At 48.3% G+C, this 64,019-nt stretch overlaps 1 protein-coding gene and 1 long non-coding RNA gene across 4 annotated transcripts; both read left to right on the top strand.

Moving 5' to 3' along the window:
• The first annotated feature begins 9,434 nt into the window (after nt 1-9,434).
• LOC121005057 lies at nt 9,435-59,706 on the top strand. Of its 2 annotated transcripts, XM_040437575.1 has the most exons (11): nt 9,435-9,551; nt 27,112-27,189; nt 42,222-42,254; nt 50,645-50,728; nt 50,917-51,014; nt 51,128-51,243; nt 56,765-56,833; nt 56,934-57,086; nt 58,953-59,093; nt 59,271-59,351; nt 59,438-59,706. In XM_040437575.1, the coding sequence occupies exons 1-11, from the start codon at nt 9,447-9,449 to the stop codon at nt 59,467-59,469; spliced, it is 990 nt and encodes a 329-aa protein (XP_040293509.1). In that variant the 5' UTR covers nt 9,435-9,446; the 3' UTR covers nt 59,470-59,706. The 2 variants fall into 2 exon arrangements, with proteins under 2 accessions (XP_040293509.1, XP_040293510.1); XM_040437576.1 differs by lacking the exon at nt 58,953-59,093.
• LOC121005058 lies at nt 24,900-25,793 on the top strand. Of its 2 annotated transcripts, none has more exons than XR_005779866.1 (3): nt 24,900-25,022; nt 25,094-25,144; nt 25,299-25,793. It is a non-coding gene; the product is annotated as an uncharacterized LOC121005058 (long non-coding RNA). The 2 variants fall into 2 exon arrangements; XR_005779865.1 differs by having other exon boundaries at nt 25,094-25,195.
• Nucleotides 59,707-64,019: the final 4,313 nt, after the last annotated feature.

Below are 64,019 nucleotides of genomic sequence, written 5' to 3'. Positions count from 1 at the left end.
TCATTACTCTGCTGTTAAATCATCTTGTATATTCCAGTCCCACCCAGAGCTGCAGTCATTACTCTGCTGTCAGATTATCTCATGCTCCAGTCCCACCCAGAGCTGCAGTCATTATTCTGTTACATCATGTTGTATACTCCAGTCCCACACAGAGCTGCAGTCATTATTCTGCTGTTACATCATGTTGTATACTCCAGTCCCACCCAGAGCTGCAGTCATTATTTTGCTGTTACATCATGTATACTGTAGTCCCACCCAGAGCTGCAATCATTACTCTGCTGTTACATCTTGTTGTACACTCCAGTCCCACCCAGAGCTGCAGTTATTACTCAGCTGTCAGATTGTATTATAGTCCAGTCCCACCAAGAGCTGCAGTGTTTATTTTGCTTTCAGATTGTATTATGCTCCAATTACATCAAAAGCTGCAGTCACTATTTTGTTGCTACATAATGTACTATGCACTAGACACAGCTAGAGCTGCATCTAGGTATTACACTTTATAACTGCATGTATTTTGAAGTGTTTTTATCGCGGGCTGACACAATCGGAGCACATGCAGTGTAGTATGATGGGCGTCACTGTACCGCATCTCGTCCCAGGATGAAATATCGGAGCTGCTGCATCAACCGGGGGGGGGGGTTGGGGTTGGGGTTGGGAACGCAGTTTAGCAACCATGACGTCGCAAACCGCAGGTGATATCACCCCCCTTCTCAGGTGGTAGACTTCATGAAGAAGGAGCCTTTCTCGAGAAATAGCCTGTGGGGTGTATCCAGGTCCAGGATGGTCCGATTCCTGCAGCAGCTGCTATTAGACATGATCATTTCTGACTCCCCGGGGGACATCTCGTGATGGTTGGGTCAGTGTATATGGCCCATATGGGGTGACCCTGCCTAGAAATGCGGGGGTGCCAGCAGGGCCACATGCAACCAGCTATGGGATGCAGGTTTTTGAGAAGCCTAGTTTTTTGCCAGGCCCGCTAAGTCGAACTCAATCTTGAGAAGGTAAGCCCACCCCATACATGACATTGGAAAATGCTGCCAGCGCGTCATCCGGTGTACGGGCAAAGGGCGTAATATTCACGTTATTTAACCTGCCAGGTGATCTGTACTCCCAGGTATGAAATGATGCGTCCGCACCGCAAAAAACATGTTCTATTATTTTTTGAGGAGGCACGGACAGAAACACCTTGGAAGTGCTTCGTAGTGATTCCGTGGGGTTCCGATCCGTGCTTCCCTTCCGCATCTCCGTGATTGTGGCTCCATTCAAGTGATTGGGTCAGCATCCGTGATACAAAGTGCACACGGGCCTGTGCCCGTGTATTGCGGACCCGCCGTATGCAGGCTGCAATATGGCCACGGACCCACAAATGCCATGTGAACAAGCCCTAAGAAGGAGAGCCTCGGATTTATCCAAGCTGTCCGATGTCCACGAGGTCTTGTAGTGTCTGTGGAATTGTGGCTCCTGGGTTTTTAATGGTTAACAGTATATCATCAGCGACGGCGGCCACTGCTCAGAGAGGAAGGAGTGCGGCTCACGTAGAGGGGAGCGGGTGCTTTCCTTGCCTGGTGCCCCTGGAGATATCCCAGGGGTATTTACCGGGAGCGTGGTACGGACGTCCGATTAGAGGTGAGAAAGTCAGAAAACACAGCGCCAAACCGTCTATGAGACCGGGCGGCATTCAGAAAGGGCCCGGAGTCAGAGTGGGGGGGTCGTGACTGTCTCGCAAAAAAGGGACAATATATAGAGAGTGAGCATCAAGGCAATTTTTTTCATACTAGGCCACACCTCTAACTCCGCCCACAGAATATTTAGCGCCATAAGTGCAGCGGTCGGTGAGCAGGGTGCAGGTGGAGCCTCGGCGACCATTTTTTTTTTCTTGCACTTCATTATCCATTTAAATAATATATCGGATTCTAGAGATTTTCTTAGTTAATAATGAAGTTCTGCTCTAATCTACAGAGAGTTCAGTAAGGAGCAATGTAGTACACTTATTGATGCACTAATTCTCCAGGTGAAAGAGCGGGACACGTGGGAGGCACGCCTGAACACACACACGGCTGTCACAGTACACGCAAGAAACGAAGCGCGACCAATCCCCAGTGTGTATTGCGCATCTGATCCAGGAACAAAGGGTTAATCAGGAGTCCTCTGGTAACGAAACAATAAATGCGGTTCCAGCACTCCAATGTAGTTGTCGTGTTGCTTATTTCTTTATTCGCGGAAAAATCCTGACAGTCTAATACCAGTTTACGCGTTTCGAACACTTAGTCATAACAGATAATAAATGCCGAGCTCTGTGATTTATATGCGTGGTTCCAACTTCCTGTAACCAAAAAGGGGAGGGTGATCTGGAACCACCTGATTAATTGAGCAAGGCATTTGTTATTCTATCGTGTAACATACAGAAAAATCACAAAAAAAAACTTTCTTAAAATTTCATAAACTTCCAGAAAAACTATGCAATAATTATTTTAAATTACATAATCGCCAAATTTGCATCATGAATGTTAAATAATATTGATGGGTATAAAAGCGCATAGTGTGAACACAGGAAAGACAAAAAAAAAAAGATAAATCCATGATTTTATATGGTGCATATTGTGAAAACACAATCTAAATGGCGTAAATCATCAATAAAAATACATTACGGTAGTTCTTTTCTGAGATTCAAGCCTAGTGGGCATCTAGTTTTGATTCTTAATATCCAGTATGCTTCTCTCACAAAATGACTCTTTTAATATCACCACCTCTAGGCGGAGTTTTTACTTTTTCTATGGCAAAAGTTTGGAAACCTCTCACACATCGGTCATGTTCTTGAATAAAGTGTCTTACTACATTCGAGATGCCTGTACTTGAAGGATTAATAATATAATTAATGTGCTCAAGAATTCTAGTTTTAAACTTCCTTGACGTGCGGCCCACATACAGTAGATTACATTCTGTGCATTTTATAATATATATTACTCCTGTTATGTTACAGTTAATATATGATGTGGCGAAACCAACCTCGCCACTGGGTTTTGGAGAGGCCTGTTTACCAGCCTATTGCCTCAGGATTATGGCCCATACTAACTTTAAAGGAGAAGACAGACCGGCCGCACAGCTTAAATCTATCTTTGGAATTGTATTTTATGTTATGTGAGGGTATCCGGATAGCTAATCTTATTGTATTTGTGTATTCTGAGTGCCATTCACCTAATGATATGCACTCAGACTTGAGCTATCTGGGGATATGTTAAATGTCTGTGTTAGGCTACTTTCACACTAGCGTCCGGGGCTCCGCTTGTGAGCTCCGTTTGAAGGGTCTCACTAGCGGCCCCGAACGCATCCGTACAGCTCTAATGCATTCTGAGTGGATGCGGATCCGCTTAGAATGCATCAGTCTGGCAGCGTTCAGCCTCCGTTCCGCTCAGCAGGCGGACACCCGAACGCTGCTTGCAGCGTTCGGGTGTCCGCCTGGCCGTGCAGAGGCAAACGGATCCGTCCAGACTTACAATGTAAGTCAATGGGGACGGATCCGTTTGAAGATGACACCATATGGCTCAATTTTCAAACAGATCCGTCCCCCATTGACTTTCAATGTAAAGTCTGGACGATCCGTCTGAACTACTTTCACACTTAGAAATTTTTCTAAGCTATAATGCAGACGGATCCGTTCTGAACGGATCCAAACGTCTGCATTATAGGAGCGGATCCGACTGTGCAGACAGCAGACGGATCCGCTCTGAACGCAAGTGTGAAAGTAGCCTAAACTGTAAGGGTTGTGACATTGCATGTTTAAATGGTGATTTCTGTCCTGTTGTCTCCACATGTGTATTGGCGATTTCCCTTTGTCTTGAGAGATAATTGAATGACTCCTCGGGTGTCTCCAGGGCAGAGAGGAGGAAACCATGATGCATTGTGGGGATGTATTGTGTCTGTGTATCCTGAGTGCTACGTATCTGTCCTGTGTCACAGTCTTCCTTCTGGTCCCCTAGGGGTGTGTCCACCAGATGGGGACCTGCATAAATACGGGCGGGTAGCCCTCAATAAAGGGTGCCTGTTTTATCCTTCATCATGTTGAGGCTGGTGTTTGGGTAACTGATCAACACTGGGGGATTGCTATACGCTGGGAGATTTGCTATACTCCCCTGGCTTTACTACTAGCTCTTGTAAGAGCTGTTCCTGCTCTCTGGTTTTAGGAGAGGTCCACCCACTGGAGCCTGGAGCCTTGTCGTAGGTCCAGGGTGGGTAGGAGACGGTGAGACCTCAACCAAGCTTCGGCGGTTCGTGGGGTCTGCAGTGCATACGGTATCAAGTGGAGTGCTTGGAGCCCTCGGGAAGCACTAGGAGCATCCATCGACGGAGGTACCCGGTCGGGGTGCCAGGAGATCCGTTACATTTGGTGGCAAGCAGTGGGATGGCGTCCTAGTGTGAGGAGAAGCAGCTCGGAGACACCGTTCGTGGAGTATATTGAGGGCAACGCCAGTATCCGTATAGCGCCCCTGGCTACAGCACCAGGATGGAATCAACTAGTCTTCGGACAGCGTTCTATGACGAGGAGGAGGAGGCAGCCGCAGACTACAGGGATGCAGACAGAAAGGAAGTCTGGTATGATGCCCTGGAAAATGCCCAGCGGCGGCGAGGTGAGAGTCTCCCCAGTTATGAGCAGCAGCTACAGAAGCGTGTGGCGATGCGGATGGGTCTCTTGGGAGAGCAGCCCCTGGATGACTGGGTAACAGAGCTCCAGAGCCTGGTATGTAAGGAGCTTTGGCTAGAGGACGCTTACCAGGCCCTAAGGTGGCATGTCATTCAACATTCCCCCTGGGCAGCTAAACATGACAAGCCAGAGGGAGAGGAGTTTTATGGTCCTGGCTTGTTATGGGAGTCCTTTGCAGAGCCTGACTTCGGGAGCCCGGCACAGTCCAGACTTCAGAACATCTTCTACGAGAGGGAGGCTAGGCTGGATTGGGAGGACCCCCACGAGGTAGAGAAAGACCTGGCTCACATAGCAACCCTGGAGTGGGAACTGGAGCAGGACTACCGAGATCTCTTCCACTCCATTGATAGGGCTCAGCGAGAGAGCAGAGTGTCAGACCCAGGTCCAGAGCCCTTCAGCTGGGAGGATATTGTGGAGGTGTACTGGGAGGACCCGACTGAAGTATCCCCTGCTTCAGTACCAGCTACAGAGGTAGGGGACCTCATAGACTGGTCCTGGGGGGAAACCCATATGGCAGGTGGAGATGGGACCGAGATCTCTCCACCGGCCCTACAGGGATGCTGGGCAGTCGGCCCAGATCCCCAACGGCAGCCGGAGTTTCAGGGAGTAGGGACAGTTGGTCCTGCTCCCCAGTGGCAGTATATTTTGCAGGGAGAGGAGAGCATCGTCTCCATGCGGCAGTGTACTTTCAAGGAAGAGGAGACAACCGGTCTCTCTCCCCAACCACAGGGGGACAGCACCCCTAACTCCAATGGTGCAGATGGGACCGCAGTCTCTGCACCAGGCCTACCGGGATACTGGACGGCCGGTACAGATCCCCCACCAACCCTGCAGGAATGCCAGGAGGAGGAGGTAAGCGATCCCTCCTCTCCACAGCCGATCTGGGGATAGGATTCCATGACCACATCCCAGCGGAAGAGCTGGCATCTGGGCAGAGCGCAGTCGGCCTCTGCCCTCCCCTATCCTCTTCTCCAGAGCCGGACTTCCCACAGGCTACCCCAGCGGAAGAGCTGGCATCTGGGCAGAGCGCAGTCAGCCTCTGACCACCAAGTACCTACAGCTCCAAGCTAGAGAGCAACAAGGAAGCAAGGAGTAGCAGATGCCCCCTCAACAGCCGGGGACATACAGAACAGAGCCAGGCCCCAAGATTCAACAGGTCCCGTATTGGGTTGTGGTTGGACTGCCAGACTAACTCAGGTACTGACCGTGAGGTCAGGTATCTGGTTAGTCTTCCCTGGGAGGGGGAGATGTGTGGCGAAACCAACCTCGCCACTGGGTTTTGGAGAGGCCTGTTTACCAGCCTCTTGCCTCAGGATTATGGCCCATACTAACTTTAAAGGAGAAGACAGACCGGCCGCACAGCTTAAATCTGTCTTTGGAATTGTATTTTGTTATGTGAGGGTACCCAGATAGCTAATTTTATTGTATTCGTGTATTCTGAGTGCCATTCACCTAATGATATGCACTCAGACTTGAGCTATCTGGGAATATGTTAAATGTCTGTGTTTGCTGTGGGGGTGTGACATTGTGTGTTTGGGTGGTGATTTCTGTCCTGTTGTCTCCACATGTGTATTGGCGATTTCCCTTTGTCCTGAGAGATAATTGAATTTCTCCTCGGGTGTCTCCAAAGCAGAGAGGAGGAAACTATGATGCATTGTGGGGATGTGTTGGGTCTGTGTATCCTGAGTGCTACGTATCTGTCCTGTGTCACAGTCTTCCTTCTGGTCCCCAAATGGCGTGTCCACCAGATGGGGACCTGCATAAATACGGGCGGGTAGCCCTCAATAAAGGGTGCCTATTTTATCCTTCATCATGTTGAGGCTGGTGTTTGGGTAACTGATCAACACTGGGGGGATTGCTATATGCTGGGAGATTTGCTATACTCCCCTGGCTATAACTACTAGCTCTTTTAAGAGCTGTTCCTGCTCTCTGGTTTTAGGAGAGGTTCACCCACTGGAGCCTGGAGCCTTGTCGTAGGTCCAGGGTGGGTAGGAGACGGTGAGACCTCAACCAAGCTTCGGCGGTTCGTGGGGTCTGCAGTGCGTACGGTGTCAAGTGGAGTGCTTGGAGTCCTCGGAAAGCACTAGGAGCCACTATCAACAGAGGTACCCGGTCGGGGTGCGAGGAGATCCGTTACATATGATTTAATAGAAAAAAAAATATTGAATTGTCTTGAGTTATGAAAAGTCTTCATGCCACGATGGGGAGTGGGGGAAACTCCCCACTGTCCAATGTCTGAAATTTGGGAAAGCCACTAGGCCTGGAAGCCAAGATAAGGGAGCAGGTCACCTCCTATCACCACCCTCATCCTATCCCTGACCTCCTAACTGAATGAGCGAACTAAGATGGTAGGAGGACTCATGCAGCGGAACCTGGGCGCTTACTAGCCCTGATGATCCCTGGTAGTAAGGTCTGGGCAAGGAGACTCCGGTTCATCCAGGACATGGATGAACCGGAGTCTCACACAGGCCTAGCAACTGGGAATGGTAGACAGTGCACAGCTACTGGATCGGCAGGTAAGAGCCATGAAACAAAAAGCACTTACCTGCCAGACTCCATGAAACAGTACTGGAACCTGAACACCTAACAGGACACAGCAAAATAAATAATACAGGAATCCAGCACATCAGTACCTGCCTGGACCCCCATGCGGAAAGGAAGCATAGTGGCCCCTGGCAGAGCTGCACACAGACATTTTGTTCCCCCTCCGGGGAACCCAAGGGACCCCCTTCCGGAGGTACAGACAAACAAGGGAATGTCTAGCATACATGTTGTAACTACAACTAGACATAAACAACAAATCTCGGCAAACATAACAACAGATAGGGTAGGGAAAAGACAAGGAGGAGACAAAGGGATGACATTGATGTAGAACTAGGATGGCCCTCAGATTGCATCCAAGAAAGGAGCAAGCTCCTTCTCATTCAGAGGCAGACATACCAATGATTTCAGTCTCAGAGCAACAGAATAAGAAGAGACCTGAGACCACACCCAGCTGCAACTTGCTCACACCTTAACCCCGTGCACACCAGAAAGGAAGGAAGACTGCCTTAAAGGGAAAGCACACACGCATGCATACAACACGCTGCCAGCAACCAGCATGTGCGGAGAAATTGTCGTGGCAAAATACCACAAAACCATGACACTTCCCTGGTATAGCAAAGCCGCAACTTTTACAGGGATGGCATCCACATTTTGTGAAGCCTGTGTATTTCATCCAGGTATTGGATGCGGCTTTGTTAGTACGCGAAAAAAATGAAGGGGACAGAGAATTAGCTAGGGTGGGTGGTCGTCTAGAAACTATTCTGCATCCCCCTTTCAGTAACTCATATGAGGTATTATCCTCGTAAAGAATCGCTAAACATTTTGTAATAACCTGTTGAATTAGTGTGAATTGTCTACTGTACGTAAGTACTAAAGTTGGTTCTTCCAGGGAGTCTATTTTGTTATTTCTTTTGTTATTTTTTTTAAACAAGAGATCTTGTCTGGATTTATTATTGACAATGTTTGAAGCTCTGGATAACATCTAATGTGGGTATCCTCTTTCAAGTAAACCGATGGTAATTGATTGGCATTCCCTGTGGAAGGCAACATCGGTGCTGCAATTTCTTCTAGCACGTATATATTCCCCCACAAGGATCGCTTTTAAGATGTGAATAGGAAGATGGCTATTTGCTCTGAGAATAGTGTTGCCTGCGGTTTGTTTGTGATAGGTCTGCGTTTGTATGCATTCGTTATTGATGCCTATCAATGTTAGATCAAAAAAATTAATTTTAAAGGCATCATATAGACAAACGAAGCGCAAATTATAAGGATTATCATTAAGGTACGACATAAAAGAGGGTATGGCAGATACAACGCCCCTCCAAATAAGGAGCAAATTGTCGATGTATCTGCCATACCACTCTATGTCCTGGATGAAAGGGTTGTGGTCACAGTAAATGTAACGCTCCTCTCAATAGGACATGGGCAGATTTGGAGGGGCAATGTATCTGTTATAGGTTATGACTCAGGACTAAGTGTCCGAAACACATAAACTGGTGTCGGAGAGTCAGGATTTGTCTACATGCTGTAATTTTGTTACCACGAATAAAGAAATAAGCACCACAACAACTACATTGGGGTGCTGGAACCGGATTTATTGTTTCATTACCAAAGGACTTACCTGTCTGTTCCGTGAACAAGGGGCTGTAAAATCTACTAAAGGTGAGCTGGAATTTCACTATGGACTTTGTTAATCATTAGTCTACAGGGCTGTGAGGAGTTAATCGGGCATCCAATGGGCTCTGATAGGGAAGGGTTAATCAGAAGTCCACTGGGCTGAGGACGCTGAAGGGTTAATCAGGAGTCCACTGGACTGTGAGGATGTTTAAGGGGTAATTGGGCATCCTCTGGGGTATGATAGTGAAGGGTAAATCAGGTGGCCATTGGGCTGAGGACAGGGAAGGGTTAACTGATTGTCACCCAAGTCAAAGCTGGAAATGGTGTGGTGGGTGAAGGATTAATCTTTTCTGAGAAATCACATTTGGGGGCTGTGGGAGGTGAGGGGTTAATAAGGTAAGCGATCAAGAGTTTCCGGCTGTAGGGGGTAATAAGGTAAGTGATCGGGAAGTCCTGGCTGTGGGTAGTAGGGGGTTAATCCGGTAAGTGACTGGAAGTTTCTGGGTGTGGGTAGTAGGGAGTTAATCAGGTAAGTGGCAGTGATAGGGAAGTGCAGGCTGAGGAGGAAGTGTGGGTATCGTCAGCAATGGCTTTCCATCCCCCGCACTCAGCAGACAAGGAGCAGATCATGGATCCCTTGCAGCAAAATCTGTTTTTTGAGGGATTTCTGAGGAAAAGGAAAGATACCATGGTTAGTGGCCCCACACCTGTCCTGTATCACATGTACACTTGCCCTATATCACCTGTATACCTGCCCTATATCACCTGCCCTGTATCACCTGCCCTATATCACCTGTACACCTGCCCTATATCACCTGTACACCTGCCCTATATCACCTGTCCGATAGCACCTATACACCTGCCCTATATCACCTATACACCTGCCCTATATCACCTATACACCTGCCCTATATCACCTGTACACCTGCCCTATATCACCTGTACACCTGCCCTATATCACCTGTACACCTGCCCTATATCACCTGTCCGATATCACCTGTACACCTGCCCTATATCACCTGTACACCTGCCCTATATCACCTGTACACCTGCCCTATATCACCTGTCCGATATCACCTATACACCTGTCCGATATCACCTGTACACCTGCCCTATATCACCTGTCCGATATCACCTATACACCTGCCCTATATCACCTGTACACCTGCCCAATATCACCTGTACACCTGCCCTATATCACCTGTACACCTGCCCTATATCACCTGTACACCTGCCCTATATCACTTGTACACCTGCCCTATATCACCTGTCCGATATCACCTGTACACCTGCCCTATATCACCTGTACACCTGCCCTATATTACCTGTACACCTGCCCTATATCACCTGTCCGATATCACCTGTACACCTGCCCTATATCACCTGTCCACCTGCCCTATATCACCTGTCCACCTGCCCTATATCACCTGTCCACCTGCCCTATATCACCTGTCCACCTGCCCTATATCACCTGTACTCCTGCCCTATATCACCTGTCCGATATCACCTGTACACCTGCCCTAAATCACCTGTCCGATATCACCTGTCCACCTGCCCTATATCACCTATATAGCCTCTACATCGGCCCTAAATAACCTGCCCTATATCACCTGTCCGATATCACCTGTACACCTGCCCTATATCACCTGTCCAATATCACCTGCCCACCTGCCCTAAATCACCTGCCTGATATCACCTGTACACCTGCCCTATATCACCTGTACACCTGCCCTATATCACCTGTCCGATATCACCTGTACACCTGCCCTATATCGCCTATCCGATATCACCTGCCCACCTGCCTTATATCACCTGCCTGATATCACCTGTACACCTGCCCTATATCACCTGTACACCTGCCCTATATCACCTGTCCGATATCACCTGTACACCTGCCCTATATCGCCTATCCGATATCACCTGCCCACCTGCCCTATATCACCTGCCTGATATCACCTGTACACCTGCCCTATATCACCTGTACACCTGCCTTATATCACCTGTCCGATATCACCTGTACACCTGCCCTATATCACCTGTCCGATATCACCTGTCCACCTGCCCAATATCACCTGTCCTATATCACCTCTACACCGGCCCTATATCACCTGCCCGATATCACCTGTACACCTGCCCTATATCACCTGTCCAATATCACCTGTACACCTGCCCTATATCACCTGCCCACCTGCCCTATATCACCTGCCTGATATCACCTGTACACCTGTCCGATATCACCTGTACACCTGCCCTATATCACCTGTCCGATATCACCTGTACACCTGCCCTATATCACCTGTCCGATATCACCTGTAAACCTGCCCTATATCACCTATCCGATATCACCTGTCCACCTGCCCAATATCACCTGTCCTTTATCACCTCTACACCGGCCCTATATCACCTGCCCGATATCACCTGTACACCTGCCCTATATCACCTGTCCGATATCACCTGTCCACCTGCCCACCTGCCCAATATCACCTGTCCTATATCACCTCTACACCGGCCCTATATCACCTGCTCGATATCACCTGTACACCTGCCCTATATCACCTGCCCACCTGCCCTATATCAACTTTCCAATATCACCTGTACACCTGCCCTATATCACCTGTCTGATATCATCTGTACACCTGCCCTATATCACCTGTCCGATATCACCTGTACACCTGCCCTATATCACCTATCCGATATCACCTGTACACCTGCCCGATATCACCTGCCCACTTGCCTTATATCACCTGCCCTATATCACCTGCCTGATATCACCTGTACACCTGCCCTATATCACCTGTCCACCTGCCCTAAATCACCTGTCCGATATCACCTGTACACCTGCCCGATATCACCTGTACACCTGCCCGATATCACCTGTCCGATATTACCTGTACACCTGCCCTATATCACCTATCCGATATCACCTGTACACCTGCCCGATATCACCTGCCCACTTGCCTTATATCACCTGCCCTATATCACCTGTCCACCTGCCTTATATCACCTGTACACCTGCCCTATATCACTTGTCCGATATCACCTGTACACCTGCTCTATATCAGGGCAGGTGGACAGGTGATATCGGACAGGTGATATAGGGCAGGTTTACACCTACCCTATATCACCTGTCCGATATCGCCTGTACACCTGCCCGATATCACCTGTACACCTGCCCTATATCACCTGCCCGATATCACCTGTACACCTGCCCTATATCACCTGTCCTATATCACCTCTACACCGGCCCTATATCACCTGTACCCCTGCCCTATATCACTTGTCCGATATCACCTGTACACCTGCTCTATATCAGGGCAGGTAGACAGGTGATATCGAACAGGTGATATAGGGCAGGTTTACACCTACCCTGTACACCTGCCCTATATCACCTGTCCGATATCACCTGTACACCTGCCCTATATCACCTGTCCGATATCACCTGCCCACCTGCCCTATATCACCTTTCCGATATCACCTGTACACCTGCCCAATATCACCTGTCCGATATCACCTGTACACCTGCCCTATATCACCTGCCCGATATCACCTGCCCACTTGCCTTATATAACCTGCCCAATATCACCTGTACACCTGCCCTATATCACCTGTACAGCTGCCCTATATCACCTGTCCGATATCACCTGTACACCTGCCCTATATCACCTGTCCGATATCACCTGTCCGATATCACCTGCCCGATATCACCTGCCCACTTGCCTTATAGCACATGTCCGATATCACCTGTACACCTGCCCTATATCACCTGTACAGCTGCCCTATATCACCTGTCCGATATCACCTGTACACCTGCCCTATATCACCTGTCCGATATCACCTGTCCGATATCACCTGTCCACCTGCCCTATATCACCTGTCCTGTATCACCTCTACACCGGCCTTATATCACCTGTACACCTGCCCTATATCACCTGCCCGATATCACCTGTACACCTGCCCTATATCACCTGCCCGATATCACCTGTACACCTGCCCTATATCACCTGCCCGATATCACCTGTACACCTGCCCTATATCACCTGCCCGATATCACCTGTACACCTGCCCTATATCACCTGTCCGATATCACCTGTACACCTGCCCTATATCACCTGCCCGATATCACCTGTACACCTGCCCTATATCACTTGTCCGATATCACCTGTACACCTGCTCTATATCAGGACAGGTGGACAGGTGATATCGGACAGGTGATATAGGGCAGGTTTACACCTACCCTATATCACCTGTCTGATATCACCTGTCCACCTGCCCAATATCACCTGTCCTATATCACCTCTACACCGGCCCTATATCACCTGCTCGATATCACCTGTACACCTGCCCTATATCACCTGCCCACCTGCCCTATATCAACTTTCCAATATCACCTGTACACCTGCCCTATATCACCTGTCCGATATCATCTGTACACCTGCCCTATATCACCTGTCCGATATCACCTGTACACTTGCCCTATATCACCTGTCCGATATCACCTGTACACCTGCCCGATATCACCTGCCCACTTGCCTTATATCACCTGCCCTATATCACCTGCCTGATATCACCTGTACACCTGCCCTATATCACCTGTACAGCTGCCCTAAATCACCTGTCCGATATCACCTGTACACCTGCCCGATATCACCTGTACACCTGCCCTATATCACCTGTCCAATATCACCTGTACACCTGCCCTATATCACCTATCCGATATCACCTGTACACCTGCCCGATATCACCTGCCCACTTGCCTTATATCACCTGCCCTATATCACCTGTCCACCTGCCCTATATCACCTGTCCTGTATCACCTCTACACCGGCCTTATATCACCTGTACACCTGCCCTATATCACCTGTCCGATATTACCTGTACACCTGCCCTATATCACCTATCCGATATCACCTGTACACCTGCCCGATATCACCTGCCCACTTGCCTTATATCACCTGCCCTATATCACCTGTCCACCTGCCTTATTATATCACCTGTACACCTGCCCTATATCACTTGTCCGATATCACCTGTACACCTGCTCTATATCAGGGCAGGTGGACAGGTGATATCGGACAGGTGATATAGGGCAGGTTTACACCTACCCTGTACACCTGCCCTATATCACCTGTACACCTGCCCGATATCACCTGTACACCTGCCCTATATCACCTGCCCTATATCACCTGCCCGATATCACCTGTACACCTGCCCTATATCACCTGCCCGATATCACCTGTACACCTGCCCTATATCACCTGCCCGATATCACCTGTACACCTGCCCTATATCACCTGTCCGATATCGCCTGTACACCTGCCCTATATCACCTGTCCGATATCACCTGCCCACCTGCCCTATATCACCTTTCCGATATCACCTGTACACCTGCCCTATATCACCTGTCCGATATCACCTGTACACCTGCCCTATATCACCTGCCCAATATCACCTGTACACCTGCCCTATATCACCTGTACAGCTGCCCTATATCACCTGTCCGATATCACCTGTACACCTGCCCTATATCACCTGTCCGATATCACCTGTCTGATATCACCTGCCCGATATCACCTGCCCGATATCACCTGCCCACTTGCCTTATATCACCTGTCCGATATCACCTGTACACCTGCCCTATATCACCTGTACAGCTGCCCTATATCACCTGTCCGATATCACCTGTACACCTGCCCTATATCACCTGTCCAATATCACCTGTACACCTGCCCTATATCACCTGTACAGCTGCCCTATATCACCTGTCCGATATCACCTGTACACCTGCCCTATATCACCTGTCCGATATCACCTGTCTGATATCACCTGCCCGATATCACCTGCCCGATATCACCTGCCCACTTGCCTTATATCACCTGTCCGATATCACCTGTACACCTGCCCTATATCACCTGTACAGCTGCCCTATATCACCTGTCCGATATCACCTGTACACCTGCCCTATATCACCTGTCCGATATCACCTGTCCACCTGCCCTATATCACCTGTCCTGTATCACCTCTACACCGGCCTTATATCACCTGTACACCTGCCCTATATCACCTGTCCGATATCACCTGTACACCTGCCCTATATCACCATCCCACCTGCCTTATATCACCTGCCCACCTGCCTTATATCACCTGCCCGATATCACCTGTACACCTGCCCTATATCACCTGCCCGATATCACCTGTACACCTGCCCTATATCACCTGCCCGATATCACCTGTACACCTACCCTATATCACCTGTCCGATATCACCTGTACACCTGCCCGATATCACCTGCCCGATATCACCTGCCCACCTGCCTTATATCACCTGCCCGATATCACCTGTACACCTGCCCTATATCACCTGCCCGATATCACCTGTACACCTGCCCGATATCACCTGTACACCTGCCCTATATCACCTGCCCGATATCACCTGTACACCTGCCCTATATCACCTGCCCGATATCACCTGTACACCTGCCCTATATCACCTGCCCGATATCACCTGTACATCTGCCCTATATCACCTGCCCGATATCACCTGTACACCTGCCCTATATCACCTGCCCGATATCACCTGTACACCTGCCCTATATCACCTGCCCGATATCACCTGTACACCTGCCCTATATCACCTGCCCGATATCACCTGTACACCTGCCCTATATCACCTGCCCGATATCACCTGTACACCTGCCCTATATCACCTGCCCGATATCACCTGTACACCTGCCCTATATCACCTGCCCGATATCACCTGTACACCTGCCCTATATCACCTGCCCGATATCACCTGTACACCTGCCCTATATCACCTGCCCGATATCACCTGTACACCTGCCCTATATCACCTGCCCGATATCACCTGTACACCTGCCCTATATCACCTGCCCGATATCACCTGTACACCTGCCCTATATCACCTGTCCGATATCACCTGTACACCTGCCCTATATCACCTGCCCGATATCACCTGTACACCTGCCCTATATCACCTGTACACCTGCCCTATATCACTTGTTCGATATCACCTGTACACCTGCTCTATATCAGGGCAGGTGGACAGGTGATATCGGACAGGTGATATCGGACAGGTGATATCGGACAGGTGATATAGGGCAGGTTTACACCTACCCTATATCACCTGTCCGATATCACCTGTACACCTGCCCTATATCACCTGTCCACCTGCCCTATATCACCTGTACACCTGCCCTATATCACTTGTTCGATATCACCTGTACACCTGCTCTATATCAGGGCAGGTGGACAGGTGATATCGGACAGGTGATATCGGACAGGTGATATAGGGCAGGTTTACACCTACCCTATATCACCTGTCCGATATCACCTGTACACCTGCCCTATATCACCTGCCCACCTGCCCTATATCACCTTTCCGATATCACCTGTACACCTGCCCTATATCACCTGTCCGATATCACCTGTACACCTGCCCTATATCACCTGTCCGATATCACCTGTACACCTGCCCTATATCACCTGTCCGATATCACCTGTCCACCTGCCCTATATCACCTGTCCTGTATCACCTCTAAACCGGCCTTATATCACCTGTACACCTGCCCTATATCACTTGTCCGATATCACCTGTACACCTGCTCTATATCAGGGCAGGTGGACAGGTGATATCGAACAGGTGATATAGGGCAGGTTTACACCTACCCTGTACACCTGCCCTATATCACCTGTCCGATATCACCTGTCCGATATCACCTGTACACCTGCCCTATATCACCTGTCCGATATCACCTGCCCACCTGCCCTATATCACCTTTCCGATATCACCTGTACACCTGCCCTATATCACCTGTCCGATATCACCTGTACACCTGCCCTATATCACCTGCCCGATATCACCTGCCCACTTGCCTTATATCACCTGCCCAATATCACCTGTACACCTGCCCTATATCACCTGTACAGCTGCCCTATATCACCTGTCCGATATCACCTGTACACCTGCCCTATATCACCTGTCCGATATCACCTGTCCGATATCTCCTGTCCGATATCACCTGCCCGATATCACCTGCCCACTTGCCTTATATCACCTGTCCGATATCACCTGTACACCTGACCTATATCACCTGTACAGCTGCCCTATATCACCTGTCCGATATCACCTGTACACCTGCCCTATATCACCTGTCCGATATCACCTGTCCACCTGCCCTATATCACCTGTCCTGTATCACCTCTACACCGGCCTTATATCACCTGTACACCTGCCCTATATCACCTGTCCGATATCACCTGTACACCTGCCCTATATCACCTGCCCACCTGCCTTATATCACCTGCCCACCTGCCTTATATCACCTGCCCACCTGCCTTATATCACCTGCCCACCTGCCTTATATCACCTGCCCGATATCACCTGTACACCTGCCCTATAGCACCTGTACACCTGCCCTATATCACCTGCCCGATATCACCTGTACACCTGCCCTATATCACCTGTCCGATATCACCTGTACACCTGCCCGATATCACCTGCCCACCTGCCTTATATCACCTGCCCGATATCACCTGTACACCTGCCCTATATCACCTGCCCGATATCACCTGTACACCTGCCCGATATCACCTGTACACCTGCCCTATATCACCTGCCCGATATCACCTGTACACCTGCCCTATATCACCTGTACACCTGCCCTATATCACCTGCCCGATATCACCTGTACACCTGCCCTATATCACCTGCCCGATATCACCTGTACACCTGCCCTATATCACCTGCCCGATATCACCTGTACACCTGCCCTATATCACCTGCCCGATATCACCTGTACACCTGCCCTATATCACCTGCCCGATATCACCTGTACACCTGCCCTATATCACCTGCCCGATATCACCTGTACACCTGCCCTATATCACCTGCCCGATATCACCTGTACACCTGCCCTATATCACCTGTCCGATATCACCTGTACACCTGCCCTATATCACCTGCCCGATATCACCTGTACACCTGCCCTATATCACCTGCCCGATATCACCTGTACACCTGCCCTATATCACCTGTCCAATATCACCTGTCCACCTGCCCTATATCACCTGTACACCTGCCCTATATCACTTGTCCGATATCACCTGTACACCTGCCCTATATCACCTGCCCTATATCACCTGCCCGATATCACCTGTACACCTGCCCTATATCACCTGCCCGATATCACCTGTACACCTGCCCTATATCACCTGCCCGATATCACCTGTACACCTGCCCTATATCACCTGTCCGATATCGCCTGTACACCTGCCCTATATCACCTGTCCGATATCACCTGCCCACCTGCCCTATATCACCTTTCCGATATCACCTGTACACCTGCCCTATATCACCTGCCCGATATCACCTGTACACCTGCCCTATATCACCTGCCCGATATCACCTGTACACCTGCCCTATATCACCTGTCCGATATCACCTGTACACCTGCCCTATATCACCTGCCCGATATCACCTGTACACCTGCCCTATATCACTTGTCCGATATCACCTGTACACCTGCTCTATATCAGGACAGGTGGACAGGTGATATCGGACAGGTGATATAGGGCAGGTTTACACCTACCCTATATCACCTGTCTGATATCACCTGTCCACCTGCCCAATATCACCTGTCCTATATCACCTCTACACCGGCCCTATATCACCTGCTCGATATCACCTGTACACCTGCCCTATATCACCTGCCCACCTGCCCTATATCAACTTTCCAATATCACCTGTACACCTGCCCTATATCACCTGTCCGATATCATCTGTACACCTGCCCTATATCACCTGTCCGATATCACCTGTACACCTGCCCTATATCACCTGTCCGATATCACCTGTACACCTGCCCGATATCACCTGCCCACTTGCCTTATATCACCTGCCCTATATCACCTGCCTGATATCACCTGTACACCTGCCCTATATCACCTGTACAGCTGCCCTAAATCACCTGTCCGATATCACCTGTACACCTGCCCGATATCACCTGTACACCTGCCCTATATCACCTGTCCAATATCACCTGTACACCTGCCCTATATCACCTATCCGATATCACCTGTACACCTGCCCGATATCACCTGCCCACTTGCCTTATATCACCTGCCCTATATCACCTGTCCACCTGCCCTATATCACCTGTCCTGTATCACCTCTACACCGGCCTTATATCACCTGTACACCTGCCCTATATCACCTGTCCGATATCACCTGTACACCTGCCCTATATCACCTATCCGATATCACCTGTACACCTGCCCGATATCACCTGCCCACTTGCCTTATATCACCTGCCCTATATCACCTGTCCACCTGCCTTATTATATCACCTGTACACCTGCCCTATATCACTTGTCCGATATCACCTGTACACCTGCTCTATATCAGGGCAGGTGGACAGGTGATATCGGACAGGTGATATAGGGCAGGTTTACACCTACCCTGTACACCTGCCCTATATCACCTGTACACCTGCCCGATATCACCTGTACACCTGCCCTATATCACCTGCCCGATATCACCTGTACACCTGCCCTATATCACCTGCCCGATATCACCTGTACACCTGCCCTATATCACCTGTCCGATATCGCCTGTACACCTGCCCTATATCACCTGTCCGATATCACCTGCCCACCTGCCCTATATCACCTTTCCGATATCACCTGTACACCTGCCCTATATCACCTGTCCGATATCACCTGTACACCTGCCCTATATCACCTGTCCGATATCACCTGTCTGATATCACCTGCCCGATATCACCTGCCCGATATCACCTGCCCACTTGCCTTATATCACCTGTCCGATATCATCTGTACACCTGCCCTATATCACCTGTACAGCTGCCCTATATCACCTGTCCGATATCACCTGTACACCTGCCCTATATCACCTGTCCAATATCACCTGTACACCTGCCCTATATCACCTGTACAGCTGCCCTATATCACCTGTCCGATATCACCTGTACACCTGCCCTATATCACCTGTCCGATATCACCTGTCTGATATCACCTGCCCGATATCACCTGCCCGATATCACCTGCCCACTTGCCTTATATCACCTGTCCGATATCACCTGTACACCTGCCCTATATCACCTGTACAGCTGCCCTATATCACCTGTCCGATATCACCTGTACACCTGCCCTATATCACCTGTCCGATATCACCTGTCCACCTGCCCTATATCACCTGTCCTGTATCACCTCTACACCGGCCTTATATCACCTGTACACCTGCCCTATATCACCTGTCCGATATCACCTGTACACCTGCCCTATATCACCATCCCACCTGCCTTATATCACCTGCCCACCTGCCTTATATCACCTGCCCGATATCACCTGTACACCTGCCCTATATCACCTGCCCGATATCACCTGTACACCTGCCCTATATCACCTGCCCGATATCACCTGTACACCTACCCTATATCACCTGTCCGATATCACCTGTACACCTGCCCGATATCACCTGCCCGATATCACCTGCCCACCTGCCTTATATCACCTGCCCGATATCACCTGTACACCTGCCCTATATCACCTGCCCGATATCACCTGTACACCTGCCCGATATCACCTGTACACCTGCCCTATATCACCTGCCCGATATCACCTGTACACCTGCCCTATATCACCTGCCCGATATCACCTGTACACCTGCCCTATATCACCTGCCCGATATCACCTGTACACCTGCCCTATATCACCTGCCCGATATCACCTGTACACCTGCCCTATATCACCTGCCCGATATCACCTGTACACCTGCCCTATATCACCTGCCCGATATCACCTGTACACCTGCCCTATATCACCTGCCCGATATCACCTGTACACCTGCCCTATATCACCTGCCCGATATCACCTGTACACCTGCCCTATATCACCTGCCCGATATCACCTGTACACCTGCCCTATATCACCTGCCCGATATCACCTGTACACCTGCCCTATATCACCTGCCCGATATCACCTGTACACCTGCCCTATATCACCTGCCCGATATCACCTGTACACCTGCCCTATATCACCTGTCCGATATCACCTGTACACCTGCCCTATATCACCTGCCCGATATCACCTGTACACCTGCCCTATATCACCTGTACACCTGCCCTATATCACCTGTCCGATATCACCTGTACACCTGCTCTATATCAGGGCAGGTGGACAGGTGATATCGGACAGGTGATATCGGACAGGTGATATCGGACAGGTGATATAGGGCAGGTTTACACCTACCCTATATCACCTGTCCGATATCACCTGTACACCTGCCCTATATCACCTGTCCACCTGCCCTATATCACCTGTACACCTGCCCTATATCACTTGTTCGATATCACCTGTACACCTGCTCTATATCAGGGCAGGTGGACAGGTGATATCGGACAGGTGATATCGGACAGGTGATATAGGGCAGGTTTACACCTACCCTATATCACCTGTCCGATATCACCTGTACACCTGCCCTATATCACCTGCCCACCTGCCCTATATCACCTTTCCGATATCACCTGTACACCTGCCCTATATCACCTGTCCGATATCACCTGTACACCTGCCCTATATCACCTGTCCGATATCACCTGTACACCTGCCCTATATCACCTGTCCGATATCACCTGTCCACCTGCCCTATATCACCTGTCCTGTATCACCTCTACACCGGCCTTATATCACCTGTACACCTGCCCTATATCACTTGTCCGATATCACCTGTACACCTGCTCTATATCAGGGCAGGTGGACAGGTGATATCGAACAGGTGATATAGGGCAGGTTTACACCTACCCTGTACACCTGCCCTATATCACCTGTCCGATATCACCTGTCCGATATCACCTGTACACCTGCCCTATATCACCTGTCCGATATCACCTGCCCACCTGCCCTATATCACCTTTCCGATATCACCTGTACACCTGCCCTATATCACCTGTCCGATATCACCTGTACACCTGCCCTATATCACCTGCCCGATATCACCTGCCCACTTGCCTTATATCACCTGCCCAATATCACCTGTACACCTGCCCTATATCACCTGTACAGCTGCCCTATATCACCTGTCCGATATCACCTGTACACCTGCCCTATATCACCTGTCCGATATCACCTGTCCGATATCTCCTGTCCGATATCACCTGCCCGATATCACCTGCCCACTTGCCTTATATCACCTGTCCGATATCACCTGTACACCTGACCTATATCACCTGTACAGCTGCCCTATATCACCTGTCCGATATCACCTGTACACCTGCCCTATATCACCTGTCCGATATCACCTGTCCACCTGCCCTATATCACCTGTCCTGTATCACCTCTACACCGGCCTTATATCACCTGTACACCTGCCCTATATCACCTGTCCGATATCACCTGTACACCTGCCCTATATCACCTGCCCACCTGCCTTATATCACCTGCCCACCTGCCTTATATCACCTGCCCACCTGCCTTATATCACCTGCCCACCTGCCTTATATCACCTGCCCGATATCACCTGTACACCTGCCCTATAGCACCTGTACACCTGCCCTATATCACCTGCCCGATATCACCTGTACACCTACCCTATATCACCTGTCCGATATCACCTGTACACCTGCCCGATATCACCTGCCCACCTGCCTTATATCACCTGCCCGATATCACCTGTACACCTGCCCTATATCACCTGCCCGATATCACCTGTACACCTGCCCGATATCACCTGTACACCTGCCCTATATCACCTGCCCGATATCACCTGTACACCTGCCCTATATCACCTGTACACCTGCCCTATATCACCTGCCCGATATCACCTGTACACCTGCCCTATATCACCTGCCCGATATCACCTGTACACCTGCCCTATATCACCTGCCCGATATCACCTGTACACCTGCCCTATATCACCTGCCCGATATCACCTGTACACCTGCCCTATATCACCTGCCCGATATCACCTGTACACCTGCCCTATATCACCTGCCCGATATCACCTGTACACCTGCCCTATATCACCTGCCCGATATCACCTGTACACCTGCCCTATATCACCTGTCCGATATCACCTGTACACCTGCCCTATATCACCTGCCCGATATCACCTGTACACCTGCCCTATATCACCTGCCCGATATCACCTGTACACCTGCCCTATATCACCTGTCCAATATCACCTGTCCACCTGCCCTATATCACCTGTACACCTGCCCTATATCACTTGTCCGATATCACCTGTACACCTGCTCTATATCAGGGCAGGTGGACAGGTGATATCGGACAGGTGATATCGGACAGGTGATATAGGGCAGGTTTACACCTACCCTATATCACCTGTCCGATATCACCTGTACACCTGCCCTATATCACCTGCCCACCTGCCCTATATCACCTTTCCGATATCACCTGTACACCTGCCCTATATCACCTGTCCGATATCACCTGTACACCTGCCCTATATCACCTGTCCTGTATCACCTCTAAACCGGCCTTATATCACCTGTACACCTGCCCTATATCACTTGTCCGATATCACCTGTACACCTGCTCTATATCAGGGCAGGTGGACAGGTGATATCGGACAGGTGATATAGGGCAGGTTTACACCTACCCTATATCACCTGTCCGATATCACCTGTAAACCTGCCCGATATCACCTGCCCACCTGCCTTATATCACCTGCCCGATATCACCTGTACACCTGCCCTATATCACCTGCCCGATATCACCTGTACACCTGCCCTATATCACCTGCCCGATATCACCTGTACACCTGCCCTATATCACCTGCCCGATATCACCTGTCCTATATCACCTCTACACCGGCCCTATATCACCTGTACACCTGCCCTATATCACCTGTCCGATCTCACCTGTACACCTGCCCTATATCACCTGTCCAATATCACCTCCCCACCTGCCCTATATCACCTGCCCTATATCACCTGCCCACCTGCCCGATATCACCTGCACACCTGCCCTATATCACCTGTACACCTGCCCTATATCACCTGTCCGATATCACCTGTACACCTGCCCTATATCACCTGTCCGATATCACCTGTACACCTGCCCTATATCACCTGTACACCTGCCTGTGCAGGATTGGAGGATGTGAGGGCATAGTAGCAGGGGTAGTGGAGGGGACAGGACTACAGCGGAGGAGGAGAGGGCATAGTGGCAGGGCAGTAAAGGGGACAGGACTGCAGCGGAGGAGGTGATGGCATAGTGGAGGAGGTAATAGCATAGTGGCAGGGCAGTGTAGGGGACAGGACGGCAGCAGAGGAGGTGATGGCATAGTGGCAGGGCAGTGGAGGAGGCAGGACTGCAGCGGAGGAGGTGAGGGCATAGTGGCAGGGCAGTGGAGGGGGCAGGACTGTAGTGGATGAGGTGAGGGCATAGTGGCAGGGCAGTGGAGGGGGCAGGACTGTAGTGGATGAGGTGAGGGCATAGTGGCAGGGCAGTGGATGGGGCAGGACTACAGCAGAGGAGGTGAGGGCATAGTGGCAGGGGTAGTGAAGGGGCAGGACTGCAGCAGATGAGGTGAGGGCATAGTGGCCGTGGTAGTGAAGGGGTTAGGACTACAGCGGAGGAGGTGAGGGCATAGTGGCAGGGCAGTGGAGGGGACAGGACTGCAGTGAAGGGTGAGGATATAGTGTTAGGGCAGTGGAGGGGGCAGGACTGCAGCAGAGGAGGTGAAAACATAGCAGCAGGGCAGTGGAGGGGGCAGGACTGCAGCGGAGGAGGTGATGGCATAGTGGAGGAGGTGATAGCATAGTGGCAGAGCAGTGTAGGGGACAGGACGGCAGTAGAGGTGGTGATGGCATAGTGTCAGGGCAGTGGAGGGGACAGGACGGCAGCGGAAGAGGTGAGGGCATAGTGGCAGGGCAGTGGAGGGGGCAGGATTGCAGCGGAGAAGGTGATGGCATAGTGGCAGGGCAGTGAAGGGGACAGGACTGCAGTGGAGGATTGGAGGATGTGAGGGCATAGTAGCAGGGGTAGTGGAGGGGACCGGTCTACAGCGGAGGAGGAGATGGCATAGTGGCAGGGCAGTAAAGGGGACAGGGCTGCAGTGGAGAAGGTGATGGCAGGAACGTAGAGGGGACAGGACTGCAGCGGAGGAGGTGATGGCATAGTGGAGGAGGTAATAGCATAGTGGCAGGGCAGTGTAGGGGACAGGACGGCAGCAGAGGAGGTGATGGCATAGTGGCAGGGCAGTGGAGGGGGCAGGACTGTAGTGGATGAGGTGAGGGCATAGTGGCAGGGCAGTGGAGGGGGCAGGACTACAGCGGAGGAGGTGAGGGCATAGGGGCAGGGGTAGTGAAGGGGCAGGACTGCAGCAGATGAGGTGAGGGCATAGTGGCCGTGGTAGTGAAGGGGGCAGGACTACAGCGGAGGAGGTGAGGGCATAGTGGCAGAGCAGTAAAGGGGACAGGACTGCAGTGGAGAAGGTGATGGCAGAACAGTAGAGGGGACAGGACTGCAGCAGAGGAGGTGATGGCATAGTGGCAGGGCAGTGGAGGGGACAGGACAGCAGCGGAAGAGGTGATGTCATAGTGGAGGAGGTACAAGCATAGTGGCAGGGCAGTGTAGGGGATAGGACGGCAGCAGAAGAGGTGATGGCATAGTGGCAGGGCAGTGGAGGGGACAGGACGGCAGCGGAGGAGGTGAGGGCATAGTGGCAGGGCAGTGGAGGGGACAGGACGGCAGCGGAGGAGGTGAGGGCATAGTGGCAGGGCAGTGGAGGGGGCAGGACTGCAGTGGAGGAGGTGAGGGAAGAGTGGCAGGGCAGTGGAGGGGACAGGACTGCAGCAGAGGAAGTGATGGCATAGTAGCAGGGCAGTGGAGGGGGCAGGACTGCAGTGGTGGAGGTGAGGGCATAGTGGCAGGGTAGTGGAGGGGGCAGGACTGTAGTGGATGAGGTGAGGGCATAGTGGCAGGGGTAGTGAAGGGGCAGGACTGCAGCAGAGGAGGTGAGGGCATAGTGGCAGCGGTAGTGTAGGGGACAGGACTACAGCGGAGGAGGAGAGGGCATAGTGGCAGGGCAATAAAGGAAACAGGACTGCAGCGGAGGAGGAAAAGGCATAGCGGCAGGGCAGTGGAGGGGGCAGGACTGCAGCGGAGGAGGTGAGGGCATAGTGGCAGGGCAGTGGAGCGGGCAGGACTGCAGCAGAGGAAGTGAGGGCATAGTGACAGGGCAGTAGAGGGTGCAGGACTGCAGTGAATGTTAGGGCATAGTGGCAGGGGTAGTGGAGGAAGTGAGGGCATATTGGCAGGGGAGTGAAGTGGACAGGACTGCAGCGGAGGAGGTGGCATAGTGGCAGGGGTAGTGAAGGGGACAGGACTACAGCGGAGGAAGTGAGGGCATAGTGGCAGGGGTGGGGACAGGACTGCAGCGGAGGTGAGGGCATAGTGGCAGGGGTAGTGGAGGAGGTGAGGGAAGAGTGGCAGGGCAGTGGCGGGGACAGGTCTTAAGCGAAGGAGGTGAGGGAAGAGTGGCAGGGGTAGTGAAGGGGACAGGACTACAACGGAGTAGGTGATAACATAGTGGCAGGGCAGTGGAGGGGACAGGATTGCAGAGGAGGAGGTGAGGGATAAGTGGCAGGGGTAGTGAAGGTGACAGGACTGCAGTGAAGGAGGTAAGGACATAGTGGCAGGGCAGTGTAGGGGACAGGACTGCAGCGGAGGAGGTAAGGGCATAGTGGCAGGGGTAGTGGAGGAGGTGAGGGCATGGTGTCAGGGCAGTAAAGGGGACAGGACTGCAGTAGAGGAGGTGAGGTCATGGTGGCAGGGCAGTAAAGGGGACAGGACTGCAGCGGAGGAGGTGAGGTCATAGTGGTAGGACAGTGGAGGAGACAGGACTACAGCGGAGGAAGTGAGGGCATAGTGGTAGGGCAGTGGAGGAGACAGGACTGCAGCGGAGGAGGTGAGGGCATAGTGGTAGGACAGTGGAGGAGACAGGACTACAGCGGCGGAGGTGAGGGCATAGTGGTAGGACAGTGGAGGAGACAGGACTGCAGCGGAGGAGGTGAGGGCATAGTGGTAGGACAGTGGAGGAGACAGGACTGCAGCGGAGGAGGTGAGGGCATAGTGGTAGGACAGTGGAGGAGACAGGACTGCAGCGGAGGAGGTGAGGGCATAGTGGAAGGACAGTGCCACATTGTGTTCTATTACTTGGGTCACTGATTTTTTTTTATTTTTTATAATTAATAGAAATTAACTTGGGCAAAATACTGGTTTAAGCTTCAGAACACGACATTGTATTTCTACACCAAGAGAGACGCCGAACCCGTGAGTACTGCCCCATGTAATATCACACATGTAATACAGATAGTCCAATGTAATTTCGCACATGTAATACAGACAGTCGTATGTATTATCACACATGTAATACAGACACTGCCCCATGTAATAGCACAGATGTAATACAGACAGTCCCATGTATTATCACACATGTAATACAGACAGTCATGGACACTCCAGTGACAGTGGCCTGGAGATCAGAGAGACTGGCAACACGTGGGTTAATCTGAATGGTTCCTTGTAGATCCTTTGTGTCTGTGTTGTTTTGGTAATGACCACACCTCTGGAAGGTGTTGTTTGTTTGGTAATTTAACCTCCCCTATTTATTACTGCTTACCCCTTCTAGGGGTGCGGTTTATAGCTTATAGTTTCTGGACTCTGGGCTAGCTGGTTGTTGGTTCTCGGTTGAGCTCCTGGCGCTGTTATAATCGCTATTTTTGTATGGACTACTGGGAATGAGTTTTTGTAACTAATAGTCAATCGTCATTTAGACAGTTAGAAGATACATGCCACCTGTGGTAGTAGAGGCTTCATTGTATTTTTCATCTGAACATAAATTCCAAAGCATGAGAAGTGTCAAGATGGTCCCCCGAGTCTATATTATAGTTGGTTCATGTATCAAAGTTTGTCTCTCAGCTCTGAGATAAGGCCTCCAGATGAAAGGTATGTGTAGTGTTGAAGATGTCAGGCATGTATGAGTTAACCCTTAATGGTATGATGCTTATAGCTTATACAACAGTGCCACCTAGGTATGAGTAGGTAACACTACACCAGTATCAAAAGTGCATTCTGCGTAGTGTTATGACATCACATTCCTTATCAATGTACACGCCTATCCGACAATGATTGGAGAGTTCCAAACTAGGAAGGTGTGTTCATCTGATAAGTTTTTGGTTAAGAAAATACATACCAAAAAGAAAAAAGAAGGAGAAAGACAGAGAAAAAAAGAAGGAAAACAAAGAAAAAGAGAGCCTGGAGAGAAATCTTGATTATCCGAGAAACTCTTGAGAGCTGACTTCCCCTAGACTCTGCCTATCACCTACTTTCACGGGTACTGTATGATTTTTATGCGTGTGTAGTATTGATAAATTAATTTGCTTTATATCTACCCAAAATCCCCCTTTTGTGTGGATATAGTGTTAAGGTGCTACATCAATATTGGTGTTATTCAGTTACGATGCATATAACTGAATAAAGGATCTAATATTGAATTTGGAAAAAATTTCACTGTTGGGAATCTTTATATTCCCTAGTTTGATATCAAGCCGATAAATTTATAAGCTTTAACAATGTAATGGCGGGGGGCACACCGATAATAAAGTGAAGGAGTGCAGGCCTGGTATAAACAAAAGCATGAGCTAAGCTAAGAGAAAGAAATACCAAAAACAGCCGCACCTCCAAGAAACAATAATGATTTATTAAAGACACAAAATTTTAAAACCATGGACAAATACAGCCTGATCCCACTGGAGGGAGAAGATGATGAAAATGAGACAAACCTCATCCAAAAGAAGAAGAGGCGGACAAAGATCCTACCACATTCTTCAAGAAGAAACTTGATCAACTCTTGAGAAGAGCCCTTGATATGAGGATTATCACTAAGCGGGAACATCTGTTCTTGGAGGTGAGTTGCCCCATCACACCTACGTTCTATATGTTGCCCAAGGTTCATAAACATTTACAAAATCCACCTGGCCGCCCAATTGTGGCAGGGATTGGGGGCCTGTGTGAGCAAGCCTGTATTTATTTGGACTTTTTCTTGCAGTCTTTTGTTTTGGGCCTTAAATCCTACATTCGGGACTCTATGCATCTAATTCAGGTATTAGGAGACATCACCCTACCTCCCGGTACCCTGATGGTTACCTGTGATGTCGAGTCACTGTACTCAAATATTGCTCACAATGATGGACTAGAGGCTGTGAAATTCTTCCTGTCTGGCTCCACTACTGGTGACGCGGCTCATCACACATTCCTGGTGAGTTTACTGGAGTTCGTGCTCACGCACAATTACTTTGTCTTCGATCGGACCTTTTACAGACAAGTTTCTGGCACAGCCATGGGTGCACGGTGTGCACCCTCCTATGCCAACCTGTTTTTGGGTTGGTGGGAGGCCACACTTGTGTACCCATTGGACCAATTCAGAAACCAGGTGATTGGTTGGTACCGATTTATCGACGACATCGTCTTTCTTTGGCAGGGGTCACAACAAAATTGCGAGGAGTTCATTGGCCATCTAAACAAGAACCCATTGAATATATTCCTAACGCATAAGATTTCGGATTCTGAAGTCGAGTTCCTGGATCTCCGGATCAGATTGAGAGACTCCAAAATTGTTACATCCCTGTTTCGAAAAAGCACTGCCACCAATAACTTACTTCATTTTGCCAGCTTCCACCCGACACATCTAAAGAAGGGGATACCTAGGGGCCAGTTTTTACGTCTACGACGCAACTGTTCCGATCTGAATGATTTTAAAGAGGCCGCACAAGATCTGACATCACGTTTGAATGAGAGGGGTTATCCCAAAAAGGTCACAGCCCAGGCATTCGAGAGGGCCAAAGGGGCTAATCGCGAAGATCTATTTATACCTAAGGTAAAATCAAGAGATAATAAAATACGTTTAATCACCAGGTATAATAACCAGTGGTCTGATCTTTACAGAATTCTAAATACACACTGGTTCTTACTTCGCTCGGATGCCAAATTAGCCTCGCATGTGGATGAAACACCCAGGATTGTGGCTCGGAGGGCACCTAATTTTAAAGATACCCTGGTACGTAGCCACTTCCAACGACCTGTTGTTTCCACGGCCAGGGGTGGCGCATTGAAGGGCACATATCCCTGTGGGGATTGTAATATTTGCCAGTTCATGCTCCACTCGGATACTCTCTCCTATGGAGATAACCGCAGTGTAGATTTAAAACACTATGTCAATTGCCGTTCCAGGAATGTTGTCTACGCCCTGCTCTGCCCCTGTAACAAGATCTATGTGGGCCAGACCATGCAGGAGCTCAGGAAAAGAGTACAACAACATACATCGAATATTCGCTTAGCAGCACGAGACAGAAGCAAGGGGGAGAAACCCCTGACATCAGTGGCAACCCATTTCTTGGATTGTCATGAGGGCAGGTATGATGATTTACGGGTGGCAGGACTGGACATTGTTCGGGGCAACATTAGGGGTGTCTTTATCTCCAAAAGGTTGCTTTGTTCTGAATCAAGGTGGATCTTCAACCTTGGTTCACAGTTTCCAGAGGGTTTAAATGAAGAACTAACTTTCACGGGTTTTTACACATAGATCTTGTCTTGATCTAATAAAGATTATGTTTTAATCATCTACCCCTTGGTTATCTTTATGGGTATCAGCACGTTTCACCCTTTTCTCACCCCTTTTACCTCATGTTTTAGGTTCCACAAAGACCCACTGAAACCTGACTATGGGACCCACTGAAGCCATGGACTTCACTTCCTTCTTCATGGAGCATACTCGACACTTGGCACTTTAAGCATTTTTGGGTACCTTTGGTCATCTGACCATGGGAACCTTGGAAATCGTTGACTTCACTTCCTTCCCTATGGAGTATATTTGACACTTAGCACTTTAAGCACTTTAGGCACCTTTGGTCACTTTATTTGTACAGTCGTTGAGCCACCCTTTTTTATTGAAAATGTCCTCCTTGAGCTCTTTGTATTGGTGTCACTGCTTTAATAAGTAGCAAGGCTGAAGATCAGCCTGTGTTTGTGGGAGGGGCGAAGGAGACCTATATAGCGCCGCCTCGCTCTCCCATCATGGACGCCGCGCTCTACCGTGACGTCTCTGCACTTCCGGTTTCAGTGCCGACGCTGCCGCTTACCGCTGCTGCTCGTTCCTGTTCCTGCTTGTGCTCGTTCCTGCTCGTTCCTGCCTCCGGTCGGAAGTTCTCAACCTTCCCGAACCGCGCTCCCCTGGTAAGCGAAGCGGCGCCTTGAGCTGCTCCCTTTCCTGGGAGCCTCGGCGCCGCGCTCTTCAAACGATTTCACTTGTCTGCCTGCTGGCCCCACCTCCCGCACTGGTCTCCAGGCAACACCGACGCTTCCACATGTCTGCCTGCTGGCCTCACCCCCCGCACTGGTCTCCAGGCAACGCCGACGCTTCCACACGTCTGCCTGCTGGCCCCACCTCCCAAATCCAATTAGTTTAGAATCAATTCCCTCATCTGTAAGTGGAGATAGGTTCCTGAAGAACTCTCTTTGGTGCTGCACCACAGTAATGAATGCCGTCCTGTATAGGACCACACATAGCAGGCAGTCCAGCTCTCATGCTTCCTTCCAAAAGTCAAACACAGCTCTGCTATATCATTACATTATAATGGTACGATCGCAGCGATCTTCACCAGCATGTATCTGCTTATCTGTACATAGATCATATAGCATTGTCCTGCAACTTCTCTTATCCTCTGCTGCTATCAAGCTTTGCTAATCGTTCATATTTCCATGGTAGCTCGTCAATTATGCAGTTCTCCACCATTCTTAAGATCTCTACTAAAACGTCAGTGTCTGCCACACGGCAGATTCAGGTCAAATTGTCCGCCACGCTATTGTCTGCCACGCAGCAGCTTCATGTCAATTTTGTCTGTTTCATTCACGCTATTTTCTGCCACGCAGCAGATTCATGTCAATTTGTCTTTTCCTTAGATTAATTCACGCTATTGTCTGCCACGCAGCAGTTTCATTTCAATTTTTCCTCAGGTTCATCCACGCTATTGTCCGCCACGCAGCAGATTCATGCCAATTTGGTCTGTGTCATTCACGCTATTTTCTGCCACGCAGCAGATTCATGTCAATTTTGTCTTTTCCTTAGATTCATTCACGCTATTGTCTGCCACGTGGCAGTTTCATGTCAATTTTTCCTCAGGTTCATCCACGCTATTGTCTGCCACGCAGCAGATTCATGTCAATTTTGTCTTTTCCTTAGATTCATTTACGCTATTGTCTGCCACGCAGCAGATTCATGTCAATTTTTCCTTAGGTTCATCCACGCTATTGCCTGCCACGCAGCAGATTCATGTCAAAAAGTTATCTTTTCCTTGGATTCATTTACGCTATTGTCTGCCACGCAGCAGATTCATGTCAATTTTTTGTCTTGCTTTAGGTTCATGCACGCTATTGTCTGCCACGCAGCAGATTCATGTCAATTTTCCGGTTTCGCTTTCAGGTTTTCATGCACGCTATTGTCTGCCACGCAGCAGATTCATGTCAATTTTATGTCTTGCTTTAGGTTCATGCACGCTATTGTCTGCCACGCAGCAGATTCATGTCAATTTTCTGTCTTACTTTAGGTTCATTCACGCAATTGTCTGACACGCAGCAGATTCATGTCAATTTTCCGGTTTCGCTTTCAGGTTTTCATGCACGCTATTGTCTGCCACGCAGCAGATTCATGTCAATTTTCTGTCTTGCTTTAGGTTCATGCACGCTATTGTCTGCCACGCAGCAGATTCATGTCAATTTAATTTCTTGCTTTAGGTTCATTCACGCAATTGTCTGCCACGCAGCAGATTCATGTCAATTTTCTATCTCATTTAATGTTTCATCCACGTAATCGTCTGCCACGCAGCAGATGCCCTTTCCGGTCTCGTTTCTTTCCCTGACACGCATCAGGTTCTCAGTTTTGGTCTGCCACGCAGCAGTCCATGTTAGTTTTCCTGACACGCATCAGGTTCATCCACCGCCCTGTCACGCATCAGGGTCTGGTTCTCACGTCTCGTTTGCACTTCCTGACACGCATCAGGTGCTGTCGTGGTCCTGCCACGCAGCAGGTGCATCGGCCGCCCTACTCGGCCCGTTCTAACCTGGTCGGACCCTGATGCGCCTCAAGGGCTTCGCCTCTAGCCACGCAGCTAGTTCACGGGTTCCGGCCGCCCGCAAGGCATCAGGTCATTCAAGGGCGCCTCACATGTATCGGGCACGGTCAAGCTTGACCCTCAGCTTCCGCTCCTTGATTCATGTCAGGTTCTACCTTTCTTCTGCATCTCTCAAACCTCACCCCATGTTTTTAGGGTCACCCCGGAGGTTCGTCTAGGTTCAAAAATTCGCTAGGCGAAGTCCTCAAGGTACCAATCCTAGGCCCCCCTTTTTCATCCAGGTCACTTCCGTTCAAAAAAAAAAAAAAAAAAAGATGGGTCCGGTCGTCTGTCCGCCGCGCGGCAGATTCACGTCATTAATTTACTGAGACGCTTGGGTTTGTTCTGTCGTTTGTCTGCCGCGCGGCGGATTCATGTGATTTTATTTTCCAGAGACGCATCGATCTTATCCGGTCATTTGTCTGCCACGCAGCAGATTCATGTCATTTTATTTTTCCTGACACGCATCAGGTTCATTCGATCTTTTGTCTGCCACGCAGCAGTTCGTGTTTTATTTTCCTGACATGCATCAGGTTCATTCGCTTTATATCTGCCACGCAGCAGTTCATGTTCTATTTTCCTGACACGCATCAGGTTCATTCGATATTTGGTCTGCCACGCAGCAGTTCGTGTTTTATTTTCCTGACACGCATCAGGTTCATTCGCTTTATATCTGCCACGCAGCAGTTCATGTTCTATTTTCCTGACACGCATCAGGTTCATTCGATATTTGGTCTGCCACGCAGCAGTTCGTGTTTTATTTTCCTGACACGCATCAGGTTCATTCGCTTTATATCTGCCACGCAGCAGTTCATGTTTTATTTTCCTGACACGCATGAGGTTCATTTACCGCCCTGACACGCATCAGGGACAGGGTTTTCTTTCATGTCATATTTCATATTCCTGACTCGCATCATGTGCTTCTCCACGGTCCTGCCACGCAGCAGGTACGTCAGTCGTCTGACACGCATCAGGCCGTTTCAGCCCGGTTGGACCCTGGTGCGCCTCAGGGGCACTTGCCACTAGCCACACAGCTAGTTCACGAGCTCGACCACCTGACACGGATCAGGTCTTTCGTTTCGCTCTCTGGCCTCGCATGTATCAGGCACGGTTAAGTTAATTGACAACGCGCGCTCCCGCTCCCTGATCCACGTCAGGTTCTACTTTATCTCCAGCATCTCTCAAGCCTCATCCCATGTTTTTCCAGGGTCATCCCAGAGGTCTATTTTGTTCAAATTTCGCTTAGGTGATTTCATCCAGGTACCAGTCTCAGGTCCCTTTCCATCCAGGTCGTTCCTGTTCCACGGTTTCGTACGCCAAGTCCAGGTAATCTAGGTCAGCTCATCAGGTAATGCCAGATTCAAAAGAACAGCAGCAAGCCAGAGTCCCGCAGGAAACCAGTCACCGGGGCAATGTTCAGGGCCTTTTCCACCTCCCTAGACAATGATCCTTTCGGGCCATATAAAAGCATAGTGTCTTTACGGGTTCTTACGGCCCGGGGAATTCAGCAGCTCTCCAGGACACGCAGGCCCCACTTTAGATCAACTAGCCTGGCAGCAGACGCATTGCACCCTATCACTCCACTTCACCAAAACTTCTCAAGTGGGACCGCCAGTCAAAATTCGCTACTACCAGACCTTCAATGACTGGTGCCCGGTTGCCGTGTTCAAAAGCTATTCGCCACTGCAAAGATCCCGCGCCGGGCAGCCCTCTTTTCCCTTTCAACTCTAAACATCTCACGGCGTCACAGTTCGTTCACCACATCAGAATCTTAGCTTCGGACTAGGGTTCGATGCCAAGGCCATTTCGGGACATTCATTCCGCATAGGGGCGGCATCCGCAGCGTCAAGTCATGGGGTCCCAGCGCACGTCATCCAGAAAATGGGCAGATGGCATCTTCCCGTTTCACGCACTACGTTCCGAACCCGCAGGTTGAGGTTGCCGGAGCCTTCACCAGCTTAGCTTTACGAGTTCCGCATTAATCTTTCCTACCCGATTGATTTTTGCCCCTCATTTAGCTCGCACACGGCCATGGCTTCCGGCACACCTCAGCCATTGATAGTTGACAATCAGTCACCCCTCCCCAACTCAGTTCGTCCACTCTGCTCCCACCGTAGCCAGGACCACAAGTAGCAAGGCTGAAGATCAGCCTGTGTTTGTGGGAGGGGCGAAGGAGACCTATATAGCGCCGCCTCGCTCTCCCATCATGGACGCCGCGCTCTACCCCTCCCACCCTTCCCCTTTCTTCACCTCTCTCACCATCAGGCTTCCCCCTCATTTAGCTCGCACACGGCCATGGCTTCCGGCACACCTCAGCCATTGATAGTTGACAATCAGTCACCCCTCCCCAACTCAGTTCGTCCACTCTGCTCCCACCGTAGCCAGGACCACAACTATATTTATATACTATGATATATTTTATGTAACGTTATATACTTGTAATTATATTTCCAGTGACACAATATGTTATCCCTCGTTCTCGTATATATATATTTTTCAATATATGTATTTGTATCTATTGAATATCTTGCTCTTTTCATAATGCGCTTGCGCTACTGGCCCCTTGCTCCCCGGTGCACGGTCTCCCACCTGGTTGGCCCTCTGGGCTTTAAGTCTTTGGATAGATGTAGATGAATGTATCGGTTGTCTGAGACAATTGTTTATATTGATGTTGTCAATGATTATCCAGACTCAGGGGATTTGACGTAGATTCTGTAGGTTATATTTATTATACTAAATTCGCACGTCTGGGTATGTGTAAATAATTCTGTTTGAGCTATTAATTGATCATGAATTGTTATGTGAGTTTTTAATCGATTATGAATTTATGAGTTATTAATTGACTATGAACTGTGATATGTGGGTTTTTCAATACATATATATGCATTCTTTATCACAATTTATGTGGTGTTTTGTTTGGTTACCCTAGTGGCGCTATTTCTGGGTCAGGTGGCCTATATTGTGCCTACTGTATCTTAACAACCCTACCTTGTATATTTGCACTATATTTATTTATTTATTTATTTGTCATATATATTATGCATGTGTTATTTTTGTCATGGTTGTTAATATAGTGTTTTAGGATGATTGTGTATATTGGCCTAACATGGCCCACTGTATACTAAATGAACTTTTCATCACAATGTATCTATATATAAACCTTCTTTAAAATTATGCAAGCATACTCGATTGATTATGATACTATATGTACTATTGCTAAGTACATTTGCCCCACTTAGCCTGCGTTCCAACCAATCCCCCGCCCTGTGCGGTCCACGGGAGGGAACTGCGCGTTCTGTCGCCCGGATGTGACGCTGCGCCAGGTTCTTTTCCGGTCTGTGGAACGCACTATGGCGTCAGCTTCCGGCCGGGCGCCATTTTGCGCATGCGCATCTGCTTCATCATCATGCCGGCTTGTCCGGCACATGCGGTAGCGCTCAGACCGTGCACCGGGGAGCATTGAGGCGGTGCACCTCGATATGCCCACCTGCCCGCCTCTCCTCTCAATTGCCTCAACAGGTTTGACCACAGATGTATTTCATTATATGTTAATTATTGTTAGTATATAAACTCTGAAGCACTACTACAGATTTACATGGACCTCTGATGAAGCTAGTTAGAGACTAGCGATACGCGTGAGGAAAGGAAATTTATTTTCCTGTTTGTCCCACTGAAGGGTTGTTCATCATTCTCTCTCCTCCTGTGTTACCACTGTGCTACCGGATAAGTATACCATTTTGGTCCTATGGATATGTTCTGCTTATGTTAGCACCATGTTATTTATGGTACTTTTGGATGAGGTTTGTCTCATTTTCATCATCTTCTCCCTCCAGTGGGATCAGGCTGTATTTGTCCATGGTTTTAAAATTTTGTGTCTTTAATAAATCATTATTGTTTCTTGGAGGTGCGGCTGTTTTTGGTATTTCTTTCTCTTAGCTTAGCTCAAATTTATAAGCTTTATTGCAATACTCCTAATTAGTGTTGATCGAGCACCGAAGTGCTCGTGTGCTCGGGTGCTCTGGCCGAACACATCGGTATGCTCGTGTGCTCTACCGAGCACAATGAAGTCAATGGGAGAACCCCAGGCACCCCTTGCTTGGAAGAGAAGAGGGTGTCTGGTTTATAAAAAAAAGGTTAGAAATTTATGGAAACCCAATCAAAATGGTTTGGAAACAGCATTAAGAGAATAGCTGGATGTGTCTTGGACTCCTATTATCTACGACATACAATAGACAACCACACAAAGGCTTTATGCCAAAAGCCACGTATGTGCAAGCCATCAATCTATCCATGAGACAGATACCAGGCTTAGTCAGCATACCTTACAATGGCAGCCTTGTGCACTATGAGACATTCCAAACCACCTAATATCTGACTGAGAGCCTGTAAACCTCAAAGTTACTTCAGATCTGTTGGATGGCTTGGGTGGACCTGCGCACCTAGATCAATATCATTAGAGAGACAAAAAGTTTTCTGATTGTCCTAACATAATATTCAATAACCTTTATATACAGTTTTGTCATGTAAAAACTCATTTGCATAAACATGGGCATATGGGAAAGACATGCAAATGAGCAGAATCTGCCTTGTTTTTAAGCTGAAAAACCATTTGCATGGAAAATTTGCAATCTACACTACTCATGAACAGTGCCATCTATTGGTTTCATAATCTTATGACAAGACAATTAGTGTAGCCTTTTGCATGGAAAATTCGTGATTACAATATTTGCGATCTACACTACACATGAACAGCGCCATCTATTGGATTCATAGTCTTGTCATAAGATTATGAAACCAATAGATGGCGCTGTTCATGAGTAATTACAAGCAGGGCAATAGTCCTCAGATGCACCCTAGCTTATATTACTGCAGATAAAGTGCTAGAAGATGTGTGAATGATAGCAGCAATCCGATATACACCTCAGTGTTAGCGTAGGCTATTATAGGCTGAGCGCTACACGGTGTGTGGACTCTGTTGAGCAGTATTCCCCACTTACTAAAGCCCCAACAAGATGAACAGCGCCATATGTTGGTTTCATAGTCTTATGACAAGACCAATTGTCTTGTCATAATACTATGAAACCAATAGATGGCGCTGTTCATGAGTAGTGTAGATCGTGAATATTCTAATTGCTAATTTTTATTGCAAATTTTCCATGCAAAAGGCTACACTAATAGTCTTGTTATAAGACTAGGAAACCAATAGATGGCTCTGTTCATGACTCATGAACAGCGCCATCTATTGGTTTCATAGTGTTATGACAAGACTATTACTCTTCTCATAAGACTATGAAACCAATAGATGGCGCTGTTCATGAGTAGTGTAGATCGCAAATTTTCCATGCAAATGGTTTTTTAACTGAAAAACAAGGCAGATTCTGCTCATTTGCATGTCTTTCCCATATGCCCATGTTTATGCTAATCAGTTTTTACATGACAAAACTGTATAGAAAGATTATTGAATATTATGTTAGGACAATCAGAAAACTTTTTGTCTCCCTAATGATATTGATCTAGGTGCGCAGGTCCACCCAAGCCATCCATGAGATCTGAAGTAACTTTGAGGCTTACTGGCTCTCAGTCAGATGAGAGCTGGTTTGGAAAGTCTCATAGTGCACAAGGGTGCCATTGTAAGGTATGCTGACTAAGCCTGTCATCTGTCTCATCGATAGAATGATGGCTTGCATATACCTGGCTTTTGGCATATAGGCTTTGTGTGGTTGTCTATTATATGTCGTAGATAATAGGAGTCCAAGACGTATCCAGCCATCCTCTTAATGCTGTTTCCAAACACATTTTGATGGTGTTTCCATCAATTTCTAACCTTTTTTTGTGAACCAGACACCCTTTTTTCTTCAGAGCATGGGGTGTCTGGTTTAATGCTCCGGTCTCCCATTGACTTTCATTGTATTAAATTGTACTCAAGCACCCACAGTATTCGGCCGAGCAGTCGGATGTGCCGAGCATGCTCGCTCAACACTACTCCTAATACAATCCGAGATTGGTCATAGTTCGCAGAGCAAGGGCTCATATCTGTCATTTTCTTGATTTAATTTCTTTGCATAATCAATTGATATATCTCTGCATATCATTGTGTATCATTGAAATTTACATTGATTATTTTTTTTTGTATTTTAAATTATTGTATAATAAATCATTTATATTTTTGCATAGACGCTTGTACCCTGTTCTTACTGAGTGCACAAAATAATTAGGTTCTCGGTCGAACTCTTTTGAGGTGTCTATATGTCCACCTCGTGGATCAATATCACTTGAATATTATTTTTTTGATCCATTATTTTTTTTTAATATATAAAGCATTTGCTTTATATCCCTGACAATACAGAGGACGCACAGTGCAATATCACACATGTAATACAGACACTGCACAGTGCAATATCACACATGTAATACAGACACTGCACAGTGTAATATCACACATGTAATACTGACACTGCAGTTTAATATCACACATGTATCACACATGTAATACAGAGGTCGCACAGTGTAATATCACACATGTAATACAGAGGCCGCACAGTGCAATATCACACATGTAATACAGAGGCCACACCGTGTAATATCACACATGTAATACTGACACTGCAGTTTAATATCACACATGTATCACACATGTAATACAGAGGCCGCACCGTGTAATATCACACATGTATTACAGAGGCCGCACCGTGTAAAATCACACATGTAATACAGAGGTCGCACAGTGTAATATCACACATGTAATACTGACACTGCAGTTTAATATCACACATGTAATACAGAGGCCGCACAGTGTAATATCACACATGTAATACAAAGGCCGCACCGTGTAATATCACACATGTAATACAGAGGCCGCACCGTGTAATATCACACATGTAATACAGAGGCCGCACCGTGTAATATCACACATGTAATACAGAGGCCGCACCGTGTAATATCACACATGTAATACAGACCCCGCACAGTGTAATATCACACATGTAATACTGACACTGCAGTTTAATATCACACATGTATCACACATGTAATACAGAGGTCGCACAGTGTAATATCACACATGTAATACAGAGGCCGCACAGTGCAATATCACACATGTAATACAGAGGCCACACCGTGTAATATCACACATGTAATACTGACACTGCAGTTTAATATCACACATGTATCACACATGTAATACAGAGGCCGCACCGTGTAATATCACACATGTATTACAGAGGCCGCACCGTGTAAAATCACACATGTAATACAGAGGTCGCACAGTGTAATATCACACATGTAATACTGACACTGCAGTTTAATATCACACATGTAATACAGAGGCCGCACAGTGTAATATCACACATGTAATACAAAGGCCGCACCGTGTAATATCACACATGTAATACAGAGGCCGCACCGTGTAATATCACACATGTAATACAGAGGCCGCACCGTGTAATATCACACATGTAATACAGAGGCCGCACCGTGTAATATCACACATGTAATACAGACCCCGCACAGTGTAATATCACACATGTAATACAGAGGCCGCACCGTGTAATATCACACATGTAATACAGACCCCGCACAGTGTAATATCACACATGTAATACAGAGGTCGCACAGTGTAATATCACACATGTAATACAGAGGTCGCACAGTGTAATATCACACATGTAATACAGAGGCCGCACAGTGTAATATCACACATGTAATACAGAGGTCGCACAGTGTAATATCACACATGTAATACAGACAGTTCCATGTAATATCACACATGTAATACAGACAGTTCCATGTAATATCACACATGTAATACAGACCCCGCACAGTGTAATATCACACATGTAATACAGAGGTCGCACAGTGTAATATCACACATGTAATACAGAGGTCGCACAGTGTAATATCACACATGTAATACAGAGGCCGCACAGTGTAATATCACACATGTAATACAGACGCCGCACAGTGTAATATCACACATGTAATACAGAGGTCGCACAGTGTAATATCACACATGTAATACAGAGGCCGCACAGTGTAATATCACACATGTAATACAGACGCCGCACAGTGTAATATCACACATGTAATACAGAGGCCGCGCAGTGTAATATCACACATGTAATACAGACCCCGCACAGTGTAATATCACACATGTAATACAGAGGCCGCACAGTGTAATATCACACATGTAATACAGAGGTCGCACAGTGTAATATCACACATGTAATACAGAGGTCGCACAGTGTAATATCACACATGTAATACAGAGGTCGCACAGTGTAATATCACACATGTAATACAGAGGCCGCACAGTGTAATATCACACATGTAATACAGAGGTCGCACAGTGTAATATCACACATGTAATACAGAGGCCGCACAGTGTAATATCACACATGTAATACAGACGCCGCACAGTGTAATATCACACATGTAATACAGAGGCCGCGCAGTGTAATATCACACATGTAATACAGACCCCGCACAGTGTAATATCACACATGTAATACAGAGGCCGCACAGTGTAATATCACACATGTAATACAGAGGTCGCACAGTGTAATATCACACATGTAATACAGAGGTCGCACAGTGTAATATCACACATGTAATACAGAGGTCGCACAGTGTAATATCACACATGTAATACAGAGGCCGCACAGTGTAATATCACACATGTAATACAGAGGTCGCACAGTGTAATATCACACATGTAATACAGACAGTTCCATGTAATATCACACATGTAATACAGAGGTCGCACAGTGTAATATCACACATGTAATACAGAGGCCGCGCAGTGTAATATCACACATGTAATACAGACGCCGCACAGTGTAATATCACACATGTAATACAGAGGCCGCGCAGTGTAATATCACACATGTAATACAGACCCCGCACAGTGTAATATCACACATGTAATACAGAGGCCGCACAGTGTAATATCACACATGTAATACAGAGGTCGCACAGTGTAATATCACACATGTAATACAGACAGTTCCATGCAATATCACACATGTAATGCAGTGTGCGCTGCATGGTAAAGTTGGCGTTATATATCTGCATTAATGTCTCAGTATTGGGGAGCAGAGCACACCCCATGTTCCGGCCTTTGATATGTGATTTCTTTTGCAGGCTTGTCTCCGTGGTCAATATCACATGTATTCTGTGAGTATGATGGTGACATGTCCTCAGTGTTTGCTTCCATCTGTGCAGACATTTTATATGGGCCCCTGTCCTGTTATCACAGACCACTTCATCCTGTGTTGTGCAGCTGAGAGGCCATGAGATCAGCAGTCTCTCATCTGATGACCACCAGGGGAGGGGCACGCCCTCTGCGGGCAGAGCCTGGCATGGTGTTGAGGTTTTAGGAGTGTGCACCAGAGTCCCTGGGTTGGAGCAGAGAGGATGTAGTGTGGTCTGGACTTAGAGGTGGCAGGAACAGAGGTGGGAAAAGCTGCCCCTGAGTATGAGCTGCGAAAATCGGAGAGCGAGAACTGTGCAGCCGGTCATAAGAGGAGTGTGCGCTGCAGGACAGAACCAGGGACACGGGGCCCGGCACCGGGTGTAAGAACTGCCGAACTCTATCCCAAAGAGAACATTCACTGATTGGCATTGCTGTGGGCGGAGGAGAAGAATCATACGTCCCACTATTTACTGAATCATTTCATTATTATACCGTCATTTTAACGTACCGTTATCGTACCCTTATCTTATACCGTTATTATATCGTCATCTTAATGTACCGTTATCGTACCCTTATCTTATACCGTTATTATACCGTCATCTTAGTGTACCGTTAACATACCCTTATCTTATACCGTTATTATACCGTCATCTTAATGTACCGTTATCATACCCTTATCTTATACCGTTACTATACTGTCATCTTAGTGTACCGTTATCATACCCTTATCTTATACAGTTATTATACTGTTCTCTTAATGTACCGTTATCGTACACTTATCTTATACCGTTACTATACCGTCATCTTAGTGTACCGTTATCATACCCTTATCTTATACCGTTATTATACCGTCATCTTAATGTACCGTTATCATACCCTTAACTTATGCCATTATTATACTGTCATCTTAATGTACCGTTATCGTGCCCTTATCTGAGACCGTTATCAGGGCCGTCTTTAATATTGATTGGACCCTGGGCAAGAATTTACTTGGGCCCCCTGGATCCTGCCTTCCTACACCCTAGCATGCCATTACGCCCTCCACCACAACACACACAAAAAAAAATCGACACACCTTGTAGAGTAGACTATCACCATAGACTATCATTATAAACATTGTCGCGCGGCATTGGTGTGACAAATGTTGCAGTGTAGTTGTGCCCTATGTGTCGCGCGATTATCCAGGATACAAAGGTGCTGCTCATCCTGGTACATGTAGAGGGCAGTACCCAGCATACAGGAGAGTAACAGGAGCCACTATCAGCCGGGATGTATGATATCTGTGATCTTTTAAATCTCTATTACGTTTCTGAGGGATTTCACTTTTAACCCCATCACTGCCCTGGACCTCCAGTGTTTTAACTATTCACCCTTTCAGGGCCCTATGTGTTTCCATCAGCATCATGGCATTTAAATGGAGGTGCAGGAAGCATGCTTTACCCCACCTCGATTTAAGCTCTTCCAAGCCACGGTCGTCCTGAGGATCGGTGATAAACGCCTGTAGCTGGGAAACACCATAAACCCATTCCCTAGTCTAGATCAATAGGGATTGTGGCGGGCAGTATAGCATGTGAATGGAGAGAGTAATATGTGGGCATTACATAGCAGCGTTATGTACCTACTATGTGGCCGTATTATGTTGGTGTTATAAATATGGCAGTACTATGTGAACACGTCTGTATGGGGTTATATGTGGACATTGAGCAGCAGTAGTGTATGGTTGCTATTTGGCAGTATTATTTAGAGACTGTATGATGCACATGCTCTCAGGAGTCGACACCCCTGCCTCGCAGCCTCACAGGACCAGTATGTACACATAGGGCAGTCAGATGAGAGATGCGCACCTGCACACTGGATGTGCTGACTAACCCCCAATTTTTCTTCACTGTCATCTGAATGTACTGTTATCATACCCTTATCTTATACCGTTGTTATACTGTCATCTTAATGTACCGTTATCGCACCCTTATACCGTTATTATACCGTCATCTTAATGTACCGTTATCATACCCTTATCTTATACCGTTGTTATACTGTCATCTTAATGTACCGTTATCATACCCTTATCTTATACCATTATTATACTGTCATCTTAACGTACCGTTATCGTACCCTTATACCGTTATTATACTGTCATCTTAACGTACCGTTATCGTACCCTTATTATACTGTCATCTTAATGTACCGTTATCATACCCTTATCTTATACCGTTATTATACTGTCATCTTAATGTACCGTTATCGTACCCTTATACCGTTATTATACTGTCATCTGAATGTACTGTTATCATACCCTTATCTTATACCGTTGTTATACTGTCATCTTAATGTACCGTTATCGTACCCTTATACCGTTATTATACAGTCATCTTAATGTACCGTTATCGTACCCTTATACCGTTATTATACAGTCATCTTAATGTACCGTTATCATACCCTTATCTTATACCGTTGTTATACTGTCATCTTAATGTACCGTTATCGTACCCTTATCTTATACCGTTATTATACTGTCATCTTAATGTACCGTTATCGTACCCTTATACCGTTATTATACTGTCATCTTAATGTACCGTTATCGTACCCTTATACCGTTATTATACTGTCATCTTAATGTACCGTTATCGTACCCTTATCTTATACCATTATTATACTGTCATCTTAACGTACCGTTATCGTACCCTTATACCGTTATTATACTGTCATCTTAATGTACCGTTATCGTACCCTTATCTTATACCATTATTATACTGTCATCTTAATGTACCGTTATCGTACCCTTATCTTATACCGTTATTACACCGTCATCTTAGTGTACCGTTTTCATACCCTTATCTTATACCGTTATTATACTGTCATCTTAGTGTACCGTTATAGTACCCTTATCTTATACCGTCATCTTAATGTACCGTTATCGTACACTTAACTTATACCGTTATTATACTGTCATCTTAATGTACCATTATCGTACCCTTATACCGTCATTATACTGTCATCTTAATGTACCGTTATCGTACTCTTATCTTATACCGTTAATATACCATCATCTTAGTGTACCGTTTTCATACCCTTATCTTATACCGTTATTATACTGTCATCTTAATGTACCGTTATCGTACCCTTATCTTATACCGTTATTACACCGTCATCTTAGTGTACCGTTTTCATACCCTTATCTTATACCGTTATTATACTGTCATCTTAGTGTACCGTTATAGTACCCTTATCTTATACCGTCATCTTAATGTACCGTTATCGTACACTTAACTTATACCGTTATTATACTGTCATCTTAATGTACCATTATCGTACCCTTATTTTATACAGTTAATACACCGTCATCTTAGTGTACCGTTTTCATACCCTTCTCTTATACCGTCATCTTAATGTACCGTTATCATACCCTTATCTTATACCGTCATTATACTGTCATCTTAATGTATCGTTATCGTACCCTTATCTTATACCGTTATTATACCATCATCTTAGTGTACCGTTTTTATACCCTTATCTTATACCGTTATTATACTGTCATCTTAGTGTACCGTTATAGTACCCTTATCTTATACCGTGAAAGTTAAGGGTTTGAGCAGCTCTCACCTGCCGAGGATTCCACCGGTATAGCACGGACCAACTCCTTCACCCGAAAATAGGAGAGATATGTAGATATGAAGAAAAAGTGAATTTTGTCCAGCTTGTATTTGTGGCAATCCGAAGGCTTTTATTCAATAATCAGTAAAATCCAGGTACAGAAAGCAGAGTCAAACTGTTGACTCTGCTTTCTGTACCTGGATTTTACTGATTATTGAATAAAAGCCTTCGGATTGCCACAAATACAAGCTGGACAAAATTCACTTTTTCTCCTTATCTTATACTGTTATTATACTGTCATCTTAATGTACCGTTATCATACCCTTATCTTATACCGTTATTATACTGTCATCTTAATGTACCGTTATCATACCCTTATCTTATACCGTTATTACACCGTCATCTTAGTGTACCGTTTTCATACCCTTCTCTTATACCGTCATTATACTGTCATCTTAATGTACCGTTATCATACCCTTATCTTATACCGTTATTACACCGTCATCTTAGTGTACCGTTTTCATACCCTTCTCTTATACCGTCATCTTAATGTACCATTATCATACCCTTATCTTATACCGTCATTATACTGTCATCTTAATGTATCGTTATTGTACCCTTATCTTATACCGTCATCTTAATGTACCGTTATCGTACACTTATCTTATACCGTTATTATACTGTCATCTTAATGTATTGTTATCATACCCTTATCTCATACCGCTATTATACCATCATCTTAATTTATCGTAACCTTATCCTATACCGTTATTATACCGTCTTCTTAATGTACCGTTATCGTACTCTTATCATATTAATGTATCATAGTGGTGTCTTATCATACCGTTATTATACCGTTCTCTTGTTGTACCATTGGAGGGCTTTTATGCCCATAAAGATAGGGTATTAGGCGTTTCCAATCAAAAGGAATCACTGCCAAGAGGAAACGCTAAAAGAAAACAAAAAAATCTTTATTATTTGTTATATTAAAACATCTTATGGGGTCGGGAAATGGCGTCAGTTGTGTGACTGCAGCAGAGGTAAAGTGCTATGCAGCGTTATACCGCACTCTCACAAGGGATAGGCGAGTTCATCACCTCTATGTACTTTCTCGCCCCCTATTTGTGAGGGTGTCATCCAGAGGGGATGGTGGCCGCCCGAGCTTAGGTAGATGGGGGCAGGCACTTGCCAATCAACCCCCCACTACTGTCCAGTCCACAATCTGAGGTGTGAACTGGAGCCTGTCTGAAGCGCTAACCTAATCGGCTGTGATATAGGGTAGATGGATCCTGGCTGCTACCCCACGTGGATTCACCCTAAGAGTTTTAACCATCATTACTTCTCTAAGAATGTGGTGACTGCACCTCACCGCTCGTGTCGGAGCCTCCGGTGCTAGTGAGGCCGAACTATAAAGAGCAAACCTCTCCCCATTAGGGGTGGAGCGAATCGGACCGGCGTCCCCTCCACCCCGTGGGTCCGGTGCGGTCACTGATCACTCACAGGAGGATGCGATGTAAGGGGACATAATGGCGGTAAGTATAAAGCTAGTAGTCAAGAGCTCATCCGCTGTAACTCCATGATTGCTTGGTCTGATCACCCCACCCATAGACACCTTCAGGTGACATCGGCAATCAGACCCTAGAGGGTAAATAGGGAAAATAATGAGAAAATTGGTGCAAAAAATATTGAAAAAAATAATAATAATAATGACGGGGACACCAGATGTGAGACCAAAGAAGGGGCGAGCCTGACAGGAGGGCAGTACTACATGCACTATGACATGTGAGCCTTGCCACCGGTATAAATGTCCCAAATCGGGGACTGAATTAGGTCAATGGTGGGGGTCGTGAGAAAAATCCCCCCCTGGGTTTACACGAAGTCCCCGATTATGACATGTATCTTAAGACACCGGGCCCACCTGCGAGGGTAATAAGGTTCCAAATGGTGGCAGAAGAAATAGTGGTGACATCATCTCAGACATGAGATATCTGAGATTAGGACGAAGCCTCCTTCTGTCAATATCTCCACCACATGGGAGTATTTAATGAGTTCAATGACTTTTATATCGGCAGCATGGCATTCTTTCACGTGTCTCGCTATTGGCGTGTCCGTTTTATTGCGAATGTCTTTAAGATGCTTGCTAATCCTGCGACGAAACTCCCGTTTGGTCTTGCCCACGTATTGGAGGCCACAAAAACAAGTGGCCAAGTAAACAACTCCAATAGTTCTGCAGTTTCTGAATCTTCTGATGGTAAACGATCTGTTAACCGGACTGGTGAACGAATTGTTCTGATGGAATTGCACGCCACAGTTTCCACATGGAAATGTCCCTTTAGCCACAGAATTAAGCCAAGTACGTGGTTGTGGTCTTTAAAAAAAACTGTGGGTTAATCTATCCCTGAGGTTTCGCCCCCCGTGAAAGGTGATCACCGATGCGGATCCCACTTGATGCCCCATGTCCGGGTCCAATTGCAGAATTCCCCAATATTTTGAAGGGATGTCTTTGACCTCACTGTGTGCCACATCGAAATTTGCAATGTATGAGTACTGCTGTCCACGTCTTCCATCAGCCGAGGGATTAATAATGACTCACGGTCTCTTCCCAAGGAATGACGATGGCCTCCTTGAATATGGTGTTGGGTACCCCCATCGTAGGGACCTCCTCTTAAATCCCTCACCACTCTATGAAAGGCTGACATGGTGGAGCAGTTGCTACATACACATAGGTACTGGCCTTTTAGGATTCCCTTCCTGAGGGGATAGGAGTGGCAGCTGTCCCAGTGCAGGACACTGTTGGTGGCTGTCTCCTTCTGGTATAGACTTGGCAGTGATTTCTCATACCATTGGAGGGGCCCAACTCTCCATCCCAGAAATATGGGAATCAAGTTCAATCTGCAGTGCCCAACCCAGTATGACCGAGGGGCCATCTCTGTATCTGGTCCAGGGGGGTCCTCAGCCATTGGTGCTTCACAGATCCTTTCCCGAATCGAGGGTCCATCTCTGTATCTGGTCCAGGGGTATCCTCAGCCATTGGTGCTTCACAGATACTTTCCTGAATCGAGGGGCCATCTCTGTATCTGGTCCAGGGGGGTCCTCAGCCATTGGTGCTTCACAGATCCTTTCACGAATCGAGGAGCCATCTCTTTATCTGGTCCAGGGGGTCCTCAGCCATTGGTGCTTAACAGATCCTTTCTTGAATCGAGGGACCATCTCTGTATCTGGTCCAGGGGGGGGTCCTCAGCCATTGGTGCTTCACAGATCCAATCCTGAATTGTGGGGCCATCTCTTTATCTGGTCCAGGGGGGTCCTCAGCCATTGGTGCTTCACAGATCCTTTCCTGAATCGAGGGTCCATCTCTGTATCTGGTTCAGGGGGGTCCTCAGCCATTGGTGCTTCACAGATCCTTTCCCGAATCAAAGGCCATCTCTGTATCTGGTCCAGGGGGGTCCCCAGCCATTGGTGCTTCACAGATCCTTTCCTGAATTGAGGGGCCATTGGTGATTTCCAGATATCGCTGTGCAGGTGGCCTCCAGGATATGGTGCTGAGGCCCTTCTTTCCTATCGGAGCAGACCTAGGAAGAATCGACAGAAGTGATTACTGAGGATCAGGGGTTAATTTAAGGAGACTTGATAATAGATCGTAAAGAACACCAGCCAAGATGGCCATAGAGCATCCACACCATATGTGTGTCCTGAGGCTGACCTCTCTGCCACTTCTCCAAGTCCGCTGGGTGTCAGGACAGCGGGACCACTGGGATAAGATCTTACAGTCTTTCTCCTGCATCTGACAACCATAGGTAGGTTGTGACCCCAAGCAAAAATCTTTTGCCATCCCATCTCAGGCTGGATCCCAAATCTCGGGAGCCGGGGCATCAGGAGGAGATCACAAAGCCAATGTGTGGGAGCAGAAGTGCAAAGGCCCCAACTCAGTCCTGGATGTCTTGGGTATTCTGGAAAGTTTCTCCCTGGGCGTGAAGCCCCCGAGAAGGAAGAGTCGTCCGTCCTCTGAGGAGCTCTACCTACCGCTCAGTGAGAGAGTCCTGTTCCAGAACAATGGGTGTCTCGGGGGCAGAATCCAGGGTGAAGTCCTCAAGGACATGTCTTATCGTGTCGGGGTGGTGGAGCTGCATGATGCTATGGCAAGGTATCAGTGTCCCCCTTAATGATGAGACTGATGTGTACTGCATTTGGCACAGTAATAGCGGTAATGTGACTGAACCAGGAAAGTCGCGTCAAATAATCCAATATAAAGGGGAGACTAGGGGGGTGTGAACCCCAAGATTCTGAATAGCTGCAGCCTGGTGCAGTCAGGCGGAGCGCTGCCATAATGGAATAAGGGGGGTGTTGGGGAGAGACAAGGGCATCAGACAAGCAGAGCAGAATGTCGTCAGCATAAAGGGCGGATTGTAGAGGTCGTGTCCTAATTTACTCCCTGGTATATCAGTGCCAGATGTTCCATAGCTATGACATCTATTAGGATGAAATGGGGCCTTCCCTGTCTGGTGCCCCTAGTAATAGACAGGGATGTGGAGAGAGAACTGTGCCAATCTGTTTAGGGGCCAAACGTAAAGTTCAGCGCCCTCCGTGCTTAAGCTGCGATCAATAAGCGTTTTATCACAGACACCTGATTGGTATGGATCACCTGTGGAAGTAAAGGGGTTAACCTATTGGCAAGAGCCTTAGTGAATCCTACCATTGTCCTCAGTAAAGAGCCTCCTGCCGCAGGCTATTGTCGCCATTTCCCATGTGGCCTCTGGCGGTAACTTCCGTGTCCCAACAGGCGCAGTCAGTGAGGTGCGTGGACACTTCAGATGGAGACTTCACCTTTGAAATCGTCATGAAGAATGGAAAGAAGAAATTACTGGTGAGATCCTCGGGGGAGGGGAAACAGGAGGAGGAGGTGTGGCCTACAGCAACCAATCATATACCAGACCCCAGCAGTGACATGCCTCCAGAGAGACGGCGCCTTCTCAGAATAGATATGTGAAGGGGGTGCCCCAGACCAGGCATTCAGGGTGTCTGACAACATGTGTGTGTGTGTGTTACGTGCAGAGTGCGGAGTCAGATGAGCTGCGGGACGTGTGGATACAGCTCCTGTGGAAATCCATGCAGCTTCCGGGCCCCAGCCGCTCCAGCTCCTCCTGCACCTGGTAAGTAAAGGGTTAACACAGGAGGCACCTGCCATGGGGCGATCAGCCACATCATCCACTACCACTGCTGGAATAGTGTCGGTATCAGCTCTGCTGCTTCTGGTTGCTCTCAGGTTTGACGTCCCGGAGCTCGTCCGCCGCGGTCACTCGGCTTCTCTTCCCTTCATCTCTGATCAGACTCCGAGCGACGGCGTCTCCGAGAATCCACCAGGATCGGTGCAACAAAGCGGTAACGTGTCCTAAAAGCCCCCCCCCCCCCACGTTATATTACATCTAGTGTTGAGCGAGCATGCTCAGCACATTGCAGTGTTCGGCCAAATACTGTGTGTGTTCGAGCACAATTGAACACAATGAAAATCAATGGGAGACCCGAGCATTAAACCAGGCACCCCCTGCTCTGAAGAAGAGAGGGTGTCTGGTTCACAGAAACAGAAAAAGATTAGAATTTGATGGAAACACCACCAAAATGGTTTAAAAACAGCATGGGAAGAATGTCTGGCTGCATCTTGGACTCCCATTACCTATGACATACAATAGACAACCACACAAAGGTTATATGCCAAAAGCCAGGTATATGCAAGCCAACAATCTATCCATGAGACAGATAACAGTCCGCATACCCTACAATGGCAGCCGTGTGCACTATGAGACATTCAAAACCAGCTCTCATCTGACTGAGAGCCAGTAAGCCTCAAAAGTTGCTTCATATCTGTTGGATGGCTTGGGTTGACCTGCGCACCTAGATCATTATCATTAGGGTGACAAAAAGTTTTCTGATTGTCCTAACATAATATTCAATGATCTTTCTATACAGTTTTGTCATGTAAACTCATTTGCATAATCATGGGCATATGCAAATTAGCTGAATCTGCTTGTTTTTCAGCTGAAATACCATTTGCATGGAAAATTTGCGATAAAAATTCGCAATTAGAATCAACACTACTCATGAACAGCGCCATCTATTGGTTTCATAGTCTTTTTTTTAAATACATTTTATTAGGTTTTGATATAATTTGCACATTTACATTCAAAGGTACATATTGGATCAAATTACAGGCCATATTCCTTTTTTACAGGTATGTGCAGTGAAAACAAAGATAAGACACATACTGTATAAACAGTATAATTGGTTAGCAGGCACTCACCATCTGTATTTCATACGTATATTGAGTTTATTTATAGATAGAGAAAATAAGACAATGCAGCCGCACCCTGCACACCAGATAAAGTACAATAATGCCATAGTCACAAAAAATATTCTAGTGCTAATGCTACGCTTATTTATAAAGTGAGATGCTTGGCCAATGCATTTTGTACAAAACCATCTGAGCCCGTCTGCCGAACGTCAAGGCGATCTCTGTTAGACGGGTCCTAACACTAAATACTACCTGTTATGCGCCATAATGGCCGCCATAAAATTCAGGGAGTGTTGGATCCACATGCATGCTGGGTCCATTCTGCCTTTTAACATTTTTGGTGCCATAATGGCCTCCATTACTTACAAGGGATGCAGGTACCAACATGCACGCCGAGCCCACTCCATGCCTTTCCTGGTGCCAGACGGCTTCCAATGAATGCAGTGAGAGCGGCCGCAGCTTTATACTGAAACTAATTAAAGTCAGCCTATGGGGTAGACAGGCTAATCAGGAGTGCAAAATGCATTGGCCAAGCATCTCACTTTATAAATAAGCGTAGCATTAGCACTATAATATTTTTTGTGACTATGGCATTATTGTACTTTATCTGCTGCATTGTCTTTTTTTCTCTATGTTTTTAGCCATGGCAGCGTGCACCTGCGCATTGGGATGTGCTGACTGACCCCCTTTTCTTTGTGAGTTTATTTATAGAAGATAATCTTAAAATCCATAGAATATGATCCATCATAAAAGATAATTAAAAACGTACAACATTGAATAAAACATCAAACATGGAACATTTGACATCAAAATGTAAGAGAAAAACTATAATAAGTATAAAGAGTAGCGATAAAAGTACATGCAGTGACACTGCGTTTGTAAGTCTCGTGATTCTGGTTATTCCAGTCCTGATATTGTATACATTAATGGTATTAGAGATGCGTTAGATGGTTCAGTAGTAGTCACACATATGTTTGTTAGTATGATTATTCAGAACTTGTCCAAAAAAATAGCATAAATATCCGTCCAGGTATGTTGTCATTTTGCTGACAATATTTTGTCAGTCAGTCCACTGCTGTGACGGTATCTTTGTATGCTCTTAAGTAATGACCAGATACATTGTTATCAGATGAAGCACTCGAGCAGAGTAACTGCAGAGAAAGAGTGTGTCTCTTATGGATTGTTAGTATCACTTAGATTAGTATACTATTATTGGTCTTTTTATTATAGGTATTCCTGGAGGTGTACAGTGTCTCATTTCGGAGTTCATGTGGATTTATTGTTGTGGAGTCTCATGGTAGTGCGTCTTTATGTAAGGATTGATGATGCTTTATATGTTATTGGTTTCATAGTCTTATGACAAGACTATGAATCCAATAGATGGCGCTGTTCATGAGTAGTGTAGATCGCAAATATTGTAATCGCTAATTTTTATTGCAAATTTTCCATGCAAATGAATTTTCAGCTGAAAAACAAGGCAGATTCTGCTCATTTGCATGTCTTTCCCATATGACCATGTTTATGGAAATGAGTTTACATGACAAAACGGTATAGAAAGGGTATTGAATATTATGTTAGGACAATCAGAAAACTTTTTGTCACCCTAATGATAATGATCTAGGTGCGCAGGTCCACCTAAGCCATCGAACAGATTTGAAGCAACTTTGAGGCTTATTGGCTCTCAGTCAGATGAGAGCTGGTTTTGAATGTCTCATAGTGCAGAAGGCTGCCATTGTAAGGTATGCTGTCTGTATCTGTCTCATGGATAGGTTGTTGGCTTGCACATACTGTACCTGGCTTTTGGCATATAGCCTTTGTGTGGTTGTATGTCATAGGTAATGGGAGTCCAAGATGCATCCAGATGTCCTCCCCATGCTGTTTTTAAACCATTTTGGTGGTGTTTCCATTGATTTATAACCTTTTTCTGTAAACCAGACACCCTCTCTTCTTCAGAGCAGGGGGTTGCTGGTTTAATACTCAGGTTCTCCCACACCTGAGCATCCTGATGTGATCGGCCCGAGCACTTTGGTGCTCGATCAATACTAATTACATCCTGACCTCCCCCCCCCCCCCGTTATATTACAACCTGACCTCCCCCCTGTTATATTACATCTTAACCTCCCCCCGTTATTTTACATTCTGACCTCCCCCACCTGTTATATTACATCCTGACCTCCCCCACCCCTGGTATATTACATCCTGACCTCCCCCCCATTATATTACATCCTGACCTCCCCCCGGTTATATTACATCCTGACCCCCCTGGTTATATAACATCCTGACCCCCCCCCCCCCTCGGTTATATTACAACCTGACTTCCCCCCGTTTTATTACATCCTGACCTCCCCGTTATATTAAAACCTGACCTCCCCCTCGTTATATTACATCTTGACCTCCCCCCCGTTATATTACATTCTGACCTCCCCCACCCAGTTACATTACATCCTGACCTCCCCCCTGGTATATTACATCCTGACCTCCCCCCTGATTATATCACATCCTGACCTCCCCTCTTGTTATATTACATCCTGACTCCCCCCCCCCCCCCCCGTTATATTACATCCTGACCCCCCTGGTTATATTACATCCTGACCTCCCCCTGATTATATTACATCCTGACCTCCCCCCTCGTTATATTACATCCTGACCTCCCCCTGATTATATTACATCCTGACCTCCCCCCTCGTTATATTACATCCTGACCTCCCCCCCGGTTATATTACATCCTTACCTCCCCCCCCATTATATTACATCCTGACCTCCCCCCCATTATATTACATCCTGACCTCCCCCCCCTGTTATATTACATCCTGACCTCCCCCCTCGTTATATATTACATCCTGACCTCCTCCCCAGTTATATTACATCCTGACCTCCCCCCGTTATATTACATCCTGACCTCCCCCCGTTATATTACATCCTGACCCCCCCCCCCCTTGGTTATATTACATCCTGACTCCCCCCCCCCCCCCGTTATATTACATTCTGACCTCCCCGTTATATTACATCCTGACCCCCCCCCCCCCCCATTATATTACATCCTGGCCTCTGACCCCCCTTCCCCCAATTATCTTACATCCTGGCCTCCCCCCGTTATATTACATCCTGACCCCCCCATTATATTACATCCTGGCCTCTGACGCCCCCATTATATTACATCGCGGCCTCCCTTCCCCGTTATATTACATCGTAGCCTCCCCATTATATTACACCCTGACCTCCCCCCCGTTATATTACATCCTAGCCCCCCATTATATTACATCCTGACCCCCCTTTATATTACATCCTGACCTCCCCCCCTGTTATATTACATCCTGACCTCCCCCCCTGTTATATTACATCCTGACCCCCCCCCCCCCCGTTATATTACATCCTGACCCCCCGTTATATTACATCCTGACCTCCCCCCCTGTTATATTACATCCTGACCTCCCCCCCCCCCCCGTTATATTACATCCTGGCCTCCCCCCAGTTATATTACATCCTGACCTCCCCCCGGGCCTCTGCCCCCCCCCCTTTCTCCAATTATATTACATCCTGGCCCTCCCCCATTATAATACATCCTGGCATTCCCATTATATTACATCCTGACCTCCGCCCCGGTTATATTACATCCTGACCTCCCCCCTGGCCTCTGACCCCCCCCTTTCCCCAATTATATTACATCCGACCCCCCCATTATATTACATCCTGGCCTCTGACCCCCCCATTATATTACATCCTGGCCTCCTCTCGTTATATTAAATCCTGGCCTCTGACCCCCCCATTATATTACATCCTGATCTCCCCCATTATATTAAATCCTGGCCTCACCTCCGTTATATTACATCCTGGCCTCTGACCCCCCCATTATAATATATCCTGACCTTCCCCCCGGTTATATTACATCCTGACCTCTGTAAGCCCTGTACTGGGGTGGGCTCCCTAGGATACAGCGAAGTCACGAACAAGGAAAGCAACTCCACCACCAGCTTTTGCCAAAACAGAATTTTACTAACATGTGATAATAAACACAACCACAAATGCTGAGAACATAAAATAAATTTACATACACCCAGCCCGAAGGCTGAGACCCCTGTGTTTCTAGACGCCAACACTGCGGCATCTTGTGGCCAAACAGCAGAATATCAGTCCTGATCATTTAACTTAATACACACAGTGTTCAAACAATGAGAGCTGTTTCTCAATCTCACACACCTCCCCCCCGGTTATATTACAGCGTGGTCTCTGGTTCCCCCCCCCCCCTCACCCATTATATTACATCCTGGCCTCCCCCCCCCCAATTATATTACATCCTGGCCTCCCCCCCCCAATTATATTACATCCTGACCTCTCCCCCCCCCCCCATTAATATTACATCCTTGCCTCTGACCAACCCCCCCCCCCCCCCCATTATATTACATACTGGTTTCTCCCTCGTTATATTACACGTTATATTACATCCTGACCTCTCCCCCCCCCCCATTAATATTACATCCTTGCCTCTGACCAACCCCCCCCCCCCCCCCCCCCCATTATATTACATCCTGACCCTCCCATCCCAACTTAATATTAATTCTGTTCTGGGACTGTTGGGAGTTGCAGTTTCCTCACTGACCCCTGTTTTCTCCGCAGAAAGCTCCTCGTCTTTAGATAACTCCAGTTTTCCAACATCGACCCGATCGGTGCGAGACTTTCACAGCGGTAAGTGGGGGGTCTGAGGGTTGGGGGCCGTGGTTTAGGTGACGTGTGGGGGCAAATGGCCAAACTTCTTCATGTGACGTTAACTGTTTGCCTCCCACAGGAAGTGACGGTGGTGCCAATCCTGACTCCAACATCTACGATTTTCCCAGACCTCACATATACCCTTCCACCCAACCTGCTGCGGCACCTGATGCTGCTTCACCTGCGACTCTTGTTCCCTCATGGGGAGATGGAACAAGATCTTTATTTCCTGGTAAGCTCCTGTGGTCCTCCTCCTGTGCCACCTAGCGCCTCTGCACCTGTGCCACGTGCCCCGCTGCACCTGTGCCACCTACCTCCCCTGCACCTGTGCCACCTGCCTCCCCTGCACCTGTGCCACCTGCTTCCCCTGTACCTTCTCCTGTGCCACCTGCCACCCCTACACCTCCTCCTGTGCCACCTGCCGCTCCTGCACCTCCTCCTTTGCCACCTGCAGCCCCTGCACCTCCTTCTGTGTCACCTGCAGCCCCTTCACCTATGCCACCTGCTGCTCCTGCACCTCTTCCTGTGCCACCTGCAGCTCTTCCTGCACCACTTGCCGCTCCTCCTGCACCATCTGCTGCTCTAACACTTTTTCAGTTTGCTGCTACTCCTGCCGCCTCCCCTCCTGCACCTCCTCTTGCCGCCTCCCCTCCTGCACCTCCACTTGCCGCCTCCCCTCCTGCACCTCCACTTGCCGCGGCTCCTCCTGCACCTCCACTTGCCGCGGCTCCTCCTGCACCTCCTCTTGCCGCCGCTCCTCCTGCACCTCCTCTTGCCGCCGCTCCTCCTGCACCTCCTCTTGCCGCCGCTCCTCCTGCACCTCCTCTTGCCGTCGCTCCTCCTGCACCTCCTCCTGCACCGCCGCTCCTCCTGCACCTTCTCCTGCCGCCGCTCCTCCTGCACCTTCTCCTGCCGCCGCTCCTCCTGCACCTTCTCTTGCCGCCGCTCCTCCTGCACCTCCTCCTGCCGCTGCTCCTCCTGCACCTCCTTCTGCACCTCCTCCGCTCCTCCTGCACTTTCTCCTGCTGCAGCTCTTCCTGCACCTCCTCCTGCCGCTGCTCCTCCTGCACCTTTTACTGCCTCTGCTCCTCCTGCACCTCCTCCTGCCCCTTTTCCTGCCTCTGCTCCTCCTGCACTTCTTCCTGCCGCCGCCGCTCCTCCTGCACCTCCTGTTGTCGTCGCTCCTCCTGCACCTTCTCCTGCCGCACCTGCTCCTGCACCTTCTCCTGCCGCCGCTCCTCCTGCACCTCCTCCTGCCGCCCCTCCTCCTGCATCTTCTCCAGCCGCCGCTCCTCCTCCACCTCCTCCTGCCGCTGCTCCTCCTGCACCTCCTTCTGCACCTCCTCCGCTCCTCCTGCACTTTCTCCTGCTGCAGCTCTTCCTGCACCTCCTCCTGCCGCTGCTCCTCCTGCACCTTTTACTGCCTCTGCTCCTCCTGCACCTCCTCCTGCCCCTTTTCCTGCCTCTGCTCCTCCTGCACTTCTTCCTGCCGCCGCCGCTCCTCCTGCACCTCCTGTTGTCGTCGCTCCTCCTGCACCTTCTCCTGCCGCACCTGCTCCTGCACCTTCTCCTGCCGCCGCTCCTCCTGCACCTCCTCCTGCCGCCCCTCCTCCTGCATCTTCTCCAGCCGCCGCTCCTCCTCCACCTCCTCCTGCCGCTGCTCCTCCTGCACCTCCTTCTGCACCTCCTCCGCTCCTCCTGCACTTTCTCCTGCTGCAGCTCTTCCTGCACCTCCTCCTGCCGCTGCTCCTCCTGCACCTTTTACTGCCTCTGCTCCTCCTGCACCTCCTCCTGCCCCTTTTCCTGCCTCTGCTCCTCCTGCACCTTCTCCTGCCACCGCTCCTCCTGCACTTCTTCCTGCCGCCGCCGCCGCTCCTCCTGCACCTCCTGTTGTCGTCGCTCCTCCTGCACCTTCTCCTGCCGCACCTGCTCCTGCACCTTCTCCTGCCGCCGCTCCTCCTTCACCTTCTCCTGCAGCACCTCCTCCCGCTGCTCCTGCACCTCCTCTTGCTGCTATCTGCTGCTCCTGTGACCCCCTTTTCCTGCTATTCTGTGCCCCCTGAGGCTCCTGCGTCCTCACCTCTTTCTGTGTCTGCAGATGCTGCTAGGGGGTGGGACTACATGCCGATGGAGCAGCTTAACCTCTGCGGTTCCCCAATGCTGGGAGAAGACGGCGGCTCCAGTATCCTGCTCCCAGAATCCTGTGCAGTGCTCTCTGTGATGGAGGCTCCAACACCTGGTGATGGCAAAACACCCCCAAATCCTGTAGAGGCCCCTATCAGAAAACGATTGCACCCCCTGAAGAGATTCCTTGTGTAGAAAGTCAGATCTGGGTGTGACTGGAGGATAGGACATGATGTAGAATAGTGAGCGCAGCATTGGATGTGACTAGAGTAACAGTCTTTTTATGTGGTAGGTGTGGAGTCGCAGCACATGTTGATGACCGATTTGAACGTCTACGACACTCCAGTCCCCATGACCTCACAGAGGCTCGCAGGTGGGTGTCTGCTTGAGCGGTGCAGGTGGGGGAGTATGTAGTGTAGGCTCTGCCTCCTGCCGTAACGTGTGCTTGTCATTCCTCAGGGCTGGACACAGCTGGAACATCAGATGCCTAGTATTCTGGATTACTGGAGAGAGTTACACAGAGGTCTGCTCCACCTGCACACCAGGCACATAGGGTGCAGATTTCATGGCGGGGGTGTCAACTCTGAAGATGTGAAGGGGCAGGACTGCAGCAGAGGACTGTGGTGTATGGGGGGGGGGCTGCTAAGGACTCCGGTGTAGAGGAGGGGGGCTGCAGAGGACTGCAGTGTAGAGGAGGGTGTGGCTGCAGAGGACTGCGGTGAAGAGGAGGGGGGCTGCAGAGGACTGCAGTGAAGAGGAGGGGGGCTGCAGAGGACTGCGGTGTAGAGGGGGGCTGCAGAGGACTGAGGTGTAGAGAGGGGGGCTGCAGAGGAGTGCGGTGTAGAGGGGGGGCTGCAGAGGACTGAGGTGTAGAGGGGGGGCTGCAGAGGAGTGCGGTGTAGAGGGGGGGCTGCAGAGGACTGAGGTGTAGAGAGGGGGGCTGCAGAGGACTGCGGTGTAGAGGGGGGCTGCAGAGGACTGAGGTGTAGAGAGGGGGGCTGCAGAGGACTGCAGTGTAGAGGAGGGTGTGGCTGCAGAGGACTGCAGTGTAGAGGGGGGGCTGCAGAGGACTGCCGTGTAGAGGGGAGTGCAGAGTGCGGTGTAGAGAGGGGGCTGCAGAGGACTGCGGTGTAGAGAGGGGAGCTGCAGAGGACTGAGGTGTAGATGGAGGGGCTGCAGAGGACTGCGGTGTAGAGAGGGTGGTCTGCAGAGGACTGCGGTGTAGAAAGGGGGGCTGAAGAGGACTGCGGTGTAGAGGGGGGTCTGAAGAGGACTGAGGTGTAGAGAGGGGGGCTGCAGAGGACTGAGGTGTAGAGAGGGGGGCTGCAGAGGACTGCGGTGTAGAGAGGGGGGCCTGCAGAGGACTGCGGTGTAGAGGGGGTCTGCAGAGGACTGCAGTGTAGAGAGGGGGGGCTGCAGAGGACTGCGTTGTAGAGGGGGGCTGCAGAGGACTGCGGTGTAGAGAGTGGGGGCTGAAGAGGACTGCGGTTGTAGAGGGGGGCTGCAGAGGACTGCATTGTAGAGGGGGGGCTGCAGAGGACTGCGGTGTAGAGAGGGGGGCTGCAGAGGACTGCATTGTAGAGGGGGGGCTGCAGAAGACTGCGGTGTAGTGAGGCGGTGTAGAGAGGGGGGCTGCAGAGGACTACGGTGTAGTGAGGCAGTGTAGAGGAGGGGGCTGCAGAGGACTGCGTTGTAGAGGGGGGCTGCAGAGGACTGCGGTGTAGAGAGTGGGGGCTGCAGAGGACTGCGGTTGTAGAGGGGGGCTGCAGAGGACTACGGTGTAGAGAGGGGGGCTGCAGAGGACTGCATTGTAGAGGGGGGGCTGCAGAAGACTGCGGTGTAGTGAGGCGGTGTAGAGAGGGGGGCTGCAGAGGACTACGGTGTAGTGAGGCGGTGTAGAGAGGGGGGGCTGCAGAGGACTGCGGTGTAGAGAGGGGGCTGCAGAGGACTGCAGTGTAGAGAGGGCGGGCTGCAGAGGACTACAGTGTAGATGGGGGGGGGCTGCAGGCGGTTGGGGTCCTGGATCTGGAGTCACTTGTCCTGTGTACAGTAATAAATCAGTACAAAACAGGCGGCTCAAACTGCATGTTTCTCCGCGCGGTCACTCTACATAACAGGGCCAACCGCTCTGATCCCCCATAACGGGGCCAACCGCTCTGATCCCCCATAACGGGGCCAACCGCTCTGATCCCCCATAACGGGACCAACTGCTCTGATCCCCCATAACGGGACCAACCGCTCTGATCCCCCATAACGGGGCCAACCGCTCTGATCCCCCATAACGGGGCCAACCGCTCTGATCCCCCATAACGGGACCAACCGCTCTGATCCCCCATAACGGGGCCAACCACACTGATCCCTGATAAGAAAAAAAAAAAAAGGCCCTGGAGCGCAGGAAACCAGCTAAAAGGTTTAGGAAAAGACGGAAATATGACGTGTTTCGGGGGAGCGCTGTCTCCTACAAGACATGGAGGCAATTTCTACACAATTCCAGGAGGTGCAAATACCAGAAACGGATCATCAGAAAAAATCATCAATGTTGCCCCCTTTAAATAGCTTTATTTAACCCCTCGTGCACCAGGGTGTGCATACGGAAGATCCGTTCTGTCTCCCTGTTCACCTGACAGGAAAAACGGTTATTTACCTGCATCAAGAATCACCAATTGTAAATGTGATGAATCTCTGCTGAGGGCGAACGAGAAAGGTGAGCGGTGCGGCCAATGTACCGCAGATAACATGGACAGGTGATCTGTGCAGCCGATGTGACGCTGATTATTTATTGAGGATATTTCTGATCTGATTTGATGCTCTATTAACCCTTTCCTGATGTGACATAATAGTGTGTCACATGTCTGGTCTTTAAAGATGCCACCGGCGGTAATGCCGATCGTGGACATTTAACCTCTCCGATGTCGTGGTCAATACGCCTGTATTACTGGAAGCACGCACTTTCAGTAATACTCCTGCTCTCCGGTGCGGCGTTCTGAGGAGTCGGAGCGTAAGCGCCCGCCATAGAGAAGCACAGGAGGCGGCTGCACAGGGCTCCAACATCATCATAGATTCCAAATAGCAATCTAACGATGACTTGTTATTGGTCCTTATGGCAACCATAAAAAAAGTAAGAAAAAAATAAAGTTTTTAAAAATTAAAAAAATATAAAAATTCTAATCACCCCCCCCTTTCCCCAAAATGAGAATAAAAAATAAAAAAATACACATCATGGGTATCGCTATGTGTGAAAATGCATGTACTATAAAAAATATAAAAGTATTTATCCCTTATGGAAAAAAGCAAAATGAAAAAAAAGGTCAAAATGGCCAATTCCCCAAGTTATAGGGGTCAGAATACTACACCCAAAAAATATTTTTTTTACGTTTTTTCAGTATCAAAATGCAAGAACAACTATAGATATGTGGTATTGCCGGATTCGTACCAACCTGGAGAATGAAGAGCACCCGTCAGTTTTACCGTTTAGTGAACGACGTAAAAAAAAAACCATAAAACTGTGGCAAAATTTTTCATTCCACAACATTTAGATTTTTTCCCACTTCCCTCTTATTTCTATGCAATATTAAATGGTGGCATTAGAAAGAACAACTTGTCCTGCAAAAAATAAGCCCTCACACAACTATGTGAAAGTTTTGGCTCTGGGAAGGCGGGGAGCGCCAATCCCTGGCAGATTCTTTAGGTTTATTACACAGTTTCCCGGCGGCAGGGGCAGGGATCAATCTGGTCGGCGACTTTAAAGGGGTTGTCCGAGTTATTTTATTGTTCTTTCTATGTTCCTAACTAGGCAAATATAACAACTTTACAATTAACTCACTTTATCTGCAGTGCCTGGTTTATCAGATTTGACTGAGGGTCACATGACCTGTGATGTCAGCTTCTCTCCCTGCTCTGATGAAGTTCGTTTACTGCCGGGCTGTCTGCTCTCTCCTAGGATTCTTAACCCCTTCAGCTGCACAGGCTGGGTAGCTGCAGGCAGTGAGGAGACAATGCTGGGCACTGGAGCTGACAGACTAGAGAGAGCATTGCACAAGAAGGTAGGGGGAAGATTCTGTGTGTATTAGCAGTGCTCTTGTAGCCACTCCCTTAGCAGTGTCATTATGCAGCTGGGACTTGTAGTTCTACACATACAAGATGCTGCTGATTCCCCCAGCACTCAGGGCAGCTCTTGTATCCACTCCCTTAGCAGTGTCATTATACAGCTGGGACTTGTAGTTCTACACATACAAGATGCTGCTGATTCCCCCAGGACTCAGGGCAGCTCTTGTATCCACTCCCTTAGCAGTGTAGGGGGAGGGGCAGAGATTATTTTTATTGCATGTAAACAAAGGGCCAGAAAAGAACCTGGGAAATGAGGAAATATAGATATTTATTTGCATAAAACTTGCTTAGCTTAGTTATATATTGCTGCCCATCAGATTTTCAGTGCTATATATTTTTTTTTCATAACTCTGACAACCCCTTTAACTAAAGCATTGGGGTATTTTTTTTTAACAAAACACTCATATAAGATGGCGGCCTCCTTAACCCCTTAAAGACCAGGCCTCTTTCCATTTTTGCATTTTTGTTTTTTTTTTGCATTTTTGTTTTTCCTCCCCATGTTCCAATAGCCATAACTTTTTTTATTTTTCGATTCATGTAGCGATATGAGTAAATATTTTTTTGTGGGATAAGATGCATTTTTAATGCCACCATTTATCAGTCTTGTATTGGAAAACGTGGAAAAAAATGATTTGTGGGGTAAAATTAGCGGCCTTTCCTGACGCTCTAACGGTTCTGGTCCGTGTACATCTTGTGTCTGACCCTCACGCTATCCTCACGCTTTATGATGGCGGTCTGATGTGTGACCTCTAGGGTTGAGCAAACCCGAACTTTAGGATTTTTGGAACCCGGACCCGAACTTTTCAGTAAAAGTTCAGGTTTGAGTTCGGTGTTCGGCGAGTTATTGCCGCTTTTTGAAAGGCTGCAGAGCAGCCAATCAACAAGTGTTTAACTCTTGTGCCCTTAGAAGCCATCACAGCCATGCCTACTAATG

This window comes from Bufo bufo, chromosome 6, assembly GCF_905171765.1.
Source record: "Bufo bufo chromosome 6, aBufBuf1.1, whole genome shotgun sequence".
In the NCBI taxonomy this organism is placed as follows: Eukaryota; Metazoa; Chordata; class Amphibia; order Anura; family Bufonidae; genus Bufo; species Bufo bufo.
Note: the sequence above shows the minus strand (reverse complement) of the source record. Positions and strands in the feature narration are given on the sequence as shown.

What these genes read in the sequence shown, in the direction of transcription:
- LOC121005057 (XM_040437575.1), top strand. Translation starts at nt 9,447, where the DNA reads ATGGCTTTCCATCCCCCGCACTCAGCAGACAAGGAGCAGATCATGGAT. An exon ending in GTCAATATCACATGTATTCT is followed by an intron (nt 42,255 to 50,644) that starts GTGAGTATGATG and finishes GTGTCCCAACAG; the next exon opens with GCGCAGTCAGTGAGGTGCGT. An exon ending in GGTGCGAGACTTTCACAGCG is followed by an intron (nt 56,834 to 56,933) that starts GTAAGTGGGGGG and finishes TGCCTCCCACAG; the next exon opens with GAAGTGACGGTGGTGCCAAT.